At 39.6% G+C, this 72,089-nt stretch overlaps 2 non-coding genes across 2 annotated transcripts; both read left to right on the top strand.

The window, feature by feature from the left end:
* Window positions 1-24,196: 24,196 nt before the first annotated feature.
* LOC130959052 (small nucleolar RNA R71) lies at window positions 24,197-24,304 on the top strand. Its single transcript, XR_009078148.1, has one exon. It is a non-coding gene; the product is annotated as a small nucleolar RNA R71 (small nucleolar RNA).
* Window positions 24,305-30,831: 6,527 nt separating this feature from the next.
* Window positions 30,832-30,939, top strand: LOC130959774 (small nucleolar RNA R71). Its single transcript, XR_009078841.1, has one exon. It is a non-coding gene; the product is annotated as a small nucleolar RNA R71 (small nucleolar RNA).
* The last annotated feature ends 41,150 nt before the right edge of the window (window positions 30,940-72,089 follow it).

Here is a 72,089-nt window from a genome sequence, read left to right as displayed (position 1 = left end):
CACGGAGATTGTCGGCTTGAAGCAAGCTATGGTTATCTTGTAAATCTTAGTCAGGATATCAGAAATTATCAGGATTGATTGTAAGAAGCAAAAGAACATGTAATGGTTACTTGTACTGCAGTAATGGAGAATGGGTTGAGGTTTGGAGATGCTCCATCTTCCGAATCTCTGCTTTCCTACTATCTTCTTCATCAAACACGCATGTCTCCTTCCATGGCAAGCTCGTGTAGGGTCTCACTGTTGTCAGCAGCTACCTCCCATCCGCGCAGTGAAAGCTAATGCACACACTCTGTCACAGTGCTGCCAATCACCGGTTTGGTTCCCTCCCCTACCGGAATAGAATCACTCTTTTGCGTCTGTCACTAACGCCCAGTAGGTTACAGGTTTGAAGCACGTCACAGTCATTCAATCATTGAATCCTACTCAGAATACCACAGACAAGGTTTAGGCCTTCCGGATTCTCTTGAACGCTGCCATCAGGTCCTGCCTATACCACGAAGATTCCGATTAAAGAATCCAAGAGATAACTACTCAATCTAAGATAGAACAGAGGTGGTTGTCAGGCACGTGTTCATGGTTGAGAATGATGATGATTGTCACGGATCATCACATTCATCCGGATTAAGAACAAGTATTATCTTAGAATGGAAACAAGCATGATTGAATAGGAAACAGTAGTAATTGCATTAATCCATCAAGACACAGCAGAGCTCCTCACCCCCAACCATGGGGTTTAGAGGCTCATACTGTGGAAAGAACGTGTACAAAATGTTATGAGGTCATAAGGTCCGGATACAATGTCAAAAGATCCTATAAGTAGTAAACTAGTGTCCTAAGGTTTACAGAATTGAGTAAATGACAGAAAAATCCACTTCCGGGCCCACTTGGTGTGTGCTTGGGCTGAGCAATGAAGGAATTTCGTGTAGAGACCTTTTCTGGAGTTAAACGCCAGCTTCCATGCCAGTTTGGGCGTTTAACTCCAAATTTTATGCCAGTTCCGGCGTTTAACGCTGGAATTTCTGTAGGTGACTTTGAGCGCCGGTTTGGGCCATCAAATCTTGGGCAAAGTATGGACTATTATATATTGCTGGAAAGCCCTGGATGTCTACTTTCCAATGCCGTTGAGAGCGCGCCAATTGGGCTTCTGTAGCTCCAGAAAATCCACTTCGAGTGCAGGGAGGTCAGAATCCAACAGCATCTGCAGTCCTTTTCAGTCTCTGGATCAGCTTTTTGCTCAGAACCTTCAATTTCCGTCAGAAAATACCTGAAATCACAGAAAAACACACAAACTCATAGTAAAGTCCAGAAAAGTGAATTTTAATTAAAAACTAATAAAAATATACTAAAAACTAACTAAAAGATACTAAAAACAATGCCAAAAAGCATACAAATTATCCGCTCATCATTGGTCCTTCAAGAAAAAGATGCCACTAAGGTGGATTCATTCCTTGTTCTTATTTCTTTCTGTTTTTCGATTTCTATGTTATTTTTATCTATATTTTCTGTCTCTACTTCATGATCATTAGTATGTAGTAACCATGTCTTAAAGCTATGAATAAAATCCATTAATCCTTCACCTCTCTTAAATGAAATATGCTTTAATTCAAAATAACAAGAAGTACATGAATTTCGAATTTATCCTTGAATTTAGTTTAATTATATTGATGTGGTGACAATACTTTTTGTTTTCTGAATGAATGCTTGAACAGTGCATATGTCTTTTGATCTTGTTGGTTATGAATGTTAAAACTGTTGGCTCTTGAAAGAATGAAGAACAAAGAGAAATGTTATTGATAATCTAAAAAATCATGAAATTGATTCTTGAAGCAAGAAAAAGCAGTGAAAAGTAAAAAGCTTGCGAAAAAAAGAAAAAAAATGGCGAAAAAAATAGAAAGAAAAAGAAAAAGCAAGCAAAAAAAGCCAATAGCCCTTAAAACCAAAAGGCAAGGGTAAAAAGGATCCAAGGCTTTGAGCATCAATGGATAGGAGGGCCCAAGGAAATAAAATCCAGGCCTAAGCGGCTAATTCAAGCTGTCCCTAACCATGTGCTTGTGTCATGAAGGTCCAAGTGAAAAGCTTGAGACTGAGTGGTTAAAGTCGTGATCCAAAGCAAAAGAGTGTGCTTAAGAGCTCTGGACACCACTAACTGGGGACTCTAGCAAAGCTGAGTCACAATCTGAAAAGGTTCACCCAGTTATGTGTCTGTGGAATTTATGTATCTGGTGGTAATACTGGAAAACAAAGTGCTTAGGGCCACAACCAAGACTCATAAGTAGCTGTGTTCAAGAATCAACATGCTTAACTAGGAAAGTCAATAACACTATCTGAACTCTGAGTTCCTAGAGACGCCAATCACTCTAAACTTCAAAGGAAAAAGTGAGATGCCAAAACTGTTCAGAAGCAAAAAGCTACAAGTCCCGCTCATCTAATTAGAATTAATATTCATTGATATTTTGAAATTTATAGTATATTCTCTTCTTTTTATCTTATTTGATTTTCAGTTGCTTGGGGACAAGCAACAATTTAAGTTTGGTGTTGTGATGAGCGGATAATTTATACGCTTTTTGGCATTGTTTTTAGGTAGTTTTTAGTAAGTTCAAGCTACTTTTAGGGATGTTTTCATTATTTTTTATGTTAAATTCACATTTCTGGACTTTACTATGAGTTTGTGTGTTTTTCTGTAATTTCAGGTAATTTCTGGCTGAAATTGAGGGACTTGAGCAAAACTCTGAAAAAGGCTGACAAAAGGACTGCTGATGCTGTTGGAATCTGACCTCTCTGCACTCGAAATAGATTTTCTGGAGCTACAGAACTCAAAATTACGCGCTCTCAACGGCGTTGGAAAGTAGACATTCAGAGCTTTCCATCAATATATAATAGTCCATACTTTATTCGGAAATTGACGACGTAACTTGGCGTTGAACGCCAAGTACATGCTGCTGTCTGGAGTTAAACGCCAGAAACACGTCATGATCCGGAGTTGAACGCCCAAAACACGTTATAACTTGGAGTTCAACTCCAAGAGATACCTCAGCTCGTGGATAGATCAAGCTCAGCCCAAGCATACACCAAGTGGGCCCCGGAAATGGATTTATGCATCAATTACTTACTCATGTAAACCCTAGTAGCTAGTCTAGTATATATAGGACATTTAACTATTGTATTAGACATCTTTTGACAGTTTAATCTTTTGACAGTTTAATCTTTTGACCGTTTAATCTCTTGACTGTTTAGTCTTTGATCATTCGGTCTTTTGATCATTCAGGGGGCTGGCCATTCGGCCATGCCTGAACCTTTCACTTATGTATTTTCAACGGTGGAGTTTCTGCACACCATAGATTAAGGGTGTGGAGCTCTGCTGTACCTCAAGTTTCAATACAATTATTATTACTTTCTATTCAATTTTCTTTTATTCTTATTCCAAGATATACGTTGCACAACACTTTGATGAATGTGATGATCCGTGACACTCATCATCATTCTCACCTATGAACGCACGTGATTGACAACCACTTCCGTTCTACTCTAGGCCGGGCGCATATCTCTTAGATTCCCCAACAGAATCTTTGTGGTATAAGCTAGATAGATGGCGGCATTCATGGGGATCCGGAAAGTCTAACCTTGTCTGTGGTATTCCGAGTAGGATTCCGGTATTGAATGACCGTGACGGGCTTCAAACTCGCGATTGCTGGGCGTGATGACAAACGCAAAAGGATCAATGGATCCTATTCCAACATGATCGAGAACCAACAGCTAATTAGTCGTGCTGTGACAGAGCATTTAGACCATTTTCACTGAGAGGATGGGATGTAGCCATTGTCAAGGGTGATGCCTCCAGACGATTAGCCGTGCAATGACAGCGCATAGGACCATTTTCCCGAGAGGATTAAAAGTAGCCATTGATGATGGTGATGCCCTACATACAGCTTGCCATGGAAAGGAGTAAGAAGGATTGGATGAATGAAATAAAAAAGTAGAGATATGAGAGGAGCACAGCGTCTCCACATGCCTATCTGAAATTCTCACTATTTATTTACATAAGTATTTCTATCCCTTTTTATTTTCTATTTATTATTAATTTTCGAAATCCATAAACCATTTTAATCTGCCTAACTGAGATTTACAAGGTGACCATAGCTTGCTTCATACCAACAATCTCTGTGGGATCGACCCTTACTCACGTAAGGTATTACTTGGATGACCCAGTACACTTGCTGGTTAAGTTGAACGGAGTTGTGTCCACACATAGCCAAGAGCCATAATAATGATTCCATATAATAACAAAGAGTACTACATTGATGTGATCACAATTTCGTCCACCAGAAGCCGGTTCAACTGAGAAGGCATGACCTCAAGCCCGTGGCTAGGGGATGGTTGGAGTTTATCCAACACTCAATCATTCCCACTAGCAATCGGTCCGAAGCTACTATAGACCGGGCTATCATGATTCATAGCATCATGATTGGAGAGGAAGTAGAAGTTCATGAGGTTATATCCCAAGAACTTTATAAGGTGGCGGACAAGTCCTCTACCTTGGCAAGGTTAGCCTTCCCTCATCTCATTTGTCACCTCTGTAATTCAGTTGGAATTAACATAGAGGGAGACATCCTCATTGATGAGGACAAGCCCATCACTAAGAAGAGGATGGAGCAAACAAGAGATCCCACTCATGGACATGAGGAAATTCCTCATCATGAAATCCCTGAGATGCCTCAAGGGATGCACTTTCCTCCACAAAACTATTGGGAGCAAATCAACACCTCCCTATGAGAATTGAGTTCCAACATTGGACAACTAAGGGTGGAACACCAAGAATATTCCATCCTCCTCCATAAAATTAGAGAAGATCAAAGAATCATGAGAGAGGAGCAACAAAGGCAAGGAAGAGACATTGAGGAGCTCAAGCACTCCATAAGATCTTCAAAAGGAAGAACAAGCCACCATCACTAAGGTGGACCCGTTCTTTAATCTCCTTGTTCTTTATTTTTTTGTTTTTCAAAAATTATGCTTTATGTTTTATTTATGTTTGTGTCTTATGATCATTAGTGTCTTAGTGTCTATGCCTTAAAGTTATGAATGTCCTCTGAATCCATCACCTTTCTTAAATGAAAAATGTTCTTAATTGAAAAAGAGAAGAATTGCATGAATTTCGAATTTTATAACAGATTAATTATTTTGATGTGGTGGCAATACTTTTGATTTCTGAATGTATGCTTGAACAGTGCATATGTCTTTTGAATTTGTTGTTTATGAATGTTAAAATTGTTGGCTCTTGAAAGAATGATGAAAAAGGATACATGTTACTAAGGATATAAAAAAATCATAAAAATGATTCTTGAAGCAAGAAAAAGCAGTGAATTCAAAAAAAAAAAAAAGAGCAAGCAGAAAAAGCCAATAGCCCTTTAAACCAAAAGGCAAGGATAATAAAAAGGATACAAGGCTTTGAGCATCAGAGGATAGGAGGGCCTACAGGAATAACATCCTGGCCTAAGCGGCTAAACCAAGCTGTCCCTAACCATGTGCTTGTGGCGTGAAGGTGTCAAGTGAAAACTTGAGACTGAGCGGTTATGTGTCTGTGGTATGGATGTATCCGGTGGTAATACTGGAAAACAGAGTGCTTTGGGCCACGGCCAAGACTCATAAAGTAGCTGTGTTCAAGAATCATCATACTTAACTAGGAGAATCAATAACACTATCCGGATTCTGAGTTCCTCTAGAAGCCAATCATTCTGAACTTCAAAGGATAAAGTGAGATGCCAAAACAATTTAAGTTTGGTGTTGGGATGAGCAGATAATTTATACGCTTTTTGGCATTGTTTTTAGTATGCTTTTAGTTAGTTTTCATTATATTTTTATTAGTTTTTATTTAAAATTCACTTTTCTGGACTTTACTATGAGTTTGTGTCTTTTTCTGTGATTTCAGGTATTTTCTGGCTGAAATTGAGGGACCTGAGCAAAAATCTGATTCAGAGGCTGAAAAGGGCTGCAGATGCTGTTGGATTCTGACCTCCCTGCACTCGAAGTGGATTTTCTGGAGCTGTAGAAGCCCAATTGGTGCGCTCACAATTGCGTTGGAAAGTAGACATCCAGGGAGTTCCAGCAATATATAATAGTTCATACTTTGCCCGAGACTTGATGGCCCAAACAGGCGTTTCAATTCAGCTTCAGAATTCCTGGTGTTAAACGCCGGAATTGGCACAAAAGTGGGAGTTAAACGCTGGAACTGGCACAAAAGTGGGAGTTAAATGCCCAAACTGGCACAAAAGCTGGTGTTTAACTCCAAGAAAAGTCTCTACACATGGAAGCTTCAATGCTCAGCCCAAACACACACCAAGTGCGCCTGGAAGTGGATTTTTACGTCATTTACTCATTTCTGTAAACCCTAGGCTACTAGTTCTCTATAAATAGGACCTTTTGCTATTATATTGGGAGAATCTTTCAATCTTCGGATCATCTTTTGATCATGTTTTTATGATTGAGCCCTCTTTGGGAGGCTGGCCATTCGGCCATGCCTAGACCTTATTCTTATGTATTTTCAACGGTAGAGTTTCTACACACCATAGATTAAGGTGTGGAGCTCTGCTGTACCTCGCCTGTGTCATGTTAATGCATTCTAAAAGATCAGTAACATATTTGCTTTGATGAAGAATACGTTGTGTGTCATTAATATAACTTGCTTCTAAACCAAGAAAGAAAATAAATTTGTTGAGATATTTTAATACCATGTGAAGATTTGTATTATGGCACATGTGCTGATTAAGCCTAACTAATTAAGTTGTAATCCTAACTCACATGTGCTGAATGAATAATAATCCTAACTTACAGAAAATTCCTCACTGCTATCCTTTCTTGAAAAAAAAAAGAGAATCGAAAACAAGCGATCACTTAGATTTTAAAATAGGTATCATACTTAATATTTTTCCGGGTATTAGAAATTCATATTCTCATTCACCCTGTTTTTCTCCTATGCAGGTAACTGGAAGTTAATCCTTAGTTTTCGTACTGTTCAGCCAGATCTTCCCCTTCATTAATCATAATTTTGTTTTGTTTTGTTTTTTCATGGACCTTTCAAATTTTTCTTAATCATAATTTTAGCATAGTCGATTTTGATTTATTGCTACTATCTCAGAATATTTTTATGTGATTTGTTCTGAGGATCGTTATCAACATGTATCAAATCATGAATCTAATTTCTACTGCAGGGTTGTGATTGACAAGAATGCTTGTGAAGATGCCACTGTTATTCAGGTAAATCTTGTGCTATACCATCTCTCTAGGGTTTCGCTAAAAGTATATATTAAGATGCAAAAAGTGTGGACTCGTAGAAGTATAGCTGATGCACTTAGTGACGATGAAGTTGATGTTCTGATTACTCATGAGCTGGGATATATAAAGTAGGATTAAATTCCCAAGCTCTGCTTTTGACAAGCTTTAGTTAGATTGAGATAACCAATTTTAGAATGTACCAAATATTATTGACTTAGATTTCACTGAAGATAAGTTTCTTTAATTTTCAATTTGCTTTATTTATTTCATAATCTACTCCTTTTCTTCTTTTTTCTCTAGAAACGAAGAAATGCTTGACGATGTTATTGAAGGCTTTGTTTCTACCTTTGGCAGTAAGGATGGCAAGGATGGTAATAGAGGCATTTTCAACTCATAATCAAAGTTGATATGTGATTATGAGATTTCCTTATTTTTAATACTTTGTTTACTGAGCCAAAATAGTAAGGGAAAAATGTTTCTAATACTTTGTTTATCGACTTCTTCTTGTTGAGGAGAGTCGACCAAAAATTTTGTATTAACTGTAAAATTATCTCGGGAGAGAGTTTGACAACACAACATAGGATGCTCGTCATGGATTTTCGTGTTGAGCAAAAGTTGAAGAAAAGACATCATACGAAGAACCCAAGGACGAGGTGGTGGCGGATGAAAGGTGAGGAACAAAAAAGCTTCCTAAGACGGGTAGGGGAAGAGGCAAAGTGGGATGGGAATGGAAGCGCGGAAGAGATGTAGAGGGAGATGGAAGAAGTTATCAAAAGAATAGCAAAAGAAAGTTTTGGTGAATCTAAAGGAATAGGACCAAGAGACAAGGAGTCCTGGTGGTGGAATACGAGTATACAAGAAAAGATAAAGATAAAAAGGGAATGCTTTAAAGAGTGGTCTTTATGCCGCAATGCAGATAACTGGGAAAAATATAAGGCGGCTAAGAAAGATACAAAAGTGGCTGTAAGTGAAGCAAGAACAAGAGCATATGAAGGTCTCTACCAGTCTTTGGACACGAATGAAGGAGAAAAAGGTATATATAGAATCGCAAAGAGCCGGGAAAGAAGAATGAAAGATTTGGATCAGGTTAAGTGCATAAAGGATAAGGATGGAGAGGTGTTGGCTCAAGAGGAGAAGATTAATGAAAGGTGGAAGAACTACTTCTACGAGTTATTTAATGAGGGACAGAAGACTCTTCCGAGCCTTGGTCGATTATGCACAAGGGAAGAAGATCAAAACTTTGACTACTATCGAAGGATTCGAGACTTCGAGGTAAAAGAGGCTCTAAAGCAGATGAAAAATGGCAGGGCAGTAGGACCTGATAATATCCCGATTGAGGTTTGGAAGGGTCTTAGAGAAAAAGGCATCAACTGGTTAACCACGCTTTTTAATGAGATTTTAAGGTCAAAGAAGATGCCTGATGAGTGGAGAAAGAGCACCTTGGTACCTATCTACAAGAATAAGGGGGATATACAAAGTTGCAAAAACTATAGAGAGATTAAGCTTATGAGTCATACTATAAAGTTATGGGAAAGGGTGATAGAACGAAGGTTGAGAAAAGAGACACAAGTAACAGAGAACCAATTTGGATTTATACCAGGAAGATCTACCACTGAAGCGATATACCTATTAAGATGGATAATGGAGAGGTATCGTAGTAATAAAAGCGATCTACATATGGTGTTTATTGATTTGGAAAAAGCGTATGATAGGGTACCAAGGGAGGTCTTATGGAAGGTTTTAGAAAAGAGGAGAGTAAGAATCGCATATATTCGGGCAATTAAAGACATGTATGATGGGGCCACAACTAGTGTGAAGACTCAAGGTGGTGTGATGGAGGAATTCCCTATTGGTATAGGATTACACCAAGGATCATCCTTAAGTCCATACCTTTTTACATTAGTCTTAGAAGTACTCACAGAGCACATCCAAGAGCCTGATGGGAGAGTCAAGGGAAGACCTAAATAAGAAGTTGGAGTTATGGAGAGAAGCTTTAGAAGTGTATGGTCTGCGCATAAGTCGTAGCAAGACGGAATATATGGAATGTAAGTTCAGTCTGAGAAGGGAAAACCTCAATATAGAGGTGAAGATTGGAGAAAACATCCTATGAAAAGTTAAAAGTTTTAAGTATCTTGGGTGAATCATACAGGATAATGGATAGATTAAACAGGATGTAAATCATAGGATCCAAGTAGGTTGGTCAAAATGGCGGAGTGCATCTGGTTTTATATGCGACAAAAAAGTGTCTTTAAAACTTAAAGGTAAATTCTATCGCACCGCTATAAGACCGGCTATGCTGTATGGTACGGAGTGTTGGGCGGCTAAAGGGGAGCACGGACATAAGTTGAGTGTGGTAGAGATGAAGATGTTGAGATGGATGAGTGGTCATACGCGATTGGATAAAATAAGGAATGAAGATATAATGGAGAGAGTTGGAGTAGCACCCATTGTGGAAAAGATGGTTGAATCGCATCTCAGGTGGTTTGGACATGTGAGAAGAAGACCGATAGAATATCCAGTCAGGAGGGTGGATGAGATGGAAGATGGACAAAGGGCGAAAGGCAGAGGAAGACCTAAGAAGACCATCCAGGAGGTGGTCAAACGAGATCTACATGTAAACGGTCTCTCTGTAGACATGATACATGACAGAGCACAATGGCGTCGTTTGATTCATGTAGCCGACCCCACTTAGTGGGATAACGCTTTGTTGTTGTTTGTTTTTTTTATGAATCTCAAATAGCTCCAAGGAGAAAAAAAAATTATTCTTCATGGTGAATTGGAAGAACAAATCAAAGAGCTTGTTCAGAAGTAGGTTTAAACTTATCAAATTCTATTGTCTAAACTTTGAAGCATGCTTCAAAGCACGCCTTGACTATAGGCAATTTAGCCTTTTTCATATGGCACCGCTGCCTCAAACATACTTTAAGGAGTTAGCATGATAAATTGTTTTCATAGCTTTCAAAAATTTGTTTCTCTTGCCTATAATGTTGGTCTTCATTGCCATTGATGAATTTAACTTGCTACTGATATTTTAGATTTAAAGATGATCTACAATGTAGTTGTCGTATTGCCGAAGCGCTAGATCAACATGGAAAAATCTCAGTGGCTCAAATTTTCAATAGGTTGAAAAAATTACGACTAAAAGTTAGGCCTAAGAAAAAGATGCGCAATTCTGATGAACCCTATTCAACTAGGCCTAATGTGTGAGTGCATTTTTTAACTCTTGCTTTGGTTTTTCCCTTTAAATTCATGTTGGCTGGATATGGAAAAATATTTTTCTCATCCATTTCTAGTTCATGAAATTTTTTTTCAACTTTTTTCTTCTGAATTTTTTATCAATTAGGAAAATTTATATAAAAAGAAATTTTAATTTTCAATACATTTTTATTTATTCATTAACGTAAAAATTTTAAAAATTTATGCTAATAATAGCCTTAACTTGTGCCTTTAGAACACATATTAGATAAATCCTAATCATTCTACATTATTTATAGCAAATGTGAAATTAACATTATGCATATGCAGTTTGTGAGAAATTAGTAAAAATTTGCATTTATTAAATTTATATTTGTTTTGTATGAAAAACAAATTTATTTTACAATGGAAAAATCTAAAAAAAATTATTTAACCTTACTGACGGATTTACAGACGGATTTTTTGTCTGTATTTAGAGTGTGGGATGATTTTTCAAGGTTCAAATTACATATGGAAAATCTGTCAAAAAATCTCTTGCCAATTACTAACGAAAAATTTGTCGAAAAATCTATTTGTAATTACCGACGAAAAATCCGTCAAAAAAATTTGTCTGAAATTACCGACGAAAAATATATCAAAAAATCTGTTTGTAATTATCAACGAAAAATTCGTCAAAAAATTATCGACGAAAAATCCGTAGGAAAGTTTGACGTTTCAGGAAAATGGAGGGGAGAATTTACCGAGAAAAAAATCTGTCGGTAACTGGTAAAAATTCGTTGGTAATTTTTCGAAAAAAATCCGTCGGTAAATAATTTCTTACGAGGCTTTTACAAAGGGACGAAATCCGTCGGAAATTTCGTTGGTAACCAAAAATTTGTCTGTAATAAAGACTAAATCTGTCTGTAAATTTGTTTGTATTAAGCAATTTTCTAGTTGTGTTTTCTTAACAAACTTATTGACAACAAAATTTTTTTTTCTTTTAATCTATTCTAGATATGTTGCTGGAATTGGGAGTGAGAGGACTCTTAAAAAAGATGGCAAGTCTACCAAGTACAATGTTATTGAATTAGAGATTGTAAGAACCGGCATAACCGTTTTAATAAAATAATAATTTTTAAGTGTCTGGAGTAGATTCAAAATTTAGAAGTTTTAATTTAAAAATTTAAAGGTGAAATTTGATTTCAGTGAATTTTTCTGAGTTGGAAAATGTCCCTTTTTCGAAAGATTTTTATAAAAATACGTACTGGCGCTTAAGCTGGCAGTACCAGCTCTAGTCTATCCAGTATCACGTATTTTGGGAAAATAAGATTTTAAAAATTAATTTATTGTTTTGAAAGGATAAAAAATAATTTAGAATTGAAAATCAGACGCTAATCTTAAAGGTTTTGGCCCAAAGTGGGCCAAATGGACCAAAAATACTAACGGGTTGGACCGGACCCTAACCGGGCCCAAGGTCCAACATATATAAGCTCATTTAATGAGCATTTCAGCTAATTCCCCTCCATTTTGATGAGAAGGGCGCTGAAAGATAGAAGAGAGGAAGAAGGGAGTGGCACTGTTCATCCTCCACTTCCGTGAGCCATAACTTGAGCTACGAAACTTCGATTGACGAGCCGTTTGCAACCATGCAAAGCTCTTGACAAGCTCTTCGTTTCTATCTAGGCTTTGCTGGTAAGAACTCGTATCTCAATCCACATTTCCCTTCCCTAACTTCTGTGATTTTGGGGGTTTGGTTTTTGAGTGAATTTTGTGATATTGCTTAATTAGGTGATCTTTAGTGGTGGGTAATTGTTGGATTTTACCCCTAATCACGTTGGGCAAGCTAAATCTTTTCAAACTCTTGTGGTTTGATGTTTTGGTTAGCCATAGTGTTGATTCTTGGTATGTTATGTGTATGGCTTGATAGTTGGTGAGTCTTGGAAGCTTGTTTGGACTCAAAGTGGTGATTTGTGTATATTGGGAATCGGCCAAGGTATGGTTTCAGTTTTGTTTATGTAATATGTAATGTTACTGGACACTTAAACTAGTTGACCCGAAGATAGGATTGAATGATATTGGTGTATGAGTAATTATATGTGAATTAACGTTAATTGTTGGTTGTTTTGGATTATTGTGGTTGATGATGTTTGTTGAGGATTATTGGTGTCAATGAGTATTGATGGTGGGTTGGATCATGTTTGAGGCATGTGAATTGTGATGAGAAATTATGAATTATATGTGTTGGTGTGTAATTATGATATTGTTGAGGAAATTGATGATTGGTGTTGTTGATAAGAATTGATAGATGAAGTGGTGGTATTGTGTGGAATGAATCCGAATGATAATAATGATGATTATATGTTTTGATGATGAATGATGATAATTGGGTATATAGCTTGTATATGGAAGAATGTCATTGTAATCGAGATATTATGGATGGATGAGTAGAGAGGGGATTGGTAGGACTTTTAGTGTGGTCTTGGTATTGTTGGGTTGTGAATTATTTGGGTTTTGAATTGAGAGTTGGTTAAACTTGAGATTTTGAGATTTTTGGTAAAAACTGGTTTTTTTATGAACTTTGACGGGTCATAATTGGTGCCTCAATTTTCCAAAATTGTTGAAATTTATTTATAATTAAAGTTCATGGAAAAATCTTCAAATTGATATAAAGTTTGTAAAATTTGGATTTTTGTAGAGGAAGTTATGATCATTCAAAGTTTGGTGTTAAAATCTGAAATTCTGCAAAGTTGCAGAATTTTGTGATTTCTGGTATGTGCACACGCACAACCCTGTAAATTTTTAAACCTGTGCGCATGCGCGCACAGTCTTGTGCATACACACAAGCAGGGAAAGGCCTGCTGGTGAGAGCGCTAGCACAACCTGTGCGCGCACATATCCAATTAAGTTTTACAATCTGTGCAGACGCACAGCCTTGTGCGCACGCACAAGTTGGGAAGGTCAATCTGTTGGGGGCGTTAGCACGCCTTGTGCGAGTAAACAAAATTATAAAAATTTGGTACTTGTGCGTATGCACACCCCTATGCGTACGCACAAGTTTTAAAAATCCCTTTGTGCATGAGCGTGCACACCACTGTGCATACGCACACGCCCTGTTTCTCAAAATTAAACATTGTTTTCAACTATTTCACCTTCCCAACAATCTTGTAAGCTTCTATGACACTATTTTAAGGCTCTTGGGCTAATTTTCGGGCATTGAAACATGAAAAAGGTCCTAGGAGATTTAATTTGGATTTTACTTTGAAAAGTTAGTAAACGGATGTTTAGGTTTCTGGTGTAATGAGGATGAGTTTGGTTGAGAGAGAAGGAAGGCTTAGGGTAATTAGGGTGTTACAGGGATCGATGATGGGTAATCATATATTTATTTTTATAAATCTAGAAATTTTGATATTGACTTCATTGTAAATTTAGGTATTTGAATTTATTTCAGAAGTTTATTCTCATCTTTTTAAATTGTTATTTCAACTTATTTTGTTATGAATATTTTTGTAATATTAAACTTTTTTTTTCGCTTGAAAGATTTTAATTTGTTGAAAAAAATTGTTATCGGTGGACATATCTTTTTTCTATCTTTTTATGTAAAATATTGTCATTGGCGCGCTAATATTAAAATATAAATAATAATCATAATTTACAATATTTTTTTAATTTTTAAATATTTTTGATGTTTTTTAAATAAAGATTGATATTAATTTGTTAAAAGTTTTTTTAACTAGAACTTGACATTAGAACTCATTTATCTAATAAAATAAAATATTTTTGTGATTAAAATATATTTATAACTAAACTTTTTGACCAAAAACATTTAAAAAACTAATTTGAATTATTATGGCAATTCTCTCGGTAAAATGTTTAACAGATTTTTTAAATAAATAAAATAAAACAAATATTTTTTTTATTTTAAAAAATATATTTTTATATTATATTACACATTTCATAAGTGTATCTTTATCTTTATATTTAGCTTTATCTTTACAGCAATATAAATTGTAAAACCTGGTCTAACCGTAATTTAATTAAATAATAAATTAGATATGAGTGGATACGGTTAGAAAATTTGGCAATCAGAATTTGATAGTTTAAATATGATATTTGGATTCAGTGAATCTTTCTGAGTCGGAAAACATAGTTTTCTGCGTAAAGACGCGCACTGAAATTTTGACCGGTAGTACCCGTTGAGATCTATCTGGTACTGCAGCTGAAAAAATTGATTATACATAAATAAGGTTAAGAAATTAGAAATTATAATTAGGTAAGGTTGAAATATTTAAAGTGCGATTTAGAATGCTAATCTTAAAGGTTTTGGCCCAAAATTGGGCCAACGAACAAATATAAGTGAACCGGACCCAAGACCCAACAAATATAAACATTAATTATAAGCATTTCAGCTCATTTACCCTAACGAAAGGGGCTTGGGGCGCTTAAATAGAGAAGGGAGGAAGAAGAGAGAAAATCCTATCTCTATCAAACTTCAAATCACCATAACTTGAGCTTTGGAGCTCCGATTGATGAGCCGTTTATGGTCATGCGTCACTCTTCTCATCCTCTACAATTCTATTTAAGTTTTTTTGTGAGTATTTGGTGGACGAAATTGTGATCACTACAACTTCGCACAACTAACCAGCAAGTGCACTGGGTCGTCCAAGTAATAAACCTTACGCGAGTAAGGGTCGATCCCACGGAGATTGTTGGTATGAAGCAAGCTATGGTCACCTTGTAAATCTTAGTCAGGTAGACTCAAATGGGTATAGATGATGAATAAAACATAAAGATAAAGATAGATATACTTATGTAATTCAATGGTGGGAATTTCAGATAAGCGTATGAAGATGCTTGGTCCCTTCCGTCTCTCTGCTTTCCTACTGTCTTCATCCAATCCTTCTTACTCCTTTCCATGGCAAGCTTATGCAAGGGTTTCAACGTTGTCAGTGGCTACCTCCCATCCTCTCAGTGGAAATGTTCAACGCACCCTGTAACGGCACAGCTATCCAGCTGTCGGTTCTCGATCGGGCCGGAATAGAATCCAGTGATTCTTTTGCGTCTGTCACTAACACCCCGCCCTCAGGAGTTTGAAGCACGTCACAGTCATTCAATCATTGAATCCTACTCAGAATACCACAGACAAGGTTAGACCTTCCGGATTCTCTTGAATGCCGCCATCAGTTCTTGCCTATACCACGAAGACTCTGATCTCACGGAATGGCTGGCTCGTTTGTCAGGCGAGCGCTCGGTTGTCAGGCGATCAACCATGCATCGTGTATCAGGAATCCAAGAGATATTCACCCAATCTAAGGTAGAATGGAGGTGGTTGTCAGTCACACGTTCATAGGTGAGAATAATGATGAGTGTCACGGATCATCACATTCATCAAGTTGAAGAACAAGTGATATCTTGGAATAAGAACAAGCTGAATTGAATAGAAGAACAATAGTAATTGCATTAATACTCGAGGTACAGCAGAGCTCCACACCTTAATCTATGGTGTGTAGAAACTCCACCGTTGAAAATACATAAGAACAAGGTCTAGGCATGGCCGTGAGGCCAGCCCCCAAAACATGATCAAAGGATTCAAAGACCTAGAGATGATCTAAGATCCCAAGATGAAAATACAATAGTAAAAGGTCCTATATATAGAGAACTAGTAGCCTAGGGTGTACAGAGATGAGTAAATGACATAAAAATCCACTTCCGGGCCCACTTGGTGTGTGCTTGGACTGAGCATTGAAGAATTTTCGTGTAGAGACTCTTCTTGGAGTTAAACGCCAGCTTTTGTGCCAGTTTGGGCGTTTAACTCCCACTTTGGTGCCAGTTCCGGCGTTTAACGCTGGGAATTCTGAAGATGACTTTGAACGCCGGTTTGGACCATCAAATCTTGGGCAAAGTATGGACTATTATATATTTCTGGAAAGCCCAGGATGTCTACTTTCCAACGCCGTTGAGAGCGCGCCAATTGGGCTTCTGTAGCCCCAGAAAATTCACTTCGAGTGCAGGGAGGTCAGAATCCAACAGCATCTGCAGTCCTTTTCAGTCTCTGGATCAGATTTTTGCTCAGGTCCCTCAATTTCAGCCAGAAAATACCTGAAATCACAGAAAAACACACAAACTCATAGTAAAGTCCAGAAAAGTGAATTTTAACTAAAAACTAATAAAAATATACTAAAAACTAACTAGATCATACTAAAAACATACTAAAAACAATGCCAAAAAGCGTACAAATTATCTGCTCATCACAACACCAAACTTAAATTGTTGCTTGTCCTCAAGCAACTGAAAATCAAATAAGATAAAAAGAAGAGAATATGCAATGAATTCCAAAAACATCTATGAAGATCAGTATCAATTAGATGAGCGGGACTTTTAGCTTTTTGCCTCTGAATAGTTTTGGCATCTCACTCTATCCTTTGAAATTCAGATGATTGGCTTCTTTAGGAACTCAGAATCCAGATAATGTTATTGATTCTCCTAGTTAAGTATGATGATTCTTGAACACAGCTACTTATTGAGTCTTGGCCGTGGCCCAAAGCACTCTGTCTTCCAGTATTACCACCGGATACATACATGCCACAGACACATAATTGGGTGAACCTTTTCAGATTGTGACTCAGCTTTGCTAGAGTCCCCAATTAGAGGTGTCCAGGGTTCTTAAGCACACTCTTTTTGCCTTGGATCACAACTTTATTTCTTTCTTTTTCTTTCTTTTTCTTTTTCTCTTTTTCCCCTTTTTTTTCGTTCTTTTTTTTTGTATTCACTGCTTTTTCTTGCTTCAAGAATCATTTTTATGATTTTTCAGATCCTCAGTAACATGTCTCCTTTTTCATCATTCTTTCAAGAGCCAACATTCATGAACCACAAATTCAAAAGACATATGCACTGTTTAAGCATACATTCAGAAAACAAAAGTGTTGCCACCACATCAAAATAATTAATCTGTTATAAAATTCAAAATTCATGCAATTCTTCTCTTTTTCAATTAAGAACATTTGTTTATTTAAGAAAGGTGATGGATTCATAGGACATTCATAACTTTAAGGCATAGACACTAAGATACTAATGATCACAAGACACAAACATAGATAAATATAAGCACTAAAATTCGAAAAACAGAAAAACAAAAAACAAGGAAATTAAAGAACGGGTCCACCTTAGTGATGGCGGCTAGTTCTTCCTCTTGAAGATCCTATGGAGTGCTTGAGCTCCTCAATGTCTCTTCCTTGTCTTTGTTGCTCCTCTCTCATGATTCTTTGATCTTCTCTAATTTCATGGAGGAGAATGGAGTGTTCTTGGTGCTCCACCCTTAGTTGTCCCTTGTTGGAACTCAATTCTCCTAGGGAGGTGTTGATTTGCTCCCAATAGTTTTGTGGAGGAAAGTGCATCCCTTGAGGCATCTTAGGGACTTCATGAGGAGGAGGATCTCTTGTTTGCTCCATCCTTTTCTTAGTGATGGGTGGTGCACGAAATTGTGATCACTACTTTTACACAAAACAATCCCTGGTAATGAATCCAAAAACTTGGTGCTCAATACCATGGCATAAACACAACTTCGCACAACTAACCAGCAAGTGCACTGGGTCGTCCAAGTAATAAACCTTACGCGAGTAAGGGTCGATCCCACGGAGATTGTTGGTATGAAGCAAGCTATGGTCACCTTGTAAATCTCAGTCAGGCAGACTCAAATGGGTATAGTGATAAACGAATAAAGCATAAAGATAAAGATAGAGGTACTTATGTATATCATTGGTGAGAGCTTCAGATAAGCGTATGAAGATGCCTTCCCTTCCGTCTCTCTGCTTTCCTACAGTCTTCATCCAATCCTTCTTACTCCTTTCCATGGCAAGCTCATGTAGGGTTTCACCGTTGTCAGTGGCTACCTCCCATCCTCTCAGTGAAAATGTTCCTATGCTCTGTCACAGCATATGGCTAATCAGCTGTCAGTTCTCGGTCAGGCCGGAATAAAATCCATCGATCCTTTTGCGTCTGTCACTAACGCCCCGCCTGCTAGGAGTTTGAAGCACGTCACAGTCATTCAATTATTGAATCCTACTCAGTATACCACAGACAAGGTTAGACCTTCCGGATTCTCTTGAATGCCGCCATCAGTTCTCGCCTATACCACGAAGACTCTGATCTCACGGAATGGCTGGCTCGTTTGTCAGGCGAGCACTCGGTTGTCAGGCGATCAACCATGCATCGTGTATCAGGAATCCAAGAGATAAACACTAGAGCCTTGATTGCTTGTTGAACAAGAGTGGTTGTCAGTCACCTTGTTCATGAGTGAGAATGATGATGAGTGTCACGGATCATCACATTCATCAAGTTGAAGAACAAGTGATATCTTGGAACAAGAACAAGCGGAATTGAATAGAAGAACAATAGTAATTGCATTAATACTCGAGGTACAGCAGAGCTCCACACCTTAATCTATGGTTTGTAGAAACTCCACCGTTGAAAATACATAAGAACAAGGTCTAGGCATGGCCGTGAGGCCAGCCTCCCAGTGATCAAAAGATTCAAAGATCTCAAGATGTCTAATACAATAGTAAAAGGTCCTACTTATAGAAAACTAGTAGCCTAAGGTGTACAAAGATGAGTAAATGACATAAAAATCCACTTCCGGGCCCACTTGGTGTGTGCTTGGGCTGAGCAATGAAGCATTTTCGTGTAGAGGCTCTCCTTGGAGTTAAACGCCAGCTTTTATGCCAGTTTGGGCGTTTAACTCCCATTTAGGTGCCAGTTCCGGCGTTTAACGCTGGAATTCCTGAGGGTGACTTTGAACGCCGGTTTGGGCCATCAAATCTTGGGCAAAGTATGAACTATCATATATTGCTGGAAAGCCCAGGATGTCTACTTTCCAACGCCGTTGAGAGCGCGCCAATTGGGCTTCTGTAGCTCCAGAAAATCCACTTCGAGTGCAGGGAGGTCAGAATCCAACAGCATCTGCAGTCCTTTTGAGTCTCTGGATCAGATTTTTGCTCAGGTCCCTCAATTTCAGCCAGAAAATACCTGAAATCACAGAAAAACACACAAACTCATAGTAAAGTCCAGAAAAGTGAATTTTAACTAAAAACTAATAAAAATATACTAAAAACTAACTAGATCATACTAAAAACATACTAAAAACAATGCCAAAAAGCGTACAAATTATCCGCTCATCACAACACCAAACTTAAATTGTTGCTTGTCCCCAAGCAACTGAAGATCAAATATGATAAAAAGAAGAGAATATGCAATGAAATCCAAAAACATCTATGAAGATCAGTATTAATTAAATGAGCGGTGCTTTTAGCTTTTTGCCTCTGAGTAGTTTTGGCATCTCACTTTATCCTTTGGAATTCAGAATGATTGGCTTCTTTAGGAACTTAGAATCCAGATAGTGTTATTGATTCTCCTAGTTAAGTATGATGATTCTTGAACACAGCTACTTATTGAGTCTTGGCTGTGGCCCTAAGCACTCTGTCTTCTAGTATTACCACCGGATACATACATGCCACAGACACATAATTGGGTGAACCTTTTCAGATTGTGACTCAGCTTTGCTAAAGTCCCCAATTAGAGGTGTCCAGGGTTCTTAAGCACACTCTTATTGCCTTGGATCACAACTTTATTTCTTTCTTTTTTTTTCGCTTGCTTTCTTCTTCTTTTTTTTGTGTTCACTGCTTTTTCTTGCTTCAAGAATCATTTTTATGATTTTTCAGATCCTCAGTAACATGTCTCCTTTTTCATCATTCTTTCAAGAGCCAACATTCATGAACCACAAATTCAAAAGACATATGCACTGTTTAAGCATACATTCAGAAAACAAAAGTGTTGCCACCACATCAAAATAATTAAACTGTTATAAAATTCAAAATTCATGAAATTCTCATCTTTTTCAATTAAGAACATTGTTTGTTTAAGAAGGGTGATGGATTCATAGGACATTCATAACTTTAAGGCATAGACACTAAGACACTAATGATCATAAGACACAAACATGGACAAACATAAAGCACTAAAATTCGAAAAACAGAAAATTAAAGAACAAGGAGATTAAAGAACGGGTCCACCTTAGTGGTGGCGGCTTGTTCTTCCTCTTGAAGGTCTTATGGAGTGCTTGAGCTCCTCAATGTCTCTTCCTTGTCTTTGTTGCTCCTCTCTCATGATTCTTTGATCTTCTCTAATTTTATGGAGGAGAATGGAGTGTTCTTGGTGCTCCACCCTTAGTTGTCCCATGTTGGAACTCAATTCTCCTAGGAAGGTGTTTAGTTGCTCCCAATAGCCTTGTGGAGGAAAGTGCATCCCTTGAAGTATCTCAGGGATCTCATGATGAGAGGGGTCTCTTGTTTGCTCCATCCTTTTCTTGGTGATGGGCTTGTCCTCATCAATGGGGGTGTCTCCTTCTATGTCAACTCCTACTGAATAACAGAGGTGACATATGAGATGAGGAAAGGCTAACCTTGCCAAGGTGGAAGACTTGTCCGCCACCTTGTAGAGTTCTTGAGCTATGACCTCATGAACTTCCACTTCTTCTCCAATCATGATGCCATGAATCATGATGGCCCGGTCTAGAGTAACTTCGGACCGGTTGCTAGTAGGAATGATTGAGCGTTGGATAAACTCCAACCATCCTCTAGCCACGGGCTTGAGGTCATGCCTTCTCAATTGAACCGGCTTCCCTCTTGAATCTCTCTTCCATTGTGCGCCCTCTTCACATATGACTGTGAGGACTTGGTCCAACCTTTGATCAAAGTTGACCCTTCTAGTGTAAGGATGTTCATCTCCTTGCATCATGGGCAAGTTGAATGCTAACCTTACATTTTCCGGACTAAAATCCAAGTATTTCCCCCGAACCATAGTAAGATAATTCTTTGGATCCGGGTTCACACTTTGATCATGGTTCTTGGTGATCCATGCATTGGCATAGAACTCTTGAACCATCAAGATTCCGACTTGTTGAATGGGGTTGGTAATCACTTCCCAACCTCTTCTTCGGATCTCATGGCGGATCTCCGGATATTCACCCTTTTTGGGTGAAAAGGGGACCTCGGGGATCACCTTCTTCAAGGCCACAACTTCATAGAAGTGGTCTTAATGCACCCTTGAGATGAATTTATCCATCTCCCATGACTCGGAGGTGGAAGCTTTTGCCTTCCCTTTCCTCTTTCTAGAGGTTTCTCCGGCCTTGGATGCCATAAATGGTTATGGAAAAACGAAAAAGCTACGCTTTTACCACACCAAACTTAAAAGGTTTGCTCGTCCTCGAGCAAAAGAAGAAAGAAGAGAGTAGAAGAAGAAGAAATGAGGAAGAAGGGAGTGGCTTATGTATTCGGCCAAGGAGGGGGAGAAGTGGTGTTTAGGTTGTGTGAAAATGAAGGAGTGAAGAAGGGTATTTATAGGAGAGAGGGAGGGGTAGGGTTCGGCCATTATGGGTGGGTTTGGGAGGGAAAGTGGTTTGAATTTGAAGGGTGAGGTAGGTGGGGTTTTATGAAGGATGGATGTGAGTGGTGAAGAGAAAGATGGGATTTGATAGGTGAAGGGTTTTTGGGGAAGAGGTATTGAGGTGATTGGTGAATGGGTGAAGAAAAGAGAGAGTGGTGGGGTTGGTGGGGATCCTGTGGGGTCCACAGATCATGTGGTGTCAAGGAAAAGTCATCCCTGCACCAAATGGCATTCAAAATCACGTTTTGAGCCATTTCTGGCGTTAAACGCCGGGCTGGTGCCCATTCCTGGCATTTAACGCCAGGTTCTTGCCCTTTTCTGGCGTTTAACGCCAGTCTGGTGCCCCTTTCTGGCGTTAAATGCCCAGAATGGTGCCAGACTGGGCGTTAAACGCCCAACTGCTAGCCTCACTGGCGTTTGAACGCCAGTGAATTCTTCCTCCAGGGTGTGCTGTTTTTCTTCCTGTTTTTCATTCTGTTTTTGCTTTTTCAATGGATTTTGTGACTTCTTATGATCATCAACCTACAAAAAACATAAAATAACAAAAGAAAATATATAAAATATAATCATTGGGTTGCCTCCCAACAAGCGCTTCTTTAATGTCAGTAGCTTGACAGAGGGCTCTCATGGAGCCTCACAGATACTCAGCGCAATGTTGGAACCTCCCAACACCAAACTTAGAGTTTGAATGTGGGGGTTCAACACCAAACTTAGAGTTTGGTTGTGGCCTCCCAACACCAAACTTAGAGTTTGACTGTGGGGGCTCTGTTTGTCTCTGATTTGAGAGAAGCTCTTCATGCTTCTTCTCCATGGTGACAGAGGGGTATCCTTGAGCCTTAAACACAAAGGATTCTTCATTCACTTGAATGATCAGTTCACCTCCATCAACATCAATCACAGCCTTTGCTGTGGCTAGGAAGGGTCTGCCAAGGATGATGGATTCATCCATGCACTTCCCAGTCTCTAGGACTATGAAATTAGTAGGGATGTAATGGTCTTCAACTTTTACCAAAACATTCTCTACAAGTCCATGAGCTTGTTTTCTTGAGTTGTCTGCCATCTCTAGTGAGATTCTTGCAGCTTGCACCTCAAAGATCCTTAGCTTCTCCATTACAGAGAGAGGCATGAGGTTTGCACTTGACCCTAAGTCACACAGAGCCTTCTTGAAGGTCATGGTGCCTATGGTACAAGGTATGGAAAACTTCCCAGGATCTTGTCTCTTTTGAGGTAATTTCTGCCTAGACAAGTCATCCAGTTCTTTGGTGAGCAAAGGAGGTTCATCCTCCCAAGTCTCATTTCCAAACAACTTGTCATTTAGCTTCATGATTGCTCCAAGGTATTTAGTAACTTGCTCTTCAGTGACATACTCATCCTCTTCAGAGGAAGAATACTCATCAGAGCTCATGAAAGGCAGAAGTAAGTCCAATGGAATCTCTATGGTCTCATTTTGAGCCTCAGATTCCCATGGTTCCTCATTGGGGAACTCAGTGGAGGTCAGTGCACGCCCATTGAGGTCTTCCTCAGTGGCGTTCACTTTCTCTCCTTCCTCTCCAAATTCGGCCATGTTGATGGCCTTGCACTCTCCTTTTGGATTTTCTTCTGTGTTGCTTGGAAGAGTACTTGGAGGGAGTTCAGTAATTTTCTTGCTCAACTGTCCCACTTGTGCCTCCAAATTCCTAATGGAGGACCTTGTTTTAGTCATGAAACTTTGAGTGGTTTTGATTAGATCAGAGACCATGGTTGCTAAGTCAGAGGGGTTCTGCTTAGAGTTCTCTGTCTATTGCTGAGAAGATGATGGAAAAGGCTTGCCATTGCTAAACCTGTTTCTTCCACCATTATTGTTATTGAAACCTTGTTGAGGTCTCTCTTGATTCTTCCATGAGAAATTTGGGTGATTTCTCCATGAAGAATTATAGGTGTTTCCATAGGGTTCTCCTAGGTAATTCACCTCTCCCATTGATGGATTCTCAGGATCATAAGCTTCTTCTTCAGATGAAGCATCCTTAGTACTGCTTGGTGCATTTTGCATTCCAGACAGACTTTGAGAAATCAAATTGACTTGTTGAGTCAATATCTTGTTCTGAGCCAAAATGGCATTCAGAGTATCAATCTCAAGAACTCCTTTCTTCTGACTTGTCCCATTGTTCACAGGATTTCTTTCAGAAGTGTACATGAATTAGTTATTTGCAACCATTTCAATGAGCTCTTGAGCCTCTGTAGGCGTCTTCTTCAGATGAAGAGATCCTCCAGCAGAGCTATCCAAAGACATCTTGGATAGTTCAGAGAGACTATCATTGAAAATACCTATGATGCTCCATTCAGAAAGCATGTCTGAGGGACACTTTCTGATTAATTGTTTGTATCTTTCCCAAGCTTCATAGAGGGATTCACCATCCTTTTGTCTGAAGGTTTGGACTTCCACTCTAAGCTTACTCAATTTTTGAGGTGGAAAGAACTTTGCCAAGAAGGCATTGACTAGCTTTTCCCAAGAGTCCAGGCTTTCTTTAGGTTGTGAGTCCAACCATATTCTAGCTCTGTCTCTTACAGCAAAAGGGAATAGCATCAGTCTGTAGACCTCAGGGTCAACCCCATTAGTCTTGACTGTGTCACAGATTTGCAAGAACTCAGCTAAAAACTGATGAGGATCTTCCAATGGAAGTCCATGGAACTTGCAATTCTGTTGCATTAGAGAAACTAATTGAGGCTTAAGCTCAAAGTTGTTTGCTCCAATGGCAGGGATAGAGATGCTTCTCCCATAGAAGTCGGGAGTAGGTGCAGTAAAGTCACCCAGCACCTTCCTTGCATTGTTGGCATTGTTGTTGTTTTCGGTTGCCATAGGTTCTTCTTCTTTGAAGAATTCGGTCAGGTCCTCAACAGAGAGTTGTGCCTTAGCTTCTCTTAGCTTTCGCTTCAAGGTCCTTTCAGGTTCAGGGTCAGCTTCAACAAGAATGCCTTTGTCTCTGCTCCTGCTCATATGAAAGAGAAGAGAACAAGAAAATGTGGAATCCTCTATGTCACAGTATAGAGATTCCTTGAGGTGTCAGAGGAAAAGAAAAGTATAAGACAGAAGTAGAAAATTCGAACTTATCAAAGAAGATGGAGTTCGAATTTTGCATTAAGGAATAGAGTTAGTTCATAAATAGAAGGATGTGAGAAGAAGGGAAGTAATTTTCGAAAATTAAGTAAAAGATTTTGAAAACATTTTGAAAAACACTAATTGATTTTCGAAAACAAAAGTGGGAAAGAAGTAAAGTGATTTTTGAAAAAGATTTTGAAATTAGAAATTAAAAAGATTTGATTGAAAACTATTTTGAAAAAGATGTGGTTGAGAAGATATGATTGGTTTCTAAAAGATGTGATTAAAAAGATATGATTTGAAAACAATTTTAAAAAGATTTGATTTTAAAAATTAATGACTTGCCTAACAAGAAAAGATATGATTCAAACATTAAACCTTTCTCAACAGAAAAGGCAACATACTTAAAATGTTTAATCAAATCATTAATTGTTAGTAAGTATCTTTGAAAAAGGAAAGAAATTGATTTTGAAAACATTTGATTGAAAAGATATGATTTGAAAAAGATTTGATTTTGAAAAACTTTGAAAACTTGAAAAAAAATTGATTTTGAAAACAAAATCTTCCCCCTTGTGCCATCCTGGCGTTAAACGCCCAGAATGGTGCACATTCTGGCGTTTAACGCCCAAAACTCTACCCTTTTGGGCGTTAAACGCCCAGCCAGGTACCCTGGCTGGCGTTTAAACGCCAGTCTGTCTTCTTCACTGGGCATTTTTAAATGCCCAGCTTTTTCTGTATAATTCCTCTGCAGTATGTTCTGAATCTTTAATTCTCTGTATTATTGACTTGAAAAGACACAAATTAAAAATATTTTTGGATTTTTAATAATGAGGAATAATCAAAATGCAACTAAAATCAAATAACAATGCATGCAAGACACCAAACTTAGCAGTTTGTATACTATTGACACTAACAAAATGAGAATGCACATAAGAAATAACAAAACACTCAAGTCAATAGAATTCAAAGATCAAAACAAGGAAATCATCAAGAACAACTTGAAGATAAATGAAGACACATGCATAAATTTGAAAAATGCAAGAAGAACAGAAACATGCAATTGACACCAAACTTAAAATGAGACACTAGATTTAAACAAGAAATATTTTTTTTGTTTTTATGATTTTGTAAATTTTTTTTTTGGATTTTTCGAAAATTAAGTGGAAGAAGAAAATAAAGGTATCAAAATTCTTAATGAGAATTCCAGGAATCATGCAATGTTAGTCTAAAGCTTTAGTCTAAAGGAATTAGACATAGCTAGCTAAGCTTCAGCAGGACATTGCATTCAAGAGCTAAATTGATGATGATCAATCAGCTTTGGTGATGATAAGAACATCACCTTGAAACACTAGAATTCATTCTTAAGAACTCTGAAGAAAAATAATACCTAATCTAAGCAACAAGATGAACCATCAGTTGTCCATACACAAACACAATCCCCGGCAACGGCGCCAAAAACTTGGTGCACGAAATTGTGATCACTACTTTTACACAAAACAATCCCTGGTAATGAATCCAAAAACTTGGTGCTCAATACCATGGCATAAACACAACTTCGCACAACTAACCAGCAAGTGCACTGGGTCGTCCAAGTAATAAACCTTACGCAAGTAAGGGTCGATCCCACGGAGATTGTTGGTATGAAGCAAGCTATGGTCACCTTGTAAATCTCAGTCAGGCAGACTCAAATGGGTATAGTGATAAACGAATAAAGCATAAAGATAAAGATAGAGGTACTTATGTATATCATTGGTGAGAGCTTCAGATAAGCGTATGAAGATGCCTTCCCTTCCGTCTCTCTGCTTTCCTACAGTCTTCATCCAATCCTTCTTACTCCTTTCCATGGCAAGCTCATGTAGGGTTTCACCGTTGTCAGTGGCTACCTCTCATCCTCTCAGTGAAAATGTTCCTATGCTCTGTCACAGCATATGGCTAATCAGCTGTCGGTTCTCGGTCAGGCCGGAATAAAATCCATCGATCTTTTTGCGTCTGTCACTAACGCCCCGCCTGCTAGGAGTTTGAAGCACGTCACAGTCATTCAATCATTGAATCCTACTCAGAATACCACAGACAAGGTTAGACCTTCCGGATTCTCTTGAATGCCGCCATCAGTTCTCGCCTATACCACGGAGACTCTGATCTCACGGAATGGCTGGCTCGTTTGTCAGGCGAGCACTCGGTTGTCAGGCGATCAACCATGCATCGTGTATCAGGAATCCAAGAGATAAACACTAGAGCCTTGATTGCTTGTAGAACAAGAGTGGTTGTCAGTCACCTTGTTCATGAGTGAGAATGATGATGAGTGTCACGGATCATCACATTCATCAAGTTGAAGAACAAGTGATATCTTGGAACAAGAACAAGCGGAATTGAATAGAAGAACAATAGTAATTGCATTAATACTCGAGGTACAGCAGAGCTCCACACCTTAATCTATGGTGTGTAGAAACTCCACCATTGAAAATACATAAGAACAAGGTCTAGGCATGGCCTTGAGGCCAGCCTCCCAGTGATCAAAAGATTCAAAGATCTCAAGATGTCTAATACAATAGTAAAAGGTCCTACTTATAGAAAACTAGTAGCCTAAGGTGTACAAAGATGAGTAAATGACATAAAAATCCACTTCCGGGCCCACTTGGTGTGTGCTTGGGCTGAGCAATGAAGCATTTTCGTGTAGAGACTCTCCTTGGAGTTAAACGCCAGCTTTTATGCCAGTTTGGGCGTTTAACTCCCATTTAGGTGCCAGTTCCGGCGTTTAACGCTGGAATTCCTGAGGGTGACTTTGAACGCCGGTTTGGGCCATAAAATCTTGGGCAAAGTATGGACTATCATATATTGCTGGAAAGCCCAGGATGTCTACTTTCCAACGCCGTTGAGAGCGCGCCAATTGGGCTTCTGTAGCTCCAGAAAATCCACTTCGAGTGCAGGGAGGTCAGAATCCAACAGCATCTGCAGTCCTTTTGAGTCTCTGGATCAGATTTTTGCTCAGGTCCCTCAATTTCAGCCAGAAAATACCTGAAATCACAGAAAAACACACAAACTCATAGTAAAGTCCAGAAAAGTGAATTTTAACTAAAAACTAATAAAAATATACTAAAAACTAACTAGATCATACTAAAAACATACTAAAAACAATGCCAAAAAGCGTACAAATTATCCGCTCATCAATGGGCTTGAGGTCATGCCTTCTCAGTTGAACCGGCTTCCCTCTTGAATTTCTCTTCCATTGGGCATCCTCTTCACAGATATCTATGAGGACGTGGTCCAACCTTTTGATCAAAGTTGACCCTTCTTCATGGCCACAACTTCAAAGAAGTGGTCTTGATGCACCCTTGAGATGAATCTCTCCATCTCTCATGACTCGGAGGTAGAAGCTTTTGCCTTCCCTTTCCTCTTTCTAGAGGTTTCTCCGGCCTTGGATGCCATAAATGGTTATGGAAAAACAAAAAGCAATGCTTTTACCACACCAAACTTAAAAGGTTTGCTCGTCCTCGAGCAAAAGAAGAAAGAAGAGAGTAGAAGAAGAAGAAAATGGAGGATATGAAGGAGGCTTATGTTGCAGCCAAAGGGGGAAGAAGTAGTGTTTAGGGTGTGTGAAAATGAAGGAGGGATGTGAGTGGTGAAGAGGATAGTGGGATTTGATAGGTGAGGGGTTTTTGGGGAAAAGTGGTAGAGGTGATTGGTGAATGGGTAGAGAAAAAGAGAGAGGGTGGTGGGGTAGGTGGGGATCCTGTGGGGTCCACAGATCCTGAGGTGTCAAGGAAAAGTCATCCCTACACTAAATGGCATGCAAAAATGCGTTTTGAGCCAATTCTGGCATTAAACGCCGGGCTGGTGCCCATTTCTGGCGTTTAACGCCAGGTTCTTGCCTTTTCCTGGCGTTTAACGCCAGTCTGGTGCCCCTTTCTGGCGATAAACGCCGAGAATGGTGCCAGACTGGGCATTAAACGCCCACCTGCTAGCCTTACTGGCGTTTAAACGCCAGTAGGTTCTTCCTCCAAGGTGTGCTATTTTTCTTTCTGTTTTTCATTTTGTTTTTGCTTTTTCAATTGATTTTGTGACTTCTCATGATCATCAACCTACAGAAAACATAAAATAACAAAGGGAAATAGATAAAATATAGTAAGATTGGGTTGCCTCCCAACAAGCGCTTCTTTAATGTCAGTAGCTTGACAGTGGGCTCTCATGGAGCCTCACAGATGCTCAGAGCAATGTTGGAACCTCCCAACACCAAACTTAGAGTTTGAATGTGGGGGTTCAACACCAAACTTAGAGTTTGGTTGTGGCCTCTCAACACCAAACTTAGAGTTTGATTGTGGGGGCTCTGTTTGACTCTGTTTTGAGAGAAGCTCTTCATGTGTCCTCTCCATGGTGACAGAGGGATATCCTTGAGCCTTAAACACAAAGGATTCCTCATTCACTTGAATGATCAGTTCACCTCTATCAACATCAATCACAGCCTTAGCTGTGGCTAGGAAGGGTCTGCCAAGGATGATGGATTCATCCATGCACTTCCCAGTCTCTAGGACTATGAAATCAACGGGGATGTAATGGTCTTCAATTTTCACCAGAACATCCTCTACAAGTCCATAAGCTTGTTTTCTTGAATTGTCTGCCATCTCCAGTGAGATTCTTGCAGCTTGCACCTCAAAGATCCCTAACTTCTCCATTACAGATAGAGGCATGAGGTTTACACTTGACCCTAAGTCACACAGAGCCTTCTTGAAGGTCATGGTGCCTATGGTACAAGGTATTGAAAACTTCCCAGGATCTTGTCTCTTTTGAGGTAATTTCTGCCTAGATAAGTCATCCAGTTCTTTGGTGAGCAAAGGAGGTTTGTTCTCCCAAGTCTCATTTCCAAATAACTTGTCATTTAGCTTCATGATTGCTCCAAGGTATTTAGCAACTTGCTCTTCAGTGACATACTCATCCTCTTCAGAGGAAGAATACTCATCAGAGCTTATGAATGGCAGAAGTAGGTCCAATAGAATCTCTATGGTCTCATTTTGAGCTTCAGATTCCCATGGTTCCTCATTGGGGAACTCAGTGGAGGCTAGTGCATGCCCATTGAGGTCTTCCTCAGTGGCGTTCACTTCCTCTCTTTCCTCTCCAAATTCGGCCATGTTGATGGCCTTGCACTATCCTTTTGGATTTTCTTCTGTATTGCTTGGAAGAGTACTAGGAGGGAGTTCAGTAATTTTCTTGCTCAGCTGTCCCACTTGTGCCTCTAAATTCCTAATGGAGGACCTTGTTTTAGTCATGAAACTTTGAGTGGTTTTGATTAGATCAGAGACCATGGTTGCTAAGTCAGAGTGGTTCTGCTTAGAATTCTCTGTCTGTTGCTGAGAAGATGATGGAAAAGGCTTGCCATTGCTAAACCTGTTTCTTCCACCATTATTGTTATTGAAACCTTGTTGAGGTCTCTCTTGATCCTTCCATGAGAAATTTGGGTGATTTCTCCATGAAGAATTATAGGTGTTTCCATAGGGTTCTCCCATGTAATTCACCTCTTCCATTGAAGGGTTCTCAGGATCATAAGCTTCTTCTTCAAATGAAGCATCCGTAGTACTGCTTGGTGCATTTTGCATTCCAGACAGACTTTGAGAAATCAAATTGACTTGCTGAGTCAATATCTTGTTCTGAGCCAATATGGCATTCAGAGTATCAATCTCAAGAACTCCTTTCTTCTGATTTGTCCCATTGTTCACAGGATTCCTTTCAGAAGTGTACATGAATTGGTTATTTGCAACCATTTCAATTAGTTCTTGAGCTTCTGCAGGCGTCTTCTTCAGATGAAGAGATCCTCCAGCAGAGCTATCCAAAGACATCTTGGATAGTTCAGAGAGACCATCATAGAAAATACCTATGATGCTCCATTCAGAAAGCATGTCAGAAGGACATTTTCTGATTAATTGTTTGTATCTTTCCCAAGCTTCATAGAGGGATTCTCCATCCTTTTGTCTGAAGGTTTGGACTTCCACTCTAAGCTTACTCAATTTTTGAGGTGGAAAGAACTTTGCCAAGAAGGCATTGACTAGCTTTTCCCAAGAGTTCAGGCTGTCTTTAGGTTGTAAGTCCAACCATATTCTAGCTCTGTCTCTTACAGCAAAAGGGAATAGCATAAGTCTGTAGACCTCAGGGTCAACCCCATTAGTCTTGACAGTGTCACAGATTTGCAAGAATTCAGCTAAGAACTGATGAGGATCTTCCAATGGAAGTCCATGGAACTTTCAATTCTGTTGCATTAGAGAAACTAATTGAGGCTTAAGCTCAAAGTTGTTTGCTCCAATGGCAGGGATAGAGATGCTTCTCCCATAGAAGTCAGGAGTAGGTGCAGTAAAGTCACCCAGCACCTTCCTTGCATTGTTGTTGTTTTCGACTGCCATGTGTTCTTTTTCTTTGAAGAATTCGGTTAGGTCCTCTACAGAGAATTGTGCCTTAGCTTCTCTTAGCTTTCGCTTCAAGGTCCTTTCAGGTTCAGGGTCAGCTTCAACAAGAATGCCTTTGTCTTTGTTCCTGCTCATATGAAAGAGAAGAGAACAAGAAAATATGGAATCCTCTATGTCACAGTATAGAGATTCCTTGAGGTGTCAGAGGAAAAGAAAAATAGAAGAAAGAGGTAGAAGAATTCGAACTTAGTGAGACAGAGTTCGAATTGTGCATTGAGGAGGAGTGATACTCCATAAATAGAAGGATGTGAGAAGAGGGGAAGAGACTTTTCGAAAATTAACTAAAAAGATTTTTAAAAAAAAACATTTTGAAAAACTTGAATTGATTTTCGAAAACTAAGAATGGAGAAGAAATCAAGTAATTTTAGAAAAAGATTTTGAATTTAGAATTTAAAAAGATATGATTGAAAACTATTTTGAAAAAGATGTGATTAGAAAGATATGATTGACAAGATATGATTTGAAAACAATTTTAAAAAGATTTGATTTTAAAAATTAATGACTTGCCTAACAAGAAAAGATATGATTCAAACATTAAACCTCTCTCAACAGAAAAGGCAACATACTTGAATTGTTCAATCAAATCATTAATTGTTAGCAAGTATCTTTGAAAAAGGAAAGAAATTGATTTTGAAAAAGATTTGATTGAAAAGATTTGATTTGAAAAAGATTTGAATTTGAAAAACTTTGAAAACTTGAAAAAAATTTGCATTGAAAACAGAATCTTCCCTCTTGTGCCATCCTGGCGTTAAACGCCCAGAATGGTGCACATTCTGGCGTTTAACGCCCAATGCACTACCTTTTTGGGCGTTAAACGCCCAGCCAGGCACCCTGGCTGGCGTTTAAACGCCAGTCTGTCCTTCTTCACTGGGCATTTTGAACGCCCAGCTTTTTCTGTGTAATTCCTCTGTTGCATGTTCTGAATCTTCAGTTCTCTGTACTATTGACTTGAAAATAGAACCAAGATCAAATAAACAATGCATGCAAGACACCAAACTTAAAATTAGACACTAGACTCAAACAAGAAACATAAAATATTTTTGGTTTTTTTCATGATTTTGTAAAATTTTTTTTTTGGTTTTTTTTTTTCGAAAATTAAGTGGAAGAAGAAAATAAAGGTATCAAAATTCTTAATGAGAATTCCAGGAATCATGCAATGTTAGTCTAAAGCTTCAGTCTAAAGGAATTAGACATGAATAGCCAAGCTTCAGCAGGACACTGCATTCAAGAGCTAAATTGATGAGGATCAATCAGCTTTGGTGATGATAAGAACATCACCTTGAAACACTAGAATTCATTCTTAAGAACTCTGAAAAATACCTAATCTAAGCAACAAGATGAACCGTCAGTTGTCCATACTCGAAACAATCCCCGGCAACGGCGCCAAAAACTTGGTGGACGAAATTGTGATCACTACAACTTCGCACAACTAACCAGCAAGTGCACTGGGTCGTCCAAGTAATAAACCTTACGCGAGTAAGGGTCGATCCCACGGAGATTGTTGGTATGAAGCAAGCTATGGTCACCTTGTAAATCTTAGTCAGGCAGACTCAAATGGGTATAGATGATGAATAAAACATAAAGATAAAGATAGAGATACTTATGTAATTCAATGGTGGGAATTTCAGATAAGCGTATGAAGATGCTTGGTCCCTTCCGTCTCTCTGCTTTCCTACTGTCTTCATCCAATCCTTCTTACTCCTTTCCATGGCAAGCTTATGCAAGGGTTTCACCATTGTCAGTGGCTACCTCCCATCCTCTCAGTGGAAATGTTCAACGCACCCTGTCACGGCACGGCTATTCAGCTGTCGGTTCTCGATCGGGCCGGAATAGAATCCAGTGATTCTTTTGCGTCTGTCACTAACGCCCCGCCCTCAGGAGTTTGAAGCACGTCACAGTCATTCAATCATTGAATCCTACTCAGAATACCACAGACAAGGTTAGACCTTCCGGATTCTCTTGAATGCCGCCATTAGTTCTTGCCTATACCACGAAGACTCTGATCTCACGGAATGGCTGGCTCGTTTGTCAAGCGAGCGCTCGGTTGTCAGGCGATCAACCATGCATCGTGTATCAGGAATCCAAGAGATATTCACCCAATCTAAGGTAGAACGGAGGTGATTGTCAGTCACACGTTCATAGGTGAGAATGATGATGAGTGTCACGGATCATCACATTCATCAAGTTGAAGAACAAGTGATATCTTGGAATAAGAACAAGCTGAATTGAATAGAAGAACAATAGTAATTGCATTAATACTCGAGGTACAGCAGAGCTCCACACCTTAATCTATGGTGTGTAGAAACTCCACCGTTGAAAATACATAAGAACAAGGTCTAGGCATGGCCGTGAGGCCAGCCCCCAAAACATGATCAAAGGATTCAAAGACCTAGAGATGATCTAAGATCCCAAGATGAAAATACAATAGTAAAAGGTCCTATATATAGAGAACTAGTAGCCTAGGGTGTATAGAGATGAGTAAATGACATAAAAATCCACTTCCGGGCCCACTTGGTGTGTGCTTGGGCTGAGCATTGAAGCATTTTCGTGTAGAGACTCTTCTTGGAGTTAAACGCCAGCTTTTGTGCCAGTTTGGGCGTTTAACTCCCACTTTGGTGCCAGTTCCGGCGTTTAACGCTGGGAATTCTGAAGGTGACTTTGAACGCCGGTTTGGGCCATCAAATCTTGGGCAAAGTATGAACTATTATATATTGATGGAAAGCCCAGGATGTCTACTTTCCAACGCCGTTGAGAGCGCGCCGATTGGGCTTCTGTAGCTCCAGAAAATCCACTTCGAGTGCAGGAAGGTCAGAATCCAACAGCATCTGCAGTCCTTTTCAGTCTTTGGATCAGATTTTTGCTCAGGTCCCTCAATTTCAGCCAGAAAATACCTGAAATTACAGAAAAACACACAAACTCATAGTAAAGTCCAGAAAAGTGAATTTTAACTAAAAACTAATAAAAATATACTAAAAACTAACTAGATCATACTAAAAGCATACTAAAAACAATGCCAAAAAGCGTACAAATTATCCGCTCATCAGTATTCTATTCATCTCTGCCCAGTTTTTGAGTTTCCCCACTGCTATGCATTTTTGGGTTAGTTAGTGTTAAAATCTTGTGATTTTGGTTGATTAGGAATACTCTATCATGGATTCTAAGTGTGTTCTATCCTTATTTCATATGTGCTGAGGTAAGAAGTGCTCAAACCCTTGTGATTTATCAATTTTATGAACCCTAGGTTAATGTATATATGTGAAATTGGTTATGTTAGTGTATTTGGTGATTTTGGTGCACAATTGGGAGATTGGTGTTGCTTGATGAGCTTTGGTGAGGCTTGGAGCTAAGGTTAGTGGAGACTTCCAAAGAAGAGGCTCAATTGGTTTGGCTTCAAGAGGTACGGTTTAAGTTTCATTTAAGTACCGTGTGGTGTGATGAAAATTCCTAGGCTAGATGCCCCTAGGCAACTGCGGAGGCTCTTGGGCAACAGATAAATAATAATGGCAATGACAGAAGTGGAGCCCAGGGCCTGATGACACTGGCAACCTTCTTAAAGGTTAATCCACCTATGTTCAAGGAAACCACCAATTCGACTGAAGCCAATACTTGGTTTCGGGCTTTGGAGCAAGCATTGCAAGCGCAGTTGGTACCTGAAGAGCGGTATGTTGAATTTGCTACCTATCTGCTCACTGGAGAAGCATTGCATTGGTGGCAAGGAGCCTGACGTCTCCTGCAGCAAGGTGGTGACCCTATCACTTGGGATGCCTTCCAGGTGGAATTTTACAAAAAGTACTTTTCAAATTCTGCTAGGACGGCCAAGGAACTGGACTTACTGCAACTGAAGCAGGGTGCTATGTCCGTGTCTGAGTATATAGACAAATTTGAAGAACTATTCAGGTTTTTCCGTATGTGTCAGGGAGCTCCAGGAGACTTCGAAGAATGAAAGTGCATTAAGTATGAAGGAGGGCTCCGGAGCGATATCTTAAGTTTAGTGGGACCAATGGAGATCCGAACTTTCTCAGAGTTGGTGAACAAGAGCATAATTGCTGAAGAGTGTGTGAAAAAGGTGGCTATAGAGAAAGGAAGTCATAGAGAGAGGATGCACACAACACTTTCCCCAAGGACGGAATAACTTTGCAACGAATTAAGAGTCCCAAGGGAACGGTAAGGGAAAACAAACAGTGGCTGCTTCAGATGTTTCCAGCTGTCAGAGATGTGGAAGTTGATAAATCCCAATTTGGTGGTTTATCTTGTGCTTAATTTGGGGAATTTTATCACCTTTTCTCACATTTATTCAATGAAATAGCATGGCTTTGCAATTCTCCCTTGATTTGTGCTTAAATGTGAAAACATGCTTTTAGGCCCTAAAATTGGTGATTTTAATTCACTTTAATTTCATTCGATGTCTTGATATGTTTGTTAAGTGGTTTCAGGTTTAGAAGGCAAGTATTGCATGGAAGAAGTGAGAAGAAAAGCATGCAAAGTGGGAGAACTCATGAATAAATGAAGGAACCGTAAAGCTGTCAAGCCTGACCTCTTCGCACTCAATCAACTATAACTTGAGCTACAGAGGTCTAAATGAGACGATTTCAGTTGCATTGGAAAGCTAACATCTGGGACTTCGAAATGATATAAAATTTGCCATAGTTGCCTGACGTATAGGGGTGCACATGCACCATGTGCGCAGATGCACTGATGATGCACGTGATTCACTAAAGAGCAACTCGTGGCCAGCGATTTCTAGCTCATTTTGGGCCCAATCCAACTCATTTCTAATGCTATTGAACCCAAGGATTGAAGGGAGAATGAACCAAGTAGCCATAGTTTAGTTTTTCATCATGTTTTAGGGTAGAATTCTAGAGAGAGAAGCTCTCTCTTTTCTCTAGAATTTAGGGTAGTTTAGGTTTAATTCTCTCAAATTCATCTTTCAATTCTTGTTTTGATTTAAACTCTCTTGATATTTTAGTATTCTATTGTCTTAATCTTTTTAGTTTCTCTTGTTAATTTCTTGTTTTGCTCTCTTTTATGTTTGTGAACAATTGTTGGATCTTATTTTTCTTTAATGCAATTTTATGTTTCCATGCTCTTCTATGTTTATCTTCATTGTTATTGTTGATTTCTTGCTTATGATAGTTATGGGTTTTACTAATTCTAGCATTTTGTGATGTTTACTTTTCTTGCACTCTAGGTGTTTGTTAAAATGCTTTCACTAGTTTTTGAGTAGTTTCCTTTACTCTTGGCCTAGGCTAAGGGAATTGAATGACCTTGAGTCATTGGGTCTCAATGAATTGGTGATTTGAGAATCCTTGGTGATCAACTTGATAGTCATTGACACTAGCCTACTACTAGGTTAATTAGTAGTGAGGTTAGACCTTATGGGTTGATGTTGATCAAGCCATTTGACGTACCTCAAGCTTAGGAGTAGATTATACATACTTAAAGCTTTTGGAGGTAGACTTAATGAGCTTGGTTCCTCATAATTATCAATATTTGGTTTGTAGACAAGGATGGTGATCGCAATTACCTATGTCTAGCCAAGAGTTCCTTTCTATTTCTTTTGTTAGTTCATTATTCATTTACTATCTTGTTATTTACTTTTCTTGTCAAAATATAAAATCAAACCCCCTTGCATTTTCATAGCCAATAATTGAGCACTTCATTGCAATTCCTTGTGAGACGACCCGGAGTCCAAATACTCTAGTTAATTCTTATTTGGGGTTTGTTCTTAGTGACAACTAAAAATTTAGTTTGATGTAAGAGTTGTTCGTTAGTTTGGAGCTATGCTTACAATGAAGTTCTTCTTTCTATAAGAGAAATTCCTAACCAACGCAATTCTCGCTATCAAATTAATGGCACTGTTGCCGGGGAGTTGCAATAGTGTTATATTATTGGCTATTGTTCATATGTAAATATGTGTGTCTTTTGTTTGTTTGTTAGTCTTTGCTAAGTGTATACTTTGCTTTCTTGTTTTTGTTAACTTTTGTTTTTATTTTCTCTTTGCTATTATGAATTCTTATCCTCACTTTGGCTATGAGTTTGGCTCAAATTATGTTGTAGGGAATGGAAACTACAATGGTGACATGCATCAAGGATGGAACAATCAAAGTTGGAAGGAGCCTCAAGGGATTGATCAACCTTCTTGGCAACAACAACCTCCGGTTTCTTATGGGTATAATTCTAATCCTAATGCATATCAATCTAATGGATGTGGTGACCCTTATTGTGATTGTCAACAACCACCACCACATGCCTATGAACCATCCCCTCAACATGATTTTGAACCACCTTACTCACAAGCCTCTTTTCATTAAACTCCTCCATATGACCCTAACCCATATTCACCATACCAACCACCTTGTGAACCATATGAACCACATGAAGAACCACCCCAATTCAACCCCCAATACCCTCAAGAACCACCACCTCCATACTATTACCAAGATGAACCACCTCCAATGTATGAGAACTCTCAACCACAAGATGAATCACCTCCCATATTTGAAAAATCATGGCTCAGTTTGCTAACATTACCGCTATCTTGGACTCATGGGGCTCATGTAACAAGCAAAGCATCTCCACGGATGAGTGTGAGAAATCAACCAAAGAAAGGAGTATGAAGGAGATTTTAGAATCTCAACATGAGGACAAGGAGATGGGGTATGTCTTGCAACAAGTGGAGGAGGAAAAGATTGTTGAAGAAGAAGAAGTGGTTGAAGAGTTAGGCGAAGTTGAACAAGAGGTGTATTTTAAGCTTGAGAACACTTCCACACCAAGTGATGTAATTGAAGATTTTATGGAAGTTGTTGAGCCTTCTTCCAATGGGCTTGAATTTGATGTTGAGGAGGATAATGCACAACCTCCAAGGCATAGTATGAGTGATGAAAGATTGGAAGAGGTTGATCAAGAGATGGATTCAATCATTGAGAATTTCTTATCTATAATTGAATCTTCTCCTCTTGAGCTTGAAATTAAGATCAAAGAAGAAGATACCTCCCCTCCCATGCCCTTGGTGAGAAATGAAGAAGAGATTGAATTGGAAGAGAGCCACCAAGAGGAAGAGGTTGAAGTTGAGGAAAGTTGTAAAGAGGTGGAGGTAATCAAGGAAGAGCACAAGGGAATGGATCTCACATTGGCTAAGTGTGGGGAGGTCTCCCTTCCTAAGTCACCATCATCCAACACAACGTTTGAGTGGGTAAAATTTCTATCCCTAAGTCTCACTTTCTCACTTGAATATGGTTTGATTGAAAATGATGGGCAACTTAGAGTCCTTTGTGGAGTCAAGAGTAGGAGAGAATTGGTTAGTGGGTGGAAATGCCAATCAAGGTTCTTCATGGTTGGAAACTCAAAGTCTAAGTGCAATGGTTGGTATAGTTCTCAACTAAAGGGATCTAGGAAGATGCTTTGGTGTTTACTTGAGAATTCGGATCACTTCTCACCCTATTGGAATTGTGATGATCAACTTGAAGATGGGTGTCAAAACAAAGTGTGGGATCCCGGATCGCACAAGGAGAATCAAATTTGGGAGCCCATGGCTTGTGTGGAACTCCATCAAGCCTTGGAGTTATCATCTTTGAAGACTAAAGCTTATTGGAGATTCAAGCATTGGTGGATGTTCAAGGATAGCTTCAAGCACAAGCCACCATGACAAGGAGCCTTCCAAATGTCCAACTTAAGGACAATAAACAAAAGTGCTACGTGGGAGACACCCTACCATGGTAAATTCTTTTCATTTTTCCCTTTTGTACATATTGGTAATTAGTTTGATTTCATATTTTGTTTAGTTTGTTAAGTCTATTTGGTAGTCTAATATGTTAAATAAGGTTTTATGTTGTTTGGGTAGCTGTTTGGAGGTTTGGAATGCATGGTTTGGTGCAAGAACTTGGAAAAAATTTGAAAAACAGAGCATCAACCCGCGCGTGCGCACACCTAGTGTGTACGCGCGCCTCAAGCATTTTCGACCATCCACGCGGGCGCGCCATGTGTGCGGACGCGTGGATTGAAAAATCTCACCCCTCCATACATTGACCCGAGAGTTGTGCCTACATTGCGCCAGCACCATGCCTGAGGCACGAACCAACCCGCGCGTACGTGCACCTGGCGCGTACGTGTCCTTGAAGCTAACTGCGCAATGCGCACACACGCACGTTGTGCACGTGCACACCGATAGCGCCACCTGCCCTCCTGGTACATGTTCCAGAGAGTTATGCCCAGTTTGTGCCTATTCTATGCCTGCAATCCACGCGTGCGCGTACCTGGCAGGTACGCGTCCTTTGGCCAACTGCGTATCTGTGCGTAAGTGTGCATTATGTGTCCGCGCCGGTAAAAAAAAGTTTTTTTCCCTCTTCCATTTTCTTTTGCCCATTGCACTCGTATACTTCTACTCTTTCCATTTTCATTTTGTTTTTATAGCTTATTTTTACCTTATTTTTTTCGAGTTTCTTATTTTAATAATGGTGTTGAATTCTCTTACTCAATTGTTGAGAATTTCTTGCCTAATCTTGGTGCTTCTTGACTTGTTTGATATTGTTGGGTGATTAAACTTTTAAATCAATGCTTAATCTTGTACGACTCTTATACTCTTTATGCATTGATATGAACTTGCATGTCTTTCATGACCCATTCTTTCTAGTTGAACTTGATGCTTTTGAGTGCTCTTCATGCTTTGACTTTACTCTTGCATCAAGTATTAATTGATATGCCCTTTGTCTATATTGTTTTCTCACTTACATGCGTAGCTAACATGTGGTGAGAACCTTACTCTCATTTGGCATTTGCCCTCGCCTATGCTCTACTTGCTGTGATATCTTTGATGTAGGCTTAATTATCCTTCTTTCTCTTTCCTTTTAGGTTGGCCATCAAGAAGGAAAGGAATGGAAAAGCTTTTAAATGGGGCAATAAACAAGTTCATCCGCACAACCTTTTGAAGGAGCTCATCAATTGTAGTAACCCATCCACCTTGCTCTTCTTTGCATACACCGAGGACGGTGCAAATTTCTAAGTGTGGGGAGGTCGTCCGACCGACCTCCATGGGTAACAACTTCCTTTTCAACCCAAATTCTTAATTTTTGTCTTTGTTAGTTAGTTGTTGCATTTCATGATAGGTTGCATATTAGTTATAATTTGTACATATTTTACCACTTCTTTTTATGTTAGGACTACTTGGTTAGGTGATGATTTCTTTTCCAAGAAAATTGTTTTTAGGGCACCTTATCAATTTGAAAAAAAAAATTTGTTGAACTTGCTTGAAGAATTTATTTTGGAATATGATTTTTGAACTAAGAACACAAGTGTGTGAGCTTTGAGCCTAATTGTGTGGTTACATCATATAACCACTTATTTTTACTCTTGTGTGCATTATTCTCTTTCTATGATTGTAATCTTTGATTTGTTTGATTCTTTATATCCATTATTCCATGTATACATGCATTTATATGATTGAAGCCATCATTTCATTTAGCTCACTTACCCAAATGGCCTACCTTTCATCAACCATTGTTAGCCAAATTTGAGCCTATTTAATCCCTTTTGTTCTTAATGTTAGCACATTACTACCGCTAAGTGAAAAATAATAAAAGTCCTTAATTTGGATCTTTGATTAGCTTAGGCTAGTGAGGGTGTATATCATTTGGGTATGGAAAACTTGGGACATTGGTTGAGGTAAAAGTGTAATCTTTGTATTTTTGTTGAAAATATTGGGAATTGGGTACATATTCATGCACTATATGTAAAACCATATGCATTGATACGTTTGTATATACTTTTGAAAAAAAAACAAAAAAAAGGTGAAAAAAATGATAAAAAAATATATATAGAAAAAGAAATAAAAAGGAGACAAAAATGTCCCAAAGTAAAGTTCAATAAAAATCAATGCATATGGAATGTGAATTAAAGAGAATGCATGAGTATGTGAATAAGTGGGAATCATGGGTAGCTAGGTTGTGTATTAGAATTGTATAAGTTGTTATATGTGTTAGGTGAGAGCTTAGGCTAATCAAAGATGCAAATTTCAAGCTCACTTGACCATATGCATTCTTACCTTTACCCTAGCCCCATTACAACCTATGAATAAGTCCTCATGATGAATGTATGCATGCATTGAATAATTGTTGATTGTTAGATGAAAAACAAATCTTGGAAAGCATGAGTAGAAAAGAATTGAGTGATCGACCCTATACACTAGAGCGACTAGAGCGGATACACTTCCGGTGAGGGTTCGATGCTCAATTCCTTGTTCCCGGCTTTCATGAGCTTTTCTTCTTGCAAGTCTATTTGAACTTCATTTTGATATTTAAATTGGTAGAGTTTGTGAGTCGTCATATGACCTTTTCCTTACTTGCTTATATATGTTCTTGGAGATTGATTTACTTTTAACCAAGTAGATAAAGTCATTTTACATTTAATTGCATTAATATAGATAGGTGCATATAGTTTATTTGCATTGAATAAATGTTCATAACCCTTTTCTTGTCCTTTTTTATTCTTAGCATGAGGACATGCTTGGTTTAAGTGTGGGGAGATTTGATAAACCCCAATTTTGTGGTTTATCTTGTGCTTAATTTGGGGGATTTTATCACCTTTTTCTCACATTTATTCAATGAAATAGCATGGTTTTGCAATTCTTCCTTGATTTGTGCTTAAATGTGAAAACATACTTTTAGGCCCTAAAATTGGTGATTTTAATTCACTTTAATTCCATTTGATTCCTTGATATGTTTGTTAAGTGGTTTTAGGTTTAGAAGGCAAGTATTGGATGGAAGAAGTGAGGAGAAAAGCATGCAAAGTGGGAGAACTCATGAAGAAATGAAGGAACCGTAAAGCTGTCAAGTATGACCTCTTCGCACTCAATCAACCATAACTTGAGCTACAAAGATCCAAATGAGGCGGTTCTAGTTGCGTTTGAAATCTAACATCCGAGGTTTTGAAATGATATAAAATTTGCCATAGTTGCCTGACGTATAGGGGCGCGCATGCGCCATGTGCGCGGACACATCGATGATGCACGTGATTCACTAAAGAGTAACTCGTGGCCAGCAATTTCTAGCTCATTTTGGTCCCAATCCAACTCATTTCTGATGCTATTGAACCTAAGGATTGAAGGAGGAATGAACCAAGTAGCCATAGTTTAGTTTTTCATCATGTTTTAGGGTAGAATTCTAGAGAGAGAAGCGCTCTCTTCTCTCTAGAATTTAGGGTAGTTTAGGTTTAATTCTCTCAAATTCATCTTTCAATTCTTGTTTTGATTTCAACTCTCTTGATATTTTAGTGTTCTATTGTCTTAATCTTCTTAGTTTCTCTTGTTAATTTCTTGTTTTGCTCTCTTTTATGTTTGTGAACAATTGTTGGATCTTATTTTTCTTTAATGCAATTTTATGTTTCCATGCTCTTCTATGTTTATCTTCATTGTTATTGTTGATTTCTTGCTTATGATAGTTATGGGTTTTACTAATTCTAGCATTTTGTGATATTTACTTTTCTTGCACTCTAGGTGTTTGTTAAAATACTTTCACTAGTTTTTGAGTAGTTTCCTTTACTCTTGGCCTAGGCTAAGGGAATTGAGTGACCTTGAGTCATTGGGTCTCAATGAATTGGTGATTTGAGAACCTTTGGTGATCAACTTGATAGCCATTGACACTAGCCTACTACTAGGTTAATTAGTAGTGAGGTTAGACCTTATGGGTTGATGTTGATCAAGCTACCTCAAGCTTAGGAGTATATTATACATACTTAATGCTTTTGGATGTAGACTTAATGAGCTTGGTTCCTCGTAATTATCAATATTTGGTTTGTAGACAAGGATGGTGATCTCAATTACCTATGTCTGGCCAAGAGTTCCTATCTATTTCTTTTGTTAGTTCATTGTTCATTTACTATCTTGTTATTTACTTTTCTTGTCAAAATATAAAATCAAACCCCCTTGCATTTTTATAGCCAATAATTGAGCACTTCATTGTAATTCCTTGTGAGACGACCCGGAGTCCAAATACTCCGGTTAATTCTTATTTGGGGTTTGTTCTTGGTGACAACCAAAAATTTAATTTGATGTGAGAGATGTTTGTTGGTTTGGAGCTATGCTTACAACGAAGTTATTCTTTCGATAAGAGAAATTCCTAACCAACGCAATTCTCGCTATCAGATTACCTAAATAAGCAGTACCGATTGGGGTTAGGTGTATGTTACAAGTGCGGGTTACTAGGGCATGTATCAAGAAATTACCAACGAGGGGGGAGTCAGGATGCCGGCCAATTGCGACAGTAAGATTGAGGTAATTGCAATAATCAGGCTTAAAGGACAATGCATGATTTTATAATACCACGTTTACAATAAAACTGGGAATGTCGAGCTTAGTACTAGACTTAGAAACAAACCGGATGGTCTGAGTAGGGGTTTGCTTTAAACAGGAATGCTTTGGGCTCTGAATACCTGATAAGTTTAGCAGATTAATACAAGTGGATAAATTTCTGTGATCTAAACGATTTTCTATTGAGATCGATAGGTTATGTTTGTCACTTAATTGGTTGATTTCTGGATTCTTGGTGGTTAATAATCAGAATGACGCAGCGGAAGCTTGCTGAAGTGTTAGCATAGTATGGTAATAATAAAGAATAAAAGGTTAGTGAACTAATGCAAATAATGATTTTAGATAATTGGAATGAATTGTTGTAAGACCCGGTTAATTAACGGCTAATTAACCCATAAATGAGAATTTATTCTAGAAAGCCTAAAATGTGATTTTTCTGGCTAAATATGATAGAGGAGATTGAGACGAGAATTTTGGTACCAATTTTATAGAATTCGGACCAAGATTGGATCGAACGGGCCAAACCGGGCCAACCGGACCCAAAGTGGGCCCTTTGCCCAACATAACTTAACCAAAACCCTAGTTTTCAGCACTCTCTCTCCTCACAACACTCAAAAACACGCTGAACTTAGAGAGAAAGGGAGGAAGAACACTCTCTCAAGTTCTCTCCCTTGGTTGATCTTCAAACCACCATAACTTTTGATCTAGAGCTCCGATTGTCGCTACGTTTGCCGCCACGCGTTCACCGCGGAGAGCTTTACGAAACCCATACAATCAATCTTGAGGTAAGCCACGTGTTTCTGTTCGAAATTCCAGCCCTTATTTTCGAGTTTCATGGGTAAAATGTTGAGATTTTGGGTTCTTTGATGTTATAGGACCCAACTCTCTTGAAGGAGAAGGTTAAACATGTCTCTTTGGACCTTGGGTGTGGTAAGATTCTCAACCCTAGTGTGATTTGTTGCTCTATGATGTTTGGGTTTTGAGATGTTGTGTATGGGTGTGATAATTGTGGCTTAGGTTGTGTATATGTGAATATTGGAGCTTGATTGGTGATTTTGAAAAGATTGGAAAGGGTTTGGTGGTGAAAAATCTATTCTTGGAGGTTTTGAGGCCTTGAGAGCTTGTGGATAAGTGGTTTGGAAGTGCTCCGGTTGAGCTTGGGAAAATCGGCTAAGGTATGGTTTCGGTTTCCCGTATCTAATATGTAATGTGGTAGGAAATACTTAGGCTAGAGGCCCTAAGATAGGCATTGAATTGTTGATGTTGTTGAATGATTAAGATATATGATGTGGTCATATATGTGATGATGATTATTGATGCCTTGGTGGTATGATGTATGAGAAATATGCATGTTGTGATATATGCTTGATGATTGGTTATGGTTGAATTGTGGGTTGAACCATGTTGATGGTGAGTATGATGTTGATTGTGTACAATAATGATTTATTGAAATTGGTGTTGTTGAGAATTGGCATGAGGAATAGTATATGATATGTCAATGTGTTTGAGTTTGAGCCACTTGGGTGAAGTGGGGTAAAATGACGAGATAGTGATTTTGATAAATTGTGGTCATATGTCAATGTGTGAGTTGAGGAGGCTTGATGTTGAATTTGGTATATTTTGATTGATTTCAAAGAAAAGGGATGAAATTGGCATGTTTTGATTGATTTTGAAAAGAGTTGAAAATGGCTTGTTTTGAAAATGGCACTTGGTGGTTTTGTATGAAAATATGGTTTTTGGGCATACTTTGGCGGAACATAACTTGGACTACGGATCTCTGTTTCGTACCAAATCTGTTTAGAAATGAAATTGGATCCGGGATGTCTATGCCGTTTGAAGAACGGGTGAAAAACGATTTAAAATGAGAAAGTTATGTCCGTCAGAATATTGGGGTTTAAATCTGTGAATTCTGCAGCTTTTAACTTAGAAAATTTTTAGCAGAATGACCCCTTGCGCGTGGGCGCACCTGGCGTGTACGCGCCGATTTTCTAGAAAGCGCCATCCACGCGTGCGCGTGATGTGCGCGGGCGCGCCGATTGTGCTGCACCCAATGCCCAGCTATTTTCCAGAGAGTTATGCCAGAACTGTGCCAGTGTTGCGCCTGGGGCACGAGAACACCTGCGCGTACGCGTGGTTGACGCGTGCGCGTCGATTGGCAAATTTTTAATCCATGCGTTAGCGTGCATGACGCTTGCGCGTCAATGAGTTTTCGAGGCCATCCACGCGTGCGCGTGGAGTGCGCGTACGCGTGGCCCTGTTTTCATCCCAAAGTTGATTTTTGAGTTTTAAAAGCCAAATCTCATACTTCTAAGCCTCCGATCTCACCATTTATGTCTTAAATCATTATGATATACCTAGCATGAGAAAAAGGGCTAGTGAATGTGGTAACTTGCGAGTGAAGCAAGGGGGAAATATGTATGATCATTGAGGATCAAAGATGATTATGTGAGAAGCGGAGAATGGCGGTGGAGGTGCTTGTTATGCCATGGGCCGAAGGGCCGTAAATGTTAATGAATTGGCTGGTTATGGATTTAACCGTGAGCCGGATGGCTAGATTATTGCCGTGTGACGGCGGAGCCATGTTTATGGCTAAGTATAAATGCATATATGCTGTTGAATGAATTATGAATGTTTGCACTTCCACCATCGGAGATGAGGGTTTCCCTGGGTAGTAGCAGTGGCTAGCCACCACGTGCTCCAGGTTGAGACTCGAAGCTCTGTTAACCCTATGTCGTAAGTGTGGCCGGGCACTGTGAAAGGCCCGGATGAGCTCGCCCCCGTAAATATTCACCAGTGAGGGTGATGGATATGGATCATGTTTATGATCAAGTTTATGATGAGTATAACTCGAGTTGGGGATGCGCGACAGAGGGACAGTCCAATGGTTAGCGGCCAGGACTTGTCGGGTTGGCTCTATAACCGACAAGATGATATCATCAGCCACTAGGGACAGGCATTCATCATATGCATACTATGTGAATTGTTTAAGATTGCCTATTTGACTGCATGTTACTTGCTAATTGTCTAAATGCCTTAACTGCTCCTATTTGTATATTATTTGTTTGATATAACTGTAGTTGCTACATTATACTCCTGCTGGTGGTTGGGAGGTTTGAAGGAATTGGGAAGGGAAGTATTAGTTAGACTGAAGAATCTTTAGTCAGATGCCCTTATATGGTTTAGCTTGTTTATAAGCTTTGAATTATCTGGAGGAAGTTCTAGGATTGCCTTCGGCTTTCCTCTATTATTATGTATTATATATGTGGAAGCTATTACCATGCTGGGGACCTCTGGTTCTCACCCATGCGGATTTTGTGGTTTTCAGATGCAGCACGTGTGGTTTCCCGCTGAGGCATGCTGGAGACCTTTAGATTTGCGAAGATCCTTTGTTCTCGGGGCTATGTTTTGGTTTATATGTTTTGCTTAGATACTTTTATCTCCATTAAATAATACAAACTGTGATGACTCCTCTTATGGGAGGTTTTGGAGAATAGGTTTTATGTAGTTGTGTCCCTTTGGGTTTCCTTTGGGGTTTTCCTTATTTTATCATATGTATATATTGTTATGCTCGGACCGGTTATCTTCGCAGCCGGATTTTGAGTCTTGATATTCCTGTTTTTGACACTCCTTTGTATATATATAATCTCACGTTGGTTTATCCTTGTTCGTTACGTTATCGATCGGAGTGTTGCGCTTTTGAGTTGCGGTTTTTGTTTACCCCTTTTTCTATAAAGGCTCCTAGTTATAATCAATCATTCATACTACTATACGTACTAAATTTTTATTTTAGAGGTCGTAATACCTTGCCATCTCTGAATTATGACTTAAGCATAAGGCTCTGTATGGTAGGGTGTTACATTATGGTATCAGAGCATTTCGTTCCTGTAGAGCCTGAGGGATGGACTGACTATGCTTCTGTGCATTCTCTGTATGTGTGTTATGTGCTATTAGTATATCTGCTTGATATAATTGGCATAAACGTTCATGAGCATGCATTTGGGACTTTGAAGCACTAGACTTCCGATATTGAGACTGATCAACTTAATATCGATTGTTTGGTGTGTATAGGAACCAGATGGCACCTCGTGGACGCGGTAGAGGTAGTGTGAGAGGTCGTACGAATGCTCGTGCACCGGAGAATAACCCTAATGACCCGGTGAACTTTACGACTGCGTTGGAGAACATGGCTGCTACTATGCAAGCCACTGCTGAGGCCCTTGGTCAACAGATGAACAACCATGGCAACGATAGAAATGAAGCTCAGGGACCAATGGAGATTAGAACTTTCGTTGTGTTGGTGAACAAGTGTGGGGTTGCTAAAGAGTGTGTGAAAAGGGCAACCGCTGAGAAAGGGAGTCACAAAGGATCATTCCCACAGAACCGAGGGAAGAGCTTTGCACCTAGAGGTCCGTCTTTCAAGAGGGGAAGCTCTTTCGGGAGGCCCAACAACAACAACTCCCAAGGGAAAAGGTTTGGGAAGCAACCTCAGAATGATCAAGTTTGTACTAGGTGTGGAAGTCACCATCCGGGAACACCATGCAAGGCCGGATGGGGTTTGTGCTACAATTGTGGAAAGGCAGGACATAAGCTCCCATGGTGTCCGGAGCGGCAGAAGCAAGGTGCTGGGAAAGCACAACAAACTGGTCGGGTGTTCACCACCTCAGCTGTGGGTGCAGAGGGATCCGAAACACTCATTCGAGGTAACTGTGAAATAGCTGGTCAAACTTTAAATGCTTTATTTGATTCGGGAGCATCGCGTTCATTTATTGCATTTGAGAAAGCCCATGAGTTAGGATTGAAGATCGTAACCTTAGGTTATGACCTAAAAGTGTACAATGCTACCCATGAGGCCATGGTAACTAGGCTAGGATGCCCGAAAGTTTCGTTTAGGTTCAAGCAGCGTGATTTTGTCCATAATTTAGTCTGCTTGCCGATGATCGGCCTTGATCTTATCTTGGGATTGGATTGGTTATCTAAGAAGCATGTTCTGCTTGATTGTTCTACAAAGTCGGTGTACTTTATGCCGGAAGATACAGAAGGGCCGGTCGTGGTGAATAATTATTACTTGAATTCGATGATGGTGAACTATTCTGGAATCGAATGTCAGGGTATCCTGTTGTTAACTGCGGGCATTTCGGGAGATGATCAAAGGTTGGAACAGATTCCGGTTGTGTGTGAGTTTCCGGAAGTGTTTCTCGATGATATTGATGAGTTTCCACCTAACCGAGAGGTTGAGTTTGCTATTGAATTGGTGCCCGGGGCGGGACCAATCTCAAGTGCTCCTTATAGGATGTCACCGTTAGAGATGAACGAGCTAAAGTCTCAGTTAGAGGATTTGTTGGGAAAGAATTTTATACGGCCAAGTGTCTCTCCGTAGGGTGCTCCAGTGTTACTGGTGAAGAAGAAGGATGGGAGTATGCGGCTCTGTGTGGATTACAGGCAGTTGAACAAGGTTACAATAAAGAATAAGTACCCATTGCCGAGAATTGATGATCTCATGGATCAGTTACAAGGAGCTGGAGTTTTCTCCAATATCGATTTGCGATCCGGTTATCACCAGATAAGGGTGAGGGGTGAGGATATCCCTAAGACCACTTTCAGGACTCGTTATGGTCATTATGAGTACACTGTGATGTCCTTTGGGTTGACGAATGCTCCTGCGGTATTCATGGATTACATGAATAGAGTTTTCCGTCCGTTTCTGGATAAATTTGTTGTTGTCTTCATTGATGACATACTAATTTACTCCAAGACTGAAGAAGAGCATGCGGAACACTTGAGGACCGTGTTGCAGATTCTAAAGGAGAAGAAACTTTATGCAAAAATGTCTAAGTGTGAGTTTTGGAAGAGTGAGGTGAAGTTTTTGGGTCACGTGGTGAGTAAGAAGGGAATAGCCGTAGATCCAACTAAGGTGGAGGCTGTGATGGATTGGAAGCAGCCAACCACTGTAACAGAGATAAGGAGTTTTCTGGGTTTAGCTGGCTATTACCGAAGGTTTATCAAAGGCTTTTCACAGATAGCTTTGCCAATGACAAAGTTAACCCGCAAAGACACTCCGTTTGTTTGGACTCCTGAATGCGAGGAGAGCTTTCAGACATTGAAGAAAAAGTTGACCACTGCACCTGTGTTAGTGTTACCCGAGCCGAACGAGCTATTTGAGGTGTATTGTGATGCCTCATTGAAGGGTTTAGGGTGCGTGCTGATGCAGCATCGTAATGTGGTGGTGTATGCCTCACGACAGTTGAGACCGCATGAAGTTAGTTACCCTACGCACGATTTGGAACTCACTGCGGTTGTGTTTGCCTTGAAGGTGTGGAGACATTATCTCTATGGGGTTAAGTTCCAAGTTTTCTCTGATCATAAGAGCTTGAAGTACCTCTTTGATCAGAAGGAGCTTAATATGAGACAGAGGAGGTGGATGGAATTGTTGAAGGACTACGACTTTGAGTTGCATTACCATCCGGGAAAGGCGAACATAGTGGCGGATGCGTTAAGTCGGAAGTCGTTATATGCGGCTTGGATGATGCTCCAAGAGGAGAAGTTGCTCAAGGGATTCGAGAGTCTGAAAATCGGTGCTCAAGAAGTATCCGGAACCTTGTGTTTGAGCCGATTAGAAATCTCAAGTGACTTTAAGTCCGAACTCCTAAAGGCTCATCAAAATGATGAAGCGTTATGGAAGGTGTTACCGGCTATTGAGCAAGGAAAACAGTGGAGAGTGTCGGAAGAAAAAGATGGGTTATGGAGATTCAAGGGTAGGATCATTGTGCCGGATGTTGGCACTTTGAGGCAAGATATTTTAAAGGAGGCACACAAAAGTGGATTCTTCATTCACCCGGGAAGTACTAAGATGTACCAGGATTTAAAGGCGATGTTTTGGTGGCCGGGTATGAAAAAGGATGTGGCGGAATATGTTTCAAAGTGCTTAACTTGTCAAAAGGTAAAGATTGAACATCAAAGACCTTCCGGGATGTTGCAACCTTTAGAGATTCCACAATGGAAGTGGGAAAGTATTGCAATGGACTTTGTGTCAGGATTGCCAAGGACTAGGGTTGGTTTTGATGCTATTTGGATGATTGTGGACCGACTGACGAAGTCAGCTCACTTTTTACCCATTCGTATGACGTACACCCTTGAGGAGCTAGCACGGTTATACATAAAGGAGATTGTGAAACTTCATGGTGTACCTGCTACTATAATCTCTGATAGAGATCCTCGTTTCACTTCAAGGTTTTGGGGTGCATTTCAGAAGGCTTTTGGGACCCGATTAAGCTTGAGCACGGCTTACCATCCTCAAATAGATGGTCAATCTGAGAGGACGATCCAAACACTAGAGGATATGTTGAGAGCTTGTGTTTTGGACCAACCGGTGACTTGGGATCGGTATATGCCATTAGTGGAGTTTGCATACAATAATAGTTATCATGCGAGCATCGGAATGGCTCCGTATGAGGCCTTGTATGGGAGAAAATGTCAATCTCCGCTATGTTGGTATGAAGCTGGAGAGAAAGGCTTGTTGGGACCGGAAATGATAGCTGAGACTACTGAACAAGTCAAGAAAATCCGAGATAGGATGCTTACGGCACAGAGTTGTCAAAAGAGTTACGTCGATCAGAGGCGAAAGCCCTTAGAATTTGAGGAAGGAGACCATGATTTTCTTAAGGTTACTCCGACCACGGGAGTAGGTAGGGCGATTAAAGCAAATAAGTTAAATCCTCGATACATTGGTCCATTTCAAATCCTGGAGAGGATTGGACCGGTGGCGTATCGGATGGCTCTACCACCTCATCTTTCGAACCTGCACGACGTGTTTCACGTGTCGCAGCTTCGGAAGTACACTCCTGATGCTAGCCATGTGTTGGAACCTGAGTCGGTTCAGTTAAGGGAAGATTTAACGCTTCAAGTGGCTCCAGTCAGAACTGCTGATACAAGTATTAAACGACTACGTGGAAAAGAGGTTTCATTAGTCAAAGTGGCTTGGAATCGAGGCGGTGTTGAGGAACACACTTGGGAACTTGAGTCGGAGATGCGAACGGATTATCCGCATTTATTCTCAGGTAATTGCATTTGAATTTTGTGGGCAAAATTCCCAATTAGGTGGGTAGAATGTAAGACCCGGTTAATTAACGGCTAATTAACCCATAAATGAGAATTTATTCTAGAAAGCCTAAAATGTGATTTTTATGGCTAAATGTGATAGAGGAGACTGAGACGAGAATTTTGGTACCAATTTTATAGAATTCGGACCAAGATTGGACCGAACGGGCCAAACTGGGCCAACCGGACCCAAAGTGGGCCCTTGGCCCAACATAACTTAACCAAAACCCTAGTTTTCAGCACTCTCTCTCCTCACAACACTCAAAAACACGCTGAACTTAGAGAGAAAGGGAGGAAGAATACTCTCTCAAGTTCTCTCCCTTGGTTGATCTTCAAACCACCATAACTTTTGATCTAGAGCTCCGATTGTCGCTACGTTTGCGGCCACGCGTTCACCGCGGAGAGCTCTACGAAACCCATACAATCAATCTTGAGGTAAGCCACGTGTTTCTGTTCGAAATTCCAGCCCTTATTTTCGAGTTTCATGGGTAAAATGTTGAGATTTTGGGTTCTTTGATGTTATAGGACCCAACTCTCTTGAAGGAGAAGATTAAACTTGTCTCCTTAGACCTTGGGTGTGGTAAGATTCTCAACCCTAGTGTGATTTGTTGCTCTATGATGTTTGGGTTTTGAGATGTTGTGTATGGGTGTGATGATTGTGGCTTAGGTTGTGTATATGTGAATATTGGAGCTTGATTGGTGATTTTGAAAAGATTGGAAAGGGTTTGGTGGTGAAAAATCTGTTCTTGGAGGTTTTGAGGCCTTGAGAGCTTGTCGATAAGTGGTTTGGAAGTGCTCCGGTTGAGCTTGGGAAAATCGGCTAAGGTATGGTTTCGGTTTCCTGTATCTAATATGTAATGTGGTAGGAAATACTTAGGCTAGAGGCCCTAAGATAGGCATTGAATTGTTGATGTTGTTGAATGATTGAGATATATGATGTGGTCATATATGTGATGATGATTATTGATGCCTTGGTGGTATGATGTATGAGAAATATGCATGTTGTGATATATGCTTGATGATTGGTTATGGTTGAATTGTGGGTTGAACCATGTTGATGGTGAGTATGATGTTGATTGTGTACAATAATGATTTATTGAAATTGGTGTTGTTGAGAATTGGCATGAGGAATAGTATATGATATGTCAATGTGTTTGAGTTTGAGCCACTTGGGTGAAGTGGGATAAAATGATGAGATAGTGATTTTGGTAAATTGTGGTCATATGTCAATGTGTGAGTTGAGGAGGCTTGATGTTGAATTTGATATATTTTGATTGATTTCAAAGAAAAGGGATGAAATTGGCATGTTTTGATTGATTTTGAAAAGAGTTGAAAATGGTTTGTTTTGAAAATGGCACTTGGTGGTTTTGTATGAAAATATAGTTTTTGGGCATACTTTGGCGGAACATAACTTGGACTACGGATCTCTGTTTTGTGCCAAATCTGTTTAGAAATGAAATTGGATCCGGGATGTCCATGCCGTTTGAAGAACGGGTGAAAAACGATTTAAAATGAGAAAGTTATGTCCGTCAGAATATTGTGGTTTAAATCTGTGAATTCTGCAGCTTTTAACTTAGAAAATTTTTAGCAGAATGACCCCTTGCGTGTGGGCGCACCTGGCGCGTACGCGCCGATCTTCCAGAAAGCGCCATCCACGCGTGCACGTGATGTGCGCGGGCGCGCCGATTGTGCTGCACCCAATGCCCAACTATTTTCCAGAGAGTTATGCCAGAACTGTGCCAGTGTTGTGCCTGGGCACGAGAACACCTGCGTACGTGGTTGACGCGTGCGTCGATTGGCAAATTTTTAATCCACGCGTTAGCGTGCATGACGCTTGCGCGTCAATGAGTTTTCGAGGCCAGCCACGCGTGCGCGTGGAGTGCGCGTACGCGTGGCCCTGTTTTCATCCCAAAGTTGATTTTTGAGTTTTAAAAGCCAAATCTCATACTCCTAAGCCTCCGATCTCACCATTTATGTCTTAAATCATTATGATATACCTAGCATGAGAAAAAGGGCTAGTGAATGTGGTAACTTGCGAGTGAAGCAAGGGGGAAATATGTATGATCATTGAGGATCAAAGATGATTATGTGAGATGGAGAATGGCGGTGGAGGCTTGTTATGCCATGGGCCGAAGGGCCGTAAATGTTAATGAATTGGCTGGTTATGGATTTAACCGTGAGCCGGATGGCTAGATATTGCCGTGTGACGGCGGAGCCATGTTTATGGCTAAGTATAAATGCATATATGCTGTTGAATGAATTGTGAATGTTTGCACTTCCACCATCGGAGATGAGGGTTTCCCTGGGTAGCAGTGGCTAGCCACCACGTGCTCCAGGTTGAGACTCGAAGCTCTATTAACCCTATGTCGTAAGTGTGGCCGGGCACTGTGAAAGGCCCGATGAGCTCGCCCCCGTAAATATTCACCAGTGAGGGTGATGGATATTCATGTTTATGATCAAGTTTATGATGAGTATAACTCGAGTTGGGGATGCGCGAGAGGGACAGTCCAAGGTTAGCGACCAGGACTTGTCGAGTTGGCTCTATAACCGACAAGATGATATCATCAGCCACTAGGACAGGCATTCATCATATGCATACTATGTGAATTGTTTAAGATTGCCTATTTGACTGCATGTTACTTGCTAATTGTCTAAATGCCTTAACTGCTCCTATTTGGATATTATTTGTTTGATATACTGTGGTTGCTACATTATACTCCTGCTAGTGTTGGGAGGTTGAAGGAATTGGAAAGGGAAGTATTAGTTAGACTGAAGAATCTTTAGTCAGATGCCCTTATATGGTTTAGCTTGTTTATAAGCTTTGAATTATCTGGAGGAAGTTCTAGGATTGCCTTCGGCTTTCCTCTATTATTATGTATATATGTGGAAGCTGTTACCATGCTGGGACCTCTGGTTCTCACCCATGCGGATTTTGTGGTTTTAGATGCAGCACGTGTGGTTTCCCGCTGAGGCATGCTGGAGACTTTTAGATTTGCGAAGATCCTTTGTTCTCGGGGCTATGTTTTGGTTTATGTTTTGCTTAGATACTTTTATCTCCATTAAATAATACAAACTGTGATGACTCCTCTTATGGGAGGTTTTGGATCTTCGCAGCCGGATTTGAGTCTTGATATTCTGTTTTGACACTCCTTTGTATATATATAATCTTACGTTGGTTTATCCTTGTTCGTTACGTTATCGATCGGAGTGTTGCACTTTTGAGTTGCGGTTTTTGTTTACCCCTTTTTTCTACAAAGGCTCCTAGTTATAATCAATCATTCATACTACTATACGTACTAAATTTTTATTTTAGAGGTCGTAATACCTTGCCATCTCTGAATTATGACTTAAGCATAAGACTCTGTATGGTAGGGTGTTACATTATGGTATCAGAGCATTTCGTTCCTGTAGAGCCTGAGGGATGGACTGACTATGCTTCTGTGCATTCTCTGTATGTGTGTTATGTGCTATTAGTATATCTGCTTGATATATTGGCATAAACATTCATGAGCATGCATTTGGGACTTTGAAGCACTAGACTTCCGATATTGAGACTGATCAACTTAATATCGATTGTTTGGTGTGTATAGGAACCAGATGGCACCTCGTGGACGCGGTAGAGGTAGTGTGAGAGGTCGTACGAATGCTCGTGCACCGGAGAATAACCTAATGACCGGTGAACTTTACGACTGCGTTGGAGAACATGGCTGCTACTATGCAGCCACTGCTGAGGCCCTTGGTCAACAGATGAACAACCATGCAACGACAGAAATGGAGCTCAGGGACCAATGGAGATAGAACTTTCGTGTGTGGTGAACAAGTGTGGGGTTGCTAAAGAGTGTGTGAAAAGGGCAACGCTGAGAAAGGGAGTCACAAAGGATCATTCCCCAGAACCGAGGGAAGAGCTTTGCACCTAGAGGTCCGTCTTTCAAGAGGGGAAGCTCTTTCGGGAGGCCCAACAACAACAACTCCCAAGGGAAAAGGTTTGGGAAGCAACCTCAGAATGATCAAGTTTGTACTAGGTGTGGAAGTCACCATCCGGGAACACCATGCAAGGCCGGATGGGGTTTGTGCTAATTGTGGAAAGGCAGGACATAAGCTCCCATGGTGTCCGGAGCGGCAGAAGCAAGGTGCTGGGAAAGCACAACAAACTGGTCGGGTGTTCACCACCTCAGCTGTGGGTGCAGAGGGATCCGAAACACTCATTCGAGGTAACTGTGAAATAGCTGGTCAAACTTTAAATGCTTTATTTGATTCGGGAGCATCGCGTTCATTTATTGCATTTGAGAAAGCCCATGAGTTAGGATTGAAGATCGTAACCTTAGGTTATGACCTAAAAGTGTACAATGCTACCCATGAGGCCATGGTAACTAGGCTAGGATGCCCGAAAGTTTCGTTTAGGTTCAAGCAGCGTGATTTTGTCCATAATTTAGTCTGCTTGCCGATGATCGGTCTTGATCTTATCTTGGGATTGGATTGGTTATCTAAGAACCATGTTCTGCTTGATTGTTCTACAAAGTCGGTGTACTTTATGCCGGAAGATACAGAAGGGCCGGTCGTGGTGAATAATTATTACTTGAATTCGATGATGGTGAACTGTTCTGGAATCGAATGTCAGGGTATCCTATTGTTAACTGCGGGCATTTCGGGAGATGATCAAAGGTTGGAACAGATTCCGGTTGTGTGTGAGTTTCCGGAAGTGTTTCCCGATGATATTGATGAGTTTTCACCTAACCGAGAGGTTGAGTTTGCTATTGAATTGGTGCCCGGGGCGGGACCAATCTCAAGTGCTCCTTATAGGATGTCACCGTTAGAGATGAACGAGCTAAAGTCTCAGTTAGAGGATTTGTTGGGAAAGAATTTTATACGGCCAAGTGTCTCTCTGTAGGGTGCTCCAGTGTTACTGGTGAAGAAGAAGGATGGGAGTATGCAGCTCTGTGTGGATTACAGGCAGTTGAACAAGGTTACAATAAAGAATAAGTACCCATTGCCGAGAATTGATGATCTCATGGATCAGTTACAAGGAGCTGGAGTTTTCTCCAAGATCGATTTGCAATCCGGTTATCACCAGATAAGGGTGAGGGGTGAGGATATCCCTAAGACCGCTTTCAGGACTCGTTATGGTCATTACGAGTACACTGTGATGTCCTTTGGGTTGACGAACGCTCCTGCGGTATTCATGGATTACATGAATAGAGTTTTCTGTCCGTTTCTGGATAAATTTGTTGTTGTCTTCATTGATGACATACTAATTTACTCCAAGACTGAAGAAGAGCATGCGGAACACTTGAGGACCGTGTTGCAGATTCTAAAGGAGAAGAAACTTTATGCAAAATTGTCTAAGTGTGAGTTTTGGAAGAGTGAGGTGAAGTTTTTGGGTCACGTGGTGAGTAAGAAGGGAATAGCCGTAGATCCAACTAAGGTGGAGGCTGTGATGGATTGGAAGCAGCCAACCACCGTAACAGAGATAAGGAGTTTTCTGGGTTTAGCTGGCTATTACCGAAGGTTTATCAAAGGCTTTTCACAGATAGCTTTGCCAATGACAAAGTTAACCCGCAAAGACACTCCGTTTGTTTGGACTCCTGAATGCGAGGAGAGCTTTCAGACATTGAAGAAAAAGTTGACCACTGCACCTGTGTTAGTGTTACCCGAGCCGAACGAGCTATTTGAGGTGTATTGTGATGCCTCATTGAAGGGTTTAGGGTGCGTGTTGATGCAGCATCGTAATGTGGTGGCGTATGCCTCACGACAGTTGAGATCGCATGAAGTTAGTTACCCTACGCACGATTTGGAACTCGCTGCGGTTGTGTTTGCCTTGAAGGTGTGGAGACATTATCTCTATGGGGTTAAGTTCCAAGTTTTCTCTGATCATAAGAGCTTGAAGTACCTCTTTGATCAGAAGGAGCTTAATATGAGACAGAGGAGGTGGATGGAATTGTTGAAGGACTACGACTTTGAGTTGCATTACCATCCGGGAAAGGCGAACATAGTCGCGGATGCGTTAAGTCGGAAGTCGTTATATGCGGCTTGGATGATGCTCCAAGAGGAGAAGTTGCTCAAGGGATTCGAGAGTCTGAAAATCGGTGCTCAAGAAGTAACCGGAACCTTGTGTTTGAGCCGATTAGAAATCTCAAGTGACTTTAAGTCCGAACTCCTAAAGGCTCATCAAAATGATGAAGCGTTATGGAAGGTGTTACCGGCTATTGAGCAAGGAAAACAGTGGAGAGTGTCGGAAGAAAAAGATGGGTTATGGAGATTCAAGGGTAGGATCATTGTGCCGGATGTTGGCACTTTGAGGCAAGATATTTTAAAGGAGGCACACAAAAGTGGATTCTCCATTCACCCGGGAAGTACTAAGATGTACCAGGATTTAAAGGCGATGTTTTGGTGGCCGGGTATGAAAAAGGATGTGGCGGAATATGTTTCAAAGTGCTTAACTTGTCAAAAGGTAAAGATTGAACATCAAAGACCTTCCGGGATGTTGCAACCTTTAGAGATTCCACAATGGAAGTGGGAAAGTATTGCAATGGACTTTGTGTCAGGATTGCCAAGGACTAGGGTTGGTTTTGATGCTATTTGGGTGATTGTGGACCGACTGACGAAGTCAACTCACTTTTTACCCATTCGTATGACGTACACCCTTGAGGAGCTAGCACGGTTATACATAAAGGAGATTGTGAGACTTCATGGTGTACCTGCTACTATAATCTCTGATAGAGAACCTCGTTTCACTTCAAGGTTTTGGGGTGCATTTCAGAAGGCTTTTGGGACCCGATTAAGCTTGAGCACGGCTTACCATCCTCAAACAGATGGTCAATCTGAGAGGACGATCCAAACACTAGAGGATATATTGAGAGCTTGTGTTTTGGACCAACCGGCGAGTTGGGATCGGTATATGCCATTAGTGGAGTTTGCATACAATAATAGTTATCATGCGAGCATCGGAATGGCTCCGTATGAGGCCTTGTATGGGAGAAAATGTCAATCTCCGCTATGTTGGTATGAAGCTGGAGAGAAAGGCTTGTTGGGACCGGAAATGATAGCTGAGACTACTGAACAAGTCAAGAAAATCCGAGAAAGGATGCTTACGGCACAGAGTCATCAAAAGAGTTACGTCGATCAGAGGCGAAAGCCCTTAGAATTTGAGGAAGGAGACCATGTTTTTCTTAAGGTTACTCCGACCACGGGAGTAGGTAAAGTGATTAAAGCAAAGAAGTTAAATCCTCGATACATTGGTCCATTTCAAATCCTGGAGAGGATTGGACCGGTGGCGTATCGGATGGCTCTACCACCTCATCTTTCGAACCTGCACGACGTGTTTCACGTGTCGCAGCTTCGGAAGTACACTCCTGATGCTAGCCATGTGTTGGAACCTGAGTCGGTTCAGTTAAGGGAAGATTTAACGCTTCCAGTGGCTCCAGTCAGAACTGATGATACAAGTGATAAACGACTGCGTGGAAAAGAGGTTTCATTAGTCAAAGTGGCTTGGAATCGAGGCGGTGTTGAGGAACATACTTGGGAACTTGAGTCGGAGATGCGAACGGATTATCCGCATTTATTCTCAGGTAATTGCATTTGAATTTTGTGGGCAAAATTCCCAATTAGGTGGGTAGAATGTAAGACCCGGTTAATTAACGGCTAATTAACCCATAAATGAGAATTTATTCTAGAAAGCCTAAAATGTGATTTTTATGGCTAAATGTGATAGAGGAGACTGAGACGAGAATTTTGGTACCAATTTTATAGAATTCGGACCAAGATTGGACCGAACGGGCCAAACTGGGCCAACCGGACCCAAAGTGGGCCCTTGGCCCAACATAACTTAACCAAAACCCTAGTTTTCAGCACTCTCTCTCCTCACAACACTCAAAAACACGCTGAACTTAGAGAGAAAGGGAGGAAGAACACTCTCTCAAGTTCTCTCCCTTGGTTGATCTTCAAACCACCATAACTTTTGATCTAGAGCTCCGATTGTGGCTACGTTTGCGGCCACGCGTTCACCGTGGAGAGCTCTACGAAACCCATACAATCAATCTTGAGGTAAGCCACGTGTTTCTGTTCGAAATTCCAGCCCTTATTTTCGAGTTTCATGGGTAAAATGTTGAGATTTTGGGTTCTTTGATGTTATAGGACCCAACTCTCTTGAAGGAGAAGATTAAACTTGTCTCCTTAGACCTTGGGTGTGGTAAGATTCTCAACCCTAGTGTGATTTGTTGCTCTATGATGTTTGGGTTTTGAGATGTTGTGTATGGGTGTGATGATTGTGGCTTAGGTTGTGTATATGTGAATATTGGAGCTTGATTGGTGATTTTGAAAAGATTGGAAAGGGTTTGGTGGTGAAAAATCTGTTCTTGGAGGTTTTGAGGCCTTGAGAGCTTGTCGATAAGTGGTTTGGAAGTGCTCCGGTTGAGCTTGGGAAAATCGGCTAAGGTATGGTTTCGGTTTCCTGTATCTAATATGTAATGTGGTAGGAAATACTTAGGCTAGAGGCCCTAAGATAGGCATTGAATTGTTGATGTTGTTGAATGATTGAGATATATGATGTGGTCATATATGTGATGATGATTATTGATGCCTTGGTGGTATGATGTATGAGAAATATGCATGTTGTGATATATGCTTGATGATTGGTTATGGTTGAATTGTGGGTTGAACCATGTTGATGGTGAGTATGATGTTGATTGTGTACAATAATGATTTATTGAAATTGGTGTTGTTGAGAATTGGCATGAGGAATAGTATATGATATGTCAATGTGTTTGAGTTTGAGCCACTTGGGTGAAGTGGGGTAAAATGATGAGATAGTGATTTTGGTAAATTGTGGTCATATGTCAATGTGTGAGTTGAGGAGGCTTGATGTTGAATTTGGTATATTTTGATTGATTTCAAAGAAAAGGGATGAAATTGGCATGTTTTGATTGATTTTGAAAAGAGTTGAAAATGGCTTGTTTTGAAAATGGCACTTGGTGGTTTTGTATGAAAATATGGTTTTTGGGCATACTTTGGCGGAACATAACTTGGACTACGGATCTCTGTTTTGTGCCAAATCTGTTTAGAAATGAAATTGGATCCGGGATGTCCATGCCGTTTGAAGAACGGGTGAAAAACGATTTAAAATGAGAAAGTTATGTCCGTCAGAATATTGGAGTTTAAATTTGTGAATTCTGCAGCTTTTAACTTAGAAAATTTTTAGCAGAATGACCCCTTGCATATGGGCGCACCTGGCGCGTACGCGCCGATCTTCCAGAAAGCGCCATCCACGCGTGCGCGTGATGTGCGCGGGCGCGCCGATTGTGCTGCACCCAATGCCCAACTATTTTCCAGAGAGTTATGCCAGAACTGTGCCAGTGTTGTGCCTGGGGCACGAGAACACCTGCGCGTACGCGTGGTTGACGCGTGCACGTCGATTGGCAAATTTTTAATCCACGCGTTAGCGTGCATGACGCTTGCGCGTCAATGAGTTTTCGAGGCCATCCACGCGTGCGCGTGGAGTGCGCGTATGCGTGGCCCTGTTTTCATCCCAAAGTTGATTTTTGAGTTTTAAAAGCCAAATCTCATACTTCTAAGCCTCCGATCTCACTATTTATGTCTTAAATCATTATGATATACCTAGCATGAGAAAAAGGGCTAGTGAATGTGGTAACTTGCGAGTGAAGCAAGGGGGAAATATGTATGATCATTGAGGATCAAAGATGATTATGTGAGATGCGGAGAATGGCGGTGGAGGTGCTTGTTATGCCATGGGCCGAAGGGCCGTAAATGTTAATGAATTGGCTGGTTATGGATTAAACCGTGAGCCGGATGGCTAGATTATTGCCGTGTGACGGCGGAGCCATGTTTATGGCTAAGTATAAATGCATATATGCTGTTGAATGAATTGTGAATGTTTGCACTTCCACCATCGGAGATGAGGGTTTCCCTGGGTAGTAGCAGTGGCTAGCCACTACGTGCTCCAGGTTGAGACTCGAAGCTCTGTTAACCCTATGTCGTAAGTGTGGCCGGGCACTGTGAAAGGCCCGGATGAGCTCGCCCCCGTAAATATTCACCAGTGAGGGTGATGGATATGGATCATGTTTATGATCAAGTTTATGATGAGTATAACTCGAGTTGGGGATGCACGACAGAGGGACAGTCCAATGATTAGCGACCAGGACTTGTCGGGTTGGCTCTATAACCGACAAGATGATATCATCAGCCACTAGGGACAGGCATTCATCATATGCATACTATGTGAATTGTTTGAGATTGCCTATTTGACTGCATGTTACTTGCTAATTGTCTAAATGCCTTAACTGCTCCTATTTGTATATTATTTGTTTGATATAACTGTGGTTGCTACATTATACTCCTGCTGGTGGTTGGGAGGTTTGAAGGAATTGGAAAGGGAAGTATTAGTTAGACTGAAGAATCTTTAGTCAGATGCCCTTATATGGTTTAGCTTGTTTATAAGCTTTGAATTATCTGGAGGAAGTTCTAGGATTGCCTTCGGCTTTCCTCTATTATTATGTATTATATATGTGGAAGCTGTTACCATGCTGGGGACTTCTGGTTCTCACCCATGCGGATTTTGTGGTTTTCAGATGCAGCACGTGTGGTTTCCCGCTGAGGCATGCTGGAGACTTCTAGATTTGCGAAGATCCTTTGTTCTCGGGGCTATGTTTTGGTTTATATGTTTTGCTTAGATACTTTTATCTCCATTAAATAATACAAACTGTGATGACTCCTCTTATGGGAGGTTTTGGAGAATAGGTTTTATGTAGTTGTGTCCCTTTGGGTTTCCTTTGGGGTTTTTCTTATTTTATCATATGTATATATTGTTATGCTCGGACCGGTTATCTTCGTAGCCGGATTTTGAGTCTTGATATTCCTGTTTTTGACACTCCTTTGTATATATATAATCTCGCGTTGGTTTATCCTTGTTCGTTACGTTATCGATCGGAGTGTTGCACTTTTGAGTTGCGGTTTTTGTTTACCCCTTTTTCTACAAAGGCTCCTAGTTATAATCAATCATTCATACTACTATACGTACTAAATTTTTATTTTAGAGGTCGTAATACCTTGCCATCTCTGAATTATGACTTAAGCATAAGGCTCTGTATGGTAGGGTGTTACAATTGTGGCTATGAACTTTGATGGTTCTGAAACGGATGAGGAAATGATCGTTGATGCGTAATTGGATTTAGATGATGAGTGACTGCAAGTCGTCGTGTTTGAGAGATGAGTACCATGATATTTGGTCATGGTGACCTTGGATTTAGATTGAGATTTATAATGATTGGTTTAGAAAGACGAATTTGAGAACCATTAAATTGAAATGCTGATGTTGTACTAAGATTGGTTTTAGGGAACCTGTGATAAGTGGTAAACTCCAATTTTTAGGGGAGGTGCTGTCAAAATTTTTCTAAGAATTTGAAAGAGTGCTGGTTATAGTTTTGAAAATAATTTTTGATTTGAGTAACTTTAACGAAAGAGATGTGTTTCGGATGCTTTTATAAATTATTAAAGAAAATCGGATTCTTATGATTTTGTTAACTTGTTATTTCAAACTCATTTGACTTCTAAAAACGAAGAAAGTTTTGATTAATTAGTCAAAGACTTTAAAACAGTAAGTTATATGAAAATTCGAGGGTTTGGAAATGAGAAAGTAAGTCTGGAGTTATGCTTGGAGTTGAGCTGTGATTAGTGGTAATTGGCATGACAGGGAGAGAGGATAGTGATGGAGTATGATTAAGGTATGGTGATGATTTTTGGTTGATTATAGTGATGTGGAAGGATGACTATGATTAATGATGATGGTGATATTATTGATGACATGATTTGAGATTTAATAAGATGTGAGTGATTTAATAAGATGTGAGTTTATGAGACGATAAAAGTAAGGAACGAGGCTGTTGGTCGGCGTTGGATGAACAATCGAGACCTTCGGAGATAGAGGAATCAGAGTGCGGCAATGGAAGCGCGTAGAGTAAAAATACCTTGGAGCTACCATGCGTTCGATATAAAGGCAGACTATGCTCATGTACTCCTAGTAACGGATGGAATTTTCGAGGGCAAAAATTTTTGTTAGGGGGGTAGAATGTAAAACCTGGTCTAACCGTAATTTAATTAAATAATAAATTAGATATGAGCAAATACGGTTAGAAAATTTAGCAATCGGAATTTGATAATTCAAATATGATATTTGGATACAGTGAATCTTTCTGAGTCAGAAAACATAGTTTTTTGCGTAAAACGCGCACTAGAATTTTGACCGGCAATACCGATTGAGATCTGTCTGGTACTGCAGTTGAAAAAATTGATTATACGTAAATAAGGTTAAGAAATTAGGAATTATAATTAGGTAAGGTAGAAATATTTAAAGTGCGATTTAGAGTGCTAATCTTAAAGGTTTTGGCCCAAAATTGGGCCAATGGACAAAAATAAGTTAACCAGACCAAAGACCCAATATATATAAACATTAGTTATGAGCATTTCAGCTCATTTACCCTAATGAAAGGGGCTTGGGGCGCTGAAATAGAGAAGGGAGGAAGAAGAGAGAAAATCCTATCTCCATCAAACTTCAAATCACCATAACTTGAGCTACGGAGCTCCGATTGACGAGCCATTTATGACCACGCATCGCTCTTCTTATCCTCTACAATTCTATATAAGTTTTGTGGTGATTATTCCATTCATATTTGCCCCGTTTTTGAGTTTCCACATTGCTATGCATTTTTGGGGTAGTTAGTGTTAAAATCTTGTGATTTTGGTTGTTTAGGAATACTCTAACATGGATTCTAACTAGGTTCTATCCCTATTTCATATGGGCTGAGATAAGAAGTGCTCAAATCCTTGTAATTGATCAATTTCATGAACCTTAGGTTAATGTATATATGTAAAATTGGTTATGTTAGTGTATTTGGTGATTTTGGTGCAGAATTGGGAGATTGGTGTTGCTTGAGGAGCTTTGGTGAGGCTTGGAGCTAAGGTTGGTGGAAACATCCAAAGAAGAGGCCCAATTGGTTTGGCTTCAAGAGGTACGATTTAAGTTTCATCTAAGTACCGTGTGGTGTGATGAGAATTTCTAGGCTAGATGCCCCTAGGATTAAGTTTGGATTGCGTTAATGGTTGTTGCTAATATGTATAGTTGATATCAAATGTAAATTAATGATTGGGTTGAGAATTTTGTGAATTGTATGTTTGGTGTGTTGAGAATTTGATGAATTGGATAGTGAGTATTGGTTTGTGGAATATGCATTTAAATTGTGAATTTGGGCCGGAGGCCGTGAATTTTGGGTTGGAGGCCGGAAAGAGGTAAGGAAGGTAAGTTGATGTGTGTATTGTGTGATGATATAAGAGATTTGATGGATTTTTGATATTGAATGTATGAATTATTGGTTTGGTTATTGAACAATAAGGTTTGAGGAAATTGAGGTGTAGAATTTGATAGTTTTGGATGAAATCCTATAGAGGAGGTAGGTTTGGTTTAGTTGAGTGTAATTATGTGAAAGTGGTTGGGTTGTGGTCATTTGGATGAGTGAAAATGAATTTGGCTTGTGAACATGGGAAAAATTGGTGATTTCTATGTTTAGGTAAAAACTGATTTTTGACCAACTTTGGTAGTCCGTAACTCGGTCCACAGAGTTAGGATTCCTTCAAAAATAGATTTTTATGAAAGTTTATTCAAAGATCTTTCCAACGGTTCAGAAATGGTTGAAAAAAGAATTTTGTAGAAGAAGTTATGTGTGTCGGAAGATTGGGGTTTGAAGTTGTGAATTCTGCAGTTTTTAACTTAGTAAAATTTTTGGCAGAACACACTCCCACGCGTATGCGTCATTTTCAAATATTCACTACCCACGCGTGCGCCTGGCCGACGCGTACGCATTGATATACTGATCCAATTGTCCAGCCAAATTCCCGAGAGTTGTGCGAGAATTGCACTGGCTTTGTGTGTGGGGCACAAAACGCACCCACGCGTACACATGGCTGACGCGCGGGCGTCACCTGGCTTTTCTCCCATCCACGCGTATGCGTGGGCGACGCATACGCATCACTATACTTTTTGGCTTTCCACGCGTGCACGTAGGCGATGCACACGCGTGACCCTGTTTTCACCCTAAGGTTGATTTTTGAGTTTTCAAAGCCAAATTTCAGACTTCTGAGTCTCCATTCTCACCCTTTATGTCCTAAATATTATAGCATGCCTATTAATGAAAAGAAGTTAGGACATGTGGTGACTTGTGGATGAAGTAAAGTAAGAATCAATGATGCATGATGAGTAATGATGATTGTATGAGTTGCTGAGGATGGTAGTTGATGAGCGGATAATTTATACGCTTTTTGGCATTATTTTTACATAGTTTTTAATATGTTTTAGTTACTTTTTAGTATATTTTTATTAGTTTTTATGCAGAAATCACATTGCTGGACTTTACTATGAGTTTGTGTGTTTTTTTGTGATTTCAGGTATTTTCTGGCTGAAATTGAGGGACCTGAGCAAAAATCTTATTCAAAGGCTGAGAAAGGACTGAAGATGCTGTTGGACTCTGACCTCCCTCCACTCGAAGTGGATTTTCTGGAGCTACAGAAGCCAAATTGGCACGCTCTTAATTGCGTTAGAAATTAGACATCTTGGGCTTTCCAGAAATGTATAATAGTCCATACTTTGCCCGAGATTTGATGGCCCAAACTGGCGTCCAAATGCCCACTAGAGACCCTTCTCTGGCGTAAAACGCCAGAACTGGCACCAAAGCTGGAGTTAAACGCCCAAACTGGCACCAAAATAGGCGTTTAAACTCCAAGAAGAGCCTATGCACGTGAAATCTTCAATTCGCAGCCCAAACACACACCAAGTGGGCCCGGAAGTGGATTTCTGCATTATCTACACTTAGTTACTCATTTTATTTAAACCTAGTTCACTAGTTTAGTATAAATAGCACTTTTTACTATTGAATTCATATCTTTAGATCATTTTTGAGACTATCTTTGGATCAATTTTGATCTCTTGATCACGTTTTGGAGGCTGGCCATTCGGCCATGCTTGGACTGATGCAGGTGGAAATTGTCTCTCAACAAATTTTCTTCGGCAAGTGTACCGAATTTGTCGTCAAGTAAAAACTCACAATAGAGTGAGGTCGAATCCCACAGGGATTGATTGATCAAGCAACTTTAATTAGAAGATTGTTCTAGTTGAGCGAATTCAGAATTTGGGTTGAGAGTTGCAGAAAATAAAATGGCGGGAATGTAAATGACGGAAAAGTAAATGCTAGAATTAAAGAGCTGGAAGTAAATGACTGAAATTAAATTGCAGAATTGTAAATGGGAATGGGGTGTTTGCTCATGAAAATAAATGCAGAAATTAAAGAGAATGGATGAGATCATAATTGGGGAGTTCATTGGGCACAGGAGATATTGCAACTCTCCAGATCAAGTTCATTTTCATCTCTTCCTCAATCAATGCACTCATTGATCTCCTTGGCAATCTTAATTGATTGAATTACAATTTCTTGCAATTCAATCTCTCAAATCTTGATCAATAGCCAATTCCTTGATCAATTGCTCATGAGAAGAGATGAAATGTGGTCACTGATTATACCACATGCATTTCCCAAATCAAGTATTGAGAGGATTATAGTCACATATCCATCCAAACCCAATTTGGTCCAGCATGAGAAAGCATTTCTAGCTTGATCTCTTCATTCCTCTTTCAAGGTTCAGAAGAGATCCAAGTTTGAATAGTTTCTTTTCCAAGATAACTACCCAATGGGATGAAGATCGAAAGCTTTCAAGTAAAATCAAGAGAAAAGATAGAAGAAGAATAATGAAAATTAGTATTGATCCATCAAGTTACAACAGAGCTCCCTAACCCAATGAAATGGGTTTAGTTGTTCATAGCCCTAAAAAATGAAAACAAAGATGGAGAATACATTCTGAACTACAAGAGCAGAGAAAGTAAATACAGAGAGTAGTGCTTTTCTCTTTTTCTCCCCTTTTAAATAATTCAAAGCTACTCCTATATATACTACTCTTCTATTCTTCTAGTTGATTCTTCAAGTCTTGGGCCTTTGGATCTTCAGTTTGGAGCAGTTCTCTTCTTCATTTGGGCTTGGTTTTACTTGCAGAGAGAAAGTGTGAAGTGGACAGAGACTTTAGCTCAGGACGTTAGAGGTGTTAACATTCAGTGAGAAAATGGGTTCGAAAATGTTAGTGTCATTCAACTTTTTCACTAACGTTTCTTACCCAAGTAAAGGCCACGTTAACCTCAACGTTAGTGGCACAAACGTTGCCACTAACGTTGCCTCTTTGTCCTTCGCATACGTTATTGGGACTCAACTTTCCCAATAACGTTGAGAGCCTCCCCCTTTCCTACGTTAGAGTCCACGTTAACTTAGTTAACGTGGCTCTTTTAACATAGGCGTGCCATTCTTCGAGAACGTTAGTGACACTCAACATTGTCACTAACGTTCCAATATGCCCCTATCTCACGTTAGAGTCCACGTTAACTAGGTTAACGTGGCTTCTAACGTGGCCTTGCAAACCATTTCCAACGTTAGTGACAATGTTGAGTGTCACTAATGTTGGCTCATCTTTCACTCATCGCCGTTAGCTTCCACGTTAACTAAGTTAACGTAGAAGTTAACATGGCTCCTTGGGGTTTTGTGGTTGCTTCCAACGTTAGTGACAATGTTGGGTGTTGATGAGCGGATAATTTATACGCTTTTTGGCATTGTTTTTAGGTAGTTTTTAGTAAGTGCAAGCTACTTTTAGGGATGTTTTCATTAGTTTTTATGTTAAATTCAAATTTCTGGACTTTACTATGAGTTTGTGTATTTTTCTGTGATTTCAGGTAATTTCTGGCTGAAATTGAGGGACTTGAGCAAAACTCTGAAAAAGGCTGACAAAAGGACTGCTGATGCTGTTGGAATCTGACCTCCCTTCACTCAAAATGGATTTTCTGGAGCTACAGAACTCCAAATGGCGCGCTCTCAACGGTGTTGGAAAGTAAACATCCAGAGCTTTCCAGCAATATATAATAGTCTATACTTTATTCGGAAATTGATGACGTAACTTGGCGTTGAACGCCAAGTACATGCTGCTGTCTGGAGTTAAACGCCAGAAACACGTCATGATCCGGAGTTGAACGCCCAAAACACGTTATAACTTGGAGTTCAACTCCAAGAAAAGCCTCAGCTCGTGGATAGATCAAGCTCAGCCCAAGCATACACCAAGTGGGCCCCGGAAGTGGATTTATGCATTAATTACTTACTCACGTAAACCCTAGTAGCTAGTCTAGTATAAATAGGATAAGTTACTATTGTATTAGACATCTTTGGTCTCAGTTTTGTTTTATTCTTCATCTTAAGAGGCTATTGATCACGTTTTGAGGGCTGGCCATTCGGCCATGCCTGAACCTTTCACTTATGTATTTTCAACGGTGGAGTTTCTGCACACCATAGATTAAGGGTGTGGAGCTCTGCTGTACCTCAAGTTTCAATACAATTACTATTACTTTCTATTCAATTCTCTTTTATTCTTATTCCAAGATATACGTTGCACAACACTTTGATAAATGTGATGATCCGTGACACTCATCATCATTCTCACCTATGAACGCGCGTGACTGACAACCACTTCCGTTCTACTCTAGGCCGGGCGCATATCTCTTAGATTCCCCAACAGAATTTTCGTGGTATAAGCTAGATAGATGGCGGCATTCATGGGGATCCGGAAAGTCTAACCTTGTCTGTGGTATTCCGAGTAGGATCCTGGGAATCCGGAAAGTCTAACCTTGTCTGTGGTATTCCGAGTAGGATTCCGTTATTGAATGACTGTGACGAGCTTCAAACTCCTGAAGGCTGGGCGTGATGACAAACGCAAAAGAATCAATGGATTCTATTCCAACCTGATTGAGAACCGACAGATGATTAGCCGTGCTGTGACAGAGCATTTGGAACGTTTTCACTGAGAGGATGGGATGTAGCCATCAGCAAGGGTGATGCCTCCAGACGATTAGTCGTGCAGTGACAGCGCATAGGACCATTTTCCCGAGAGGATTGAAAGTAGCCATTGATGATGGTGATGCCCTACATACAGCTTGCCATGGAAAGGAGTAAGAAGGATTGGATGAAAGCAATGAGAAAGTAGAGATTCAAGAGGAGCACAGCATCTCCATACGCCTATCTGAAATTCCCACTATTAATTTACATAAGTATTTTTATCCCTTTTTATTTTCTATTTATTATTAATTTTCGAAACCCATAACCATTGAATCTGCCTAACTGAGATTTACAAGGTGACCATAGCTTGCTTCATACCAACAATCTCTGTGGGATCGACCCTTACTCACGTAAGGTATTACTTGGATGACCCAGTACACTTGCTGGTTAAGTTGAACGGAGTTGTGTCCACACATAGGTGCCACAATAATGATCCCATACAACAACAAAGAATACTACATTGATGTGATCACAATTTCGTCCACCAAGTTTTTGGCGCCGTTGTCGGGGATTATTTGAATTACAATTACGTGCAACTACAGCACCAAGTTGATCCGGCAACAACACCAAGTTTTTGGCGCCGTTGCCGGGGATTGTTCGAGTATGGACAACTAACGGTTCATCTTGTTGCTCAGATTAGGTAATTTTCTTTTCAAAAATTTTTCAAAATTTTTCTTTTCTTTTTCGTTTTTCCAAAAATATTTTTGAAAAAAATTAATAAAAATCCAAAAAAATTAGAAAATCATAAAAATAAAAAATATTTTGTGTTTCTTGTTTGAGTCTTGAGTCAATTTTTAAGTTTGGTGTCAATTGCATGCTTTAAAAATTTTTCTTGCATTTTTCGAAAATTCCATGCATTCATAGTGTTCTTCATGATCTTCAAGTTGTTCTTGATAAGTCCTCTTGTTTGATCTTGATGTTTTCTTGCTTTGTGTTGTTTGTTGTTTTTCTTATGCATTTTTTGTTTGTTAGTATCCATGCATTAAAAATTTCTAAGTTTGGTGTCTTGCATATTTTATTTGCATCAAAAATTTTTCAAAATTATGTTCTTGATGTTCATCATGATCTTCAAAGTGTTCTTGGTGTTCATCTTGACATTCATAGCATTCTTGCATGCATTCATTGTTTTGATCTAAAAATTTCATACATTGAGTATTTTTGTTGTTTTTCTCTCTCATAATTAAAAATTCAAAAATCAAAAAAAATATCTTTGACATATTTCCCCCCAAATTTTCGAAATTTTGGGTTGACTTGGTCAAAAAATTTTTAAAATTAGTTGTTTCTTACAAGTCAAGTCAAATCTTCAAAAATTTAAAAATCTTATCTTTTTAAAATCTTTTTCAAAAATCATATCTTTTTCATTTTTTTTACCATTTTCAAAAATTTCAAAAATATTTTTCAAATTGTTTTCAAAATCTTTTTCTTATCTCTATATCAAATTTTCGAAAATATGCTAACAATTAATGTGATTGATTCAAAAATTTGAAGTTTGTTACTTTCTTGTTAAGAAAGGTTCAATCTTTAAATTCTAGAATCTTATCTTGTAGTTTCTTGTTAGTTAAGTCATTTTAAAAAAAAATTAAATCTTTTTCAAAATATCTTTTTATTAAAATTTTTATCTTATCTTTTTATCTTATCCTTCTCAAAATTTTATCTTTTTCAAAATTTGATTTCAAAATATCTTATCTAACTTCTTATCTTCTTATCTTTTTAAAATTTAATTTCAAATCTTTTTCAATCAACTAACTAACTTTGTGTTTGTTTCTTATCTTTTTCAAAACCACCTAACTACTTTTCCCTCTCTAATTTTCGAAAATATCTCACCCTTTTCAAAAATTCTTTTTAATTAACTAAGTGTTTCATGTTTTAATTTTAATATCTTTTAATTTTCGAAAATACTAACCCCTTTTTCAAAATTATTTTCGAAATTCTCCCTCTCTTTTCTTATTATATTTAATTATTTAATTACTAACACTTCTCTTCACCTCTCTCCATCTAAATATCCGAATCCCCTCTTCTACATTCTTCTCCCCCTTCTTTTTCTACTAACATAAAGGAATCTCTATACTGTGACATAGAGGATTCCTCTTCTTTTCTTGTTTTCTTCCCTTTCATATGAGCAGGAACAAGGAAAAAGGCACTCTTGTTGAAATTGATCCAGAACCTGAAAGGACTTTGAAGAGGAAACCAAGAGAAGCAAAATTACAACAATCCAAAAGTAACCTTTCAGAAAATTTCGAACAAGAGAAGGAGATGGCAGCCGAACCCAATAAAAATAATGCAAGGAGAATGCTTGGTGACTTCACAAAGCCAACGTCCAAATT

This window comes from Arachis stenosperma, chromosome 10, assembly GCF_014773155.1.
Source record: "Arachis stenosperma cultivar V10309 chromosome 10, arast.V10309.gnm1.PFL2, whole genome shotgun sequence".
Lineage (NCBI taxonomy): Eukaryota > Viridiplantae > Streptophyta > Magnoliopsida > Fabales > Fabaceae > Arachis > Arachis stenosperma.
The sequence above is the reverse complement of the archived record's forward strand: the minus strand, read 5'-3'. Positions and strand labels throughout refer to the sequence as shown.